This window comes from Akebia trifoliata, chromosome 10 (genome assembly GCF_017979445.1).
Source record: "Akebia trifoliata isolate Shusen 1 chromosome 10, ASM1797944v1, whole genome shotgun sequence".
In the NCBI taxonomy this organism is placed as follows: Eukaryota; Viridiplantae; Streptophyta; class Magnoliopsida; order Ranunculales; family Lardizabalaceae; genus Akebia; species Akebia trifoliata.
Window position 1 is genome coordinate 10,718,934 of NC_141384.1, and position 72,089 is coordinate 10,791,022.

The window sequence follows — 72,089 nt, forward strand, 5'->3', positions numbered from 1 at the left end:
CAGAATTTCATATTGAAATCTAGCAGCATGTTTTTGGCACCCGTAAAAAAACTCAACCCACATGTATATCTATTCCAAAAATTTGAAAAAAATTTAGATGTTTGGGATTGTAACTTAATAGTTCAGTACTAAAGAAGTCAGGAAACTGAGTACCGAAACAAGTATAAAAAAATTTACGTTGGATTCATTAGAAGACTTACCAAAGAGAACTTGATTGAGGCATGATGATAGAATCAAAACACATAATAGAAAACATTCAGATTACATTGATCCTTTTGATGCCAGCATGGGTGGCGGTGGTGGTGGTGATGCTGAAGCATTACAATATAGGTAAAAATGCTCACTTACAATTGTATTTAGATTCATCCACTAAAATACATCTGCACAACATCAGAGTATAAAATGTTAACAATCCTATGCAATCCAGCAATGATGATAAAAGAAAGAAAATATGAACAACCTGAATCTTTTTTATCAAAAACAACTTGAATTATGTTTTTCCAAGTAACAATAATATGAACGCATCTTAACTTGTGTACATGTAATCTTGTTCAAGTGTCAATCAATATGTTCATCTTCACTGTCAGAATCTGTGTGACAAAGTCAAGCATTTCAAGTTCAAATTAACAGAGAAGACCAACATAATCCATAACCAAAGTAAACAGAACCACAAAACAACACAACAAACATTATTTTAGAATAAAACAAACAAAATCTACTGATAACAAATATAAGTCCTCACTAATGTTTGCAATTACAACACAACCCCATCTGTTGTAAACATGACCAACCCGTCTACACCATCATTTGATGGATTAGAACCTTTTGGACCTTGGACCCAGCACCTGTGGATCTGGCACTAGCACCTCTGCAGCTTCCATTTCACAAAGCTTGTGTCTCATCACTTCGACATGCATTCTCCTTCTGTCACTTCTCATTGTGAATCTCTAAAGATGTCTTTAATGACACTTCTTGTGTCTGTAAAAAGATGGCAGTTCACTCAATTGCACATCTTTTACTTCCTTATGTGACATTATAATATAAGTAAAGCATTTCGAGATTAAGAAAGAAACACATTAACTTCAGGCATTGCTCCTTGCAGTCAAGGTCATTGTTGAACTTGATCTCGGAATGGCTTCTCATAGATGAAGAACCCCGTAAACCATGAACAAGAAGAGATCAATGTAATCCAGGTTCTTGTAGAAGTAGACAACATTAAATAGTTAGCCCTTTTCTTTGTAGAGTTTATATAATAAATATTAACTAAGTCCATTTAGATTTGGACCACTTTTGTTGTGATTAAGCCCGATCTAAATAGATTTAGTATTTCTAATGAAATATATCTACACGTGTTTAATGGTATAGGCTCTAATTTTCGACAATAAGTAGAGGAACCGTCTACCCAAGTTTACTTGTTCATAGACATTTGTCTCGTATCATAAGTCATGTATTTGTTTTTATCAATAAAGATAATTTTATTAAGAGGACGAAACACACGGGGGGTCGAGAAGACCACCCTAAAACAAAGGAAGGAAACAAAGGAAGGAAACAAAGAAAAAAAGCAAAACAACAAAGGAAAAGTAATACAATTATCATGACAACGAACAAAAAACTTCAAACCATACACGCAGATCCGTCTTTTATATTATTAAAGCTGATGATTGGAGTATAGCCACAACTCAAAGCATTCTTTACAGAAACATAGGAGAGATCTACAATTATGACATATCCACAATCAAACATATATCGGCTCGAGGTACTTAAATGTCCAAGATAAAGCTAACCCTCGGAGGTTAAAGGGAAGATGAAGTTGATCACTAGTAAGTGAATATTACATGAAGTAATTAAAGTGTCAATTCACATTACTTTTAAGAAATACCTTAATCAAGATATCAAAGTGACTTGATTCCTGAAACAATCCATGTGGATGTTATGGGTTTAGACCATCACCTTTGGCTAGTATTTTTCTTCGATAAAACCAACAAGCAACCAATTTTCCAATAACTAAATCATTACAACTGAATTCTATAATTTATAGAACAAATAGTATCCCTTTATAATTAAAAGGGTATGCAGAATCATCCCCAAAGCCCTTGAATCACCAGTACACCCATGTAAAAAACATGAGACAAACAGTGTGACACGACAAAAATTTATCCCGTAAATGCAGGTTGATTGAAAACTCAGATAAAAAAAGAATCTCCAATTTCATTTTCTGAGAAGATAAAGTACAGAACAAGAAATCAGAATGAGCCACCATTTTAAAATTGTAGGACCAAGCGAGGATCTCACTTTCATATCAACTTTTCATCAAAAGCCAAAGACATGGTTCAAGATTTACAAAATAAAACCAATAATGATTTACTGCAGTAATAGCAAAGTGGGTCATAAATACTAGTGGAATTGCAACCAATGAAAATATGGCTAGCTTGGTATGCCCAAAATGACATGGATTTCAATTTTTGTGAGAAATTCTTCGCCGACTTTTTGGTTATAGCACAAATGCAGATTCTTAAAAGAGTTGTTTAGTTTAGTTAAAACCATCTATCATGCAAAAGCAGGAAAGAAGTTCATAACTTCCCAACATAGAGGCCAATCTTTCTAGGAACACCACCTATGTACCCAAAATCCGCATCCACCATCTCTCTTGGCCCATTCATGATGCAACCCATTATTGAAATCTGCCAAAGAAGACAGCATTGTTTATGGTCAGTTCATTCTCTGCTAAAAACTCAAATAGCCTGCATAGGTAAAATCTCTAAAGAACCATAGAAGAAACCCAATTTTTCAAACTTCGGATTCATTATTATCAGCCTTTGCAGATCCACAGACGAAGTAAAACACATTATTAGTTAAGTTTTTTCAAATCTTCTAAATCAATTATCCATGAAAAAAATTCCAATTAATATGAAACACCATACCAATTTTAACACCAAAAAAAAAAAATTAGTGGCCTCTTCATTTTCAGCAATTTCTGTGGGACTTCTTATATCTAGTAGTGGTCTCTTCATTTTCACATAAATAATGGAGGTAACTTTATTTGGCATTTGGTGCACAAACTTTCTTTTTTAGGCTGCGCTTTTTATTTTATTTTATGGATAAGTGGAGATCGTATTATGAAACAAAACACGCCAATATAGATGGACAAGGTGTCCTTCAAGAGGTTATACAAACAAAACTATATGAGATTATATAAATAGTAACTTCCCATTAAAAAATAAAATTATCAAAAATAAACATTTGTAGTCCTTTACTATAGATTACTACCTAGTAGTAGCCTTGATATTGAGAGGCAAATGGTTGCATTACTTTTATAGGTCATGGGGCATGGTGCTTCAACACTTTTGAAGCATTCCAAATGGTTCCATACTCTTTTTCTATTCAAATAGTTCCCCAATATGACGTAGTGAACATGCAAATGAAATTAACATTGTGATGTTCTAAAATTTGTATACAACATACAGAAATATATAAAGATGTTCTAGAATACATGGACTAAACATATCCTAGAAATTCATTTACGATTTCAACACATGAAGGGGTTAGAATTATTGAACTAGACATGTTGGGTTATTCTTGAGATGAATCTGGTTTATGCATGCAATATTGTCTCAAAAACTTACCAACAGATATGTCGATTTTGACAATACCATGCATTTCTTCAGCCTTCCAGAGATAAACACTGGCTGCAACCCAGAGAATATCTCTACACATTTAGAATAAGGAACAGTACTAGAATAGAGGAGGAGGATAGTGTAAAAGAGAGAAATAGAAGAGCCAAGTTCCAAGTGTTGCTTCTGGAACTAAGGTTGAGTAAATCCTTATAGGCACAATCACGTTTAACACAGGCAAGATTGAAAATTTTCTAACTCATGCTTCATAAAACATGTACATGTAAGGGCTTAGACCCATATCTCAGTTGGTTTAACACCTTGACAAATTACGTGCATCTGCATCTGAAACCATGTAAGACACAACAAATGGTAACATGGTCAAAAGGTGATCAAGCTAACCTAGGGAAGATCTTTTCTCATCATTTCAGCAAAGAGTGTCTTATTCTTACCCTCGTTAACATAATCAAGTTCCTCAAAAAAACAAACAACCCATTCATCTACCAGTTCAACAACATTAATGGAGATTTGAAAACATTGAGAAACATAACAAAAAAAACCATAATTACACCTCATATGTACTCCTTGGGAAACAACAAAACTGGTTGCTTCAAAAATAAAATGTGATGAATAAATCAATTAATTACCTGAGGAAACCTTTGAAGTACCAATCCCAAGTTCCGAATGATGAATAAATCGACTGTTACAGTTTCATGCACAAAAGGCTGTTGTACTTTAACAGCCACTAAATCCCCATTTTCTTTCAGTCGGCCCTTATATAACTGACCCAAAGATGCTACACAGAGAAACTCCACATCATTGAATCATCATAATAAAAGGCTATACATCATTAATGAGACGGAGAAGCTAGGGTGGAAATAAATGACTATTGGCTATATGTTCATAATATTTTAAGTAATATTAAAATAAATAGGTGTGTGATACCACAAAGATGGCAATATATTCATGGTTTTCTCTTAAAAAAAGGAACAAAAAAATAAATAAATAAATAGGAACTACATTAAAGTTCTCTAATCAGCAGTGCATTGGCATTATATGGATATGTCACAAATTATTTCAAAATAGTATCATGAGTATTTAAGAACCTTAAGAGTGACTCTGCCCCTGCACTCTTTAAGAACTGAGGACCACATGAACACACCACCTCAATGCTAAAAACAATAGCATCGGATCTTCCATTTCCCGTTGAATACAAACTACATTACTCACTAGTTGTAATGGATTTGATTCTCTTAGGAATTTTTACAAATAGTTGGTGCATATTATTCTGAAGGAAAGACAATATGAAGGAAAAACTTCAAAATCAGACAACAATAATCTAAAATGTTGAATGCAAACTTCAAAATATTTGAAATCCTAAATTAATTAAGGAAAATCTTAGATTCAATCAAAAACTTTAACATACCTGAAGATTCAATCACAAACTAAGCAAAGGGAGGGAGATCGAACAAAGTCCTAAAACTTTTGATCAAACACCGATCGATTATGCCCTAAAATTTGAAAATCAAAACTGATTGCATCTTCAAAATCACAAATTCTATGAGTGAGAGATCGAGTGAAGATCTTTTGATCAAATTTCGATCAATTTCTTTCAAAAAAAAAATCCGAACGATTTACTTTCTAAAATGAAAAAAAAATAATCAATTCTAAGAGAAAGAGAGTCGATTAAAACAGAGAGAAATGCTGGATCAAAACTTAGAGAGTTGGTTCGAGAAGAGAGACCTGAAAGAGAGAGCTTCGAGAAAAAAGATCTGAGAGAAAGATTTGAGAAGAGAGATTTGAGGAGAGCAACGGATTTGAGAAAGAGTGAAAAAGAAGAGCAGTGAAAGTGAGAGTGACAGTGAGAGAGAGAGGAGAAACTAGAGATGAGTAGAAAGTGAGAGTGAGAGTGAGAGAAGAGCGTTCGGTAATGACGGAAGTCGACCTTCTGTCCGAATTTGTTAGAATGATTATCGGTACTCCAACTTTTACTTAGTACACTCTGATGATTAAAACGACGTTTAAACGACAATAAAAAACTGTCGCAATTAACGATAGCCTTTAATAGTCATTTTTAACGCAATTCTAACGTCGCAATAAACATAATATGATGTAGTGTTGGTTATTGAGATAGACGTTAATGGTTGGTCTTAATGGAATATGAGATGAAAAAAGGAAGATGAAGTGGTAGGGGTTTATTGGGTGTGTAGTTGAGAAAGGAGACAATGGAGGAAAAGTCTGATACGTGATGGACTGGGGAAGAAAACGATGAAGGAGAAGGTTGTCTCTTCTTCTTAGTTTTTTTTCTTTTTGTCAATTTTTTTTGTTTTCAAAAACTTTTAGAAAGGTTGTAAGAGTAACGTGTAGAGGAAGAGAAATGAGATAGACGTGGGATGTGGTGCCCCGCCGAACACTAACACAAATCCCCATGTCAGATCTCGAGGTATTATGTAACACCTCGAAATTTCGGCATGGTCTCCTCTGTTTATGTTAGCATTCCAAGGCGTTCAACCTGCACCTGATAACCGACATACAATCCTGCATACATATATAAAATATAATACTAGCGGAAGCTTATATACGTCTAATAACATACGAAAGATCAGAGTGCGGAAGAATAACTAGAATACAGGATTATACAAAATTTCTCACTCTAACAGAAATCCTAACACTCAAGACAGAATCTATAAAACTAGTTGGGGGAATTGACACCACTAGGGGGTATAGCCCTAGTACTTACCAGGTGACGAATTCTTGTTGTCTATCTGACCAACCAGATGATCCTCATTCGTACTCTATACTTGCCTCGCCAAGCTCTAAATCTGAAACTAAAAAAAATGGAGAAGGAAATGGTGAGTAACAATGGTTACCCAGTAGGGAAACAAACAATTTCTGCCAATAACCCCTCCTAACATGAACGAATAAGCATACTGAATCATTTTAAAATAATCAAAGTTTTACAGAAGAAATTACGATTAACTGGTACATATAGTCAGGGATGAACAACTAAACATTTTAAAACTCACATTACATCGATCAGCAGTATTCACTATAACAATATCTTTTTATACAAATCTAATTGATCAAAGGGAAATAATAATCATGGATTTCATTTTATATATCAAAATAAACAACAGATACATAATACACAATGGTAGAGTATTGAAATTAGAGTGTTGGGATTCACGACTGGATCGCTCCCAGTCGGGACATGATGTTACAATTTCTCTCTGGCTTTTAGTTCCTGATTTTGTGGCTGGTCGCTGCACTTACCACGCTTGGTTGACCATTTATCCGGCTCAGGCTGGCCGTTTGACGTGACCGTAAGCAATGGGTCTCTTTTCGATGTGTCAGAACGTTCGACTACTATAGATTGTTAGTGATCACTGACCAATCATCTTCGTCTATGCCTATCAGGCGTACATGTGATTCCCAAATATGCAAACCATTCGTATACGACCACCTTTACATTACAAGTTCATTGGTAAAGATAGAGAGGAATAAACCCGGATTCCAGTTGTGACTCCACTCTCATACGCGTCCCATACCACGTATGAGTTTGGTGGTCCCTACCGTACATCCTAGGATAGTACACCACTCCGGATGATATGACGCACTATCCCTTCAGGCATTCACAAACTCTTTAACAGCTCACAAAATAGCTACATATATATATATATATATATATATATATATATATATATATATATATATATATTTTTTTTTTTTTCATTTGAAAACAAAAGAGAAATTAACAATACAAGGTTGAGAATGGATATCCAGTTTCCTACCATGCAAGTGTGGTCACTCGACCTAAAATAAATAACATAACGGAAACGTAAACAGCGCCTCGCGCTAACAGAAAGAAAATAAACATGCAACCAATAATATTATCCCTGGATATCTGTTCACCAACCTACACACAGCACAACAACATAAAATGCAGACATCACCCATCGGGTGTGACTCTGACATTTTACCGTTTCATACCCTTTTTCCCTTTTTTCGATTTTTACAATTTTCAATCTCTTCAATAAAACATCCATTTTCTGATATTCATCAACTCAACATGAGTTAATTGAATAGTAAATCGTTTTTCTAACTATAAAATTCATTTCTATCAAAAATCTCGAAAAAATACAAAACTTATATTAAAATAGGGTCCGAGCGGTGCACATGACCCAACTGGCAGAAATAACCCGATAAAATATCATACCCACGTATAATTTGTTAAAAATACAATTAAACATATCAAACATGCAATTTCTGGCGTGAATTTTTAAATAACATAAGAATTCTATATTTTGGAAACTCACCACAAATTTTTAATAAAATCCTAAATGCAATTTTCACAATCTACGATTACTAATAGAAATTGAGAGTTCCTTACAATCACTAGGCGACGGAATTGAAGCACGTGTGCGAAAATCGAGGCGAACGATGCGGAAATCGAGACGGATCGAACTTCGAAGCAGCTGATTTTCGAAACCGGCCCAGTGGTTTCGAAGATCTTGATGTGCTCGTCTCTTCTCCCTTCTACGGCGAAAAACGGTATGACCCCGAAATCGATGAAATTCGAGGTTGAAGTTTTCGAAATCCACGTACATACGTACGGCTGATTTTTGACGATACGGGTTGAAAAAGACGAGAAAACGGAAGGAATTTGATTGGGTTATTTAGAGAATGAGGCTACAGACGTTTCTCCCTTCTGCGTCGGAAGACGGTTTGATCCCGAAACGGACGAAATCCGAGGTCAAAGTTTCGAAATTTTCGTATCCAAATACGACTGATTTTTGACGATATCGGGTGAAATAGAAAGTGAAACGAAGAAAGGTTGGGTGGGTTTTGTAGAGAACGTAGCTGCGGACATTTCTCCCTTCTGCGTCGATCGTCTACGATGAGCCGTTTGTAAGAGATCTGAGGTGGAAGATCAAAGAGAAAAAAAATTCGTTTTTTTTTATGTCTCGGCCGTATGGACGCGTTGGGGAAGATGACGTATAAAAAAAAATTAAAATTATTATTTAAATAAAATGTGGGACGAATTCGGTATTTTGTCAATTGTTTCGATCGATGATAACTTGATCATCCGGACTCCAAAACTGACAAATGAATACTCTATTTCACCTAATTTTTCGTTCTGGATCTAATGGTATAGTCAATTTCTACAAAATATGTCTCCATAAAAAATTTACATTTTTAGCCTGATGTGACCCCTAAACTTGATGTCGTTTTCGTTTTTGGCGATAATTCGACTTCCTGATCTCCAAAAATGACAAATAAATAGTCCATGTTGAATAATTTTTCGTTATGAATCCAATGGTATAATCGAATTTTAAAAATTATTGCTCTAATAAAAAGTCACTATTTTAGCCTAGTCCGATCCGGTAATCGAGGATTTTGCAACTTTTATATTTGGACTCGCATTTGAACGTGCTTACAGGCTAAACTATGTTTTTCAATCATTTTGAATCTAATGGTGAGGTCAGATTCCATTAAAAATGATCAGAAACATCCTAAAGTTTTACCCCTAAATCCCACTTTCAAGATTTTCTTAAAATTCCACTATTTATTTTTTTCTCGAGATACGAATTAAAAATTTGGGATTTTACATGGGAGAATGGGAGAATTTGAGAGAAAATGTCAAGGAAGAATGAGGAGTGAGAAAATAGAGAATGTGACATTCAAAGAGAGAAAAAACGAGTGCCCCATCAACTTGTGGGAGAATAGAGGATTTTATACACTTTTTCTTTCTAATATTTTTTAGATTCTTCTTTAATAGGATGTCCCATACGAGAGGTTTCTATTTTCGATTTTTTTTTTCAAATTTTCTCTCTTGCACGTTTGAAGAGGGATATGGTTAATGATCCCATGTTATTCGCAAATCGATAATCCTTTATCAATTGGGTAATTTTTAATTTTACTTTGATCGGTTAATTGAATTTTAGTTTTAATTTGATTTTGTCAATCGGATTTTAATTTAATTCAATTGGTTCCTTGGATGTAAATTTTAATTTGATCGATCGATTTTTAATTTCAATTCGATTGGTTGGTTGAATTTTATTTTTAATTTGATTGAACTTTAATTTCAATTTGTTTGGTTGATGGAATCTTAAATTTTTTTAAATAAGTGGTTGTTTGAATTCTAATTTCGATTTTGATTGGTCAATTTTAATTTTAGTTGATCAATTGAATTTTAATTTTGATTTTGAAAAAATTTTAAATTTGGTTGTTTTATTAAAATTTTGGATTTTTTCATTATTTCACATGAAAATTTTCATTTTTTCTAAGCCTGAGATTTTTAAATTTTCTCGATGTACGTGAATGTTATTGAAAATATATTCTTCAATCATGTTTTCTTAGAAATCGATGTTTCTAATTCAAACATCAAGGGACATTTTGGTCATTTTTATAATTTTTTGAAGAAATTATCTATTTTCATTAATTTTAGTCTCCTTAGACTCGGAATCACATTTCAAGACCAATGAAGATATTTTTGGGACATTTTGAAGATGTAGAGCCCCAAGGAGTATTTTTGTCATTTTGTCGAATTGTGAATTTTTGAATTTTAGCGTGAGATTTCTTTCGGTCCCAGTATTATTATTTCTAAATGTCAAGGTCACATTTTCTTAATGTCGCGAGATCTCTAGATTTCGAAATGTATAGCGAATCTAAGCGTCCGTGGTTGCTACATCAGATGTAAGGTATAGCGATCCTAAGCGTGCGTGATTTTCAACATCACATAAAAGAGACGAGAAATGGGAAAATTGGGAAAGTACTTTCAAGCTTTCAAGTTCTTTATGTTTATCATTAGGAATCCCCATAATTGGGTGACAAATTGTCGAATTAGGCTGAAAGCGCCCTTAATCCGCGGGGTGCACGAATCCGCTTTTGACTTTGAGGTTTGGGAGTCGCCACCTAGTTATTACGATCTAGAAATCGAACATTGACTCGAAACGGATAAACAAATAACTAATCTACTAAAAAATACTGAGTCTAGGGATCACATTACGGGGTTGGAAGGTGTTAGGCACCAACCCCGCCCGGCAAATACCGATCTCTACTAATTCCCAAATAAAATTACATTGCTAATAAGACTTAAATAATAAAATAAAAATAAATAAAAATATTTACCTTTGCAACGCAACGGTTTTGTTCCTTAAGATCTAATAGAATAGTTCCTCGTATAGTATTCCTCGTTTCGTTCTGTCATCGGATTTGCTTCAGACCTTTTCTAATTTTTTTTACGGATTTCTGGGTGTTTTTGAAGGGTTTCTAGGTGTTCTTTTTGAGTTAAAGTTGGGACTTTAAAATTAAGGGTTTATGGGAGGCTAGGGAAGCTTTTTGACCCACTTTTCTTAGGGTTTATTTTTTTATACGAAAATATGTTGTATGGACCCCTATTTATAGATTTTTTAAGAATTTTTTAGATAGAGTTAGAGTTAGATTATGTTTCTTTTAGATAGTTTTAGAGTCTAATTATGTTTCTTTTAGATAGTTGTAGAGTTTAATTAAAATTCCATTAGATAGTTTTAGAGTTTAATTAGAATTCCAATAGGGTTAGGGTTTGAATTTGGTCTTATTAGGTTGATTAGGGTTTTGACTTAAGTCTCACTTGATTGACTAGAATTTAGGATTTTGACTTAAGTCTTACTTGATTGATTTGATTTTAAGATTTTGACTTAAGTTTTATTTAATTGACTAGATTTTAGGATTTTGACTTAAGTCTTACTTGATTGACTTAATTTTAATTAGGATTTCACTTTACATTAATTAATGTTTTAATTATTAATTTCAGAATTTTAATTATTAAAATTATAAAATTATCATTTTGCCCTTAAAGAGGACTTTTTGTGTTTTAAGTCGTTTTTCAATGTTCTAGGATGTTTGGAAATTGATTTTTCGTAAGAAATTCAATGGGAATATTGGTTTGTGTCGTTTATGAAATTTTTTGTGCGAAATGATAGTGAACTTTATGAGGGGCATTTTCATAATTTTGTCGAATTTTGTGAAAATTGGCGAAATGATTTATTTGGTTTCGATTTGTTATTTTATGTGTTTGAAAGGATTTTTCTATCTATATGTATTTATATGAAATTAAGAATAATAAAAATAATTATTCAAATATGTTTGGATCGGATTGGTATACATCCGAATCCGATTCATAATTATTTCATATCTAAGATTTCAATCTGAATTCAATCCGATTTTTTATATGTTTTCGGATTGGATCAGTTCGAATCAATTCGAGCATCAAATATATTTTAGATCATTGCAATTACTAATCTCATGTCTCAAAATTCCAACACGAGTCCCAAGGACTCATCATTTAGAATCTCAAGGTATAAGGTAAACACATATATAACCTGTTAGAACTAACATAGACAAATATACCTAAGAAATGAAATTCTACGTAGTGGAACAACAAATATAACTAACATTCATAAATATCTAGAGTATCAAAAGTTGTCATCAATTTAATAATAATCCAAATCCTTAATATTCTAATACATTATATTATAAAAATTCTCAAACAAACATGTTTCTTGTCTATAAACAAATAACCACTAAGGTCTTCTAAAAATTCTCAAATAGATGGTAGTAGCAAAACATCAACATGATCCTCTTTAGGGACCTCCATGAATGACTCCTTAAAGAAATGTTTCTCAAAAGCTGAATAATTTGTAATGCGAAGGATAGGTTGAGTAACAGGAGAATGTTATTTAATAGGATGAACTTCGTTCTAACAGCAAGTCATACATGTACAAGTAAACATCTTAATAGTTAAATAATACATGTTTTCATAATACAACATACAATAAATGTCTAAGCATAATTAATAAATAATTGTAATAAATTTTAATCTATCATTTCAAATAATACATACAACTTTCAAATGGAAAACATCTATTAACATTACCAAATAAAGAAATATACATAATACAAACACGGTGGTATAGTCAATAAGAAAGCAATGAAACACGTCGATATTACTGTCTCGCCTATGGCAATTTGATATGTCAGACTTCCAATTTGACGTGGAATCTTATCGTTATAATCTGATTTTGTAGTCGGTCGAGCATACCACGCATCGAAGTCTATCAAGAAACAATGCACGTGAACCCCACCTACCTCTACATTATACAGAGACTGTCTTTATACACAAGATTCTCCAAGAAATAAGTAGGAGAAATTCTCAGATCTCATAAGTTGTAATATATTCTAAGATATCTCATATTACCGAAAAGCATATGACATATAGCATTATCTTAGATTGACTCGCCACTTTCAGATATATAAAAATATGTTACTCTTTATGAGTTTTCTACGAATCTTTTCTGATAAACAAAATAGTTTGTTTTATATACTATATACTAGTTTCTTTTTATCAAAAAAATAAGTAAAATTCGGTAGTGCTCTCTAGTGACATTCATCTGTCATTTTCATCCATCCATCCATCTATCAAGTCTTACGTGGCATGGTCACTACATAAAAATGGAGGTACTGTCCCATTAAGAACATGCGTTCTCTCTATCTATCCATTAATAAATCGATCAATTCATCGTTTAACTTCATACATATTTATCAAAGTAATATTGCTTTTAAAGTTATTCGAGATCCATAGAATGTCAATTATTTCCATTCGATGATTTTGGTTGCGTAGAAAGACTAGGAAAACACGATTTATTCATAAGATGTAAAATTGAAAAATTGTGAAAATTTGGCTAAGTGTTGAAAAAAGTAAAATTTTAAAATTGTCAAACTTGAAAACAGTTTACAAATGAAAGCCCTGGATAATATGAGAAACACCATGTAATTTTTATAGCTTAATTCAAAATAACGACAAAGATATCGAATTTTGAAAATCGGGTAAAAACGTCAAAATTTACATTTTGTTCTTGAAACTAAAAATCAAATTTTAATAAAATGAAATTTTGATCTAAAAACTATTTTCAAAATTTTCAAATGAGGGGTAAAACAGTAATTTCATTAACGAACTTAAAGTAAATGGAACACTTAAATGTTTTTAATTAAATAAAGGTGGTCTTTCTATGTAACCACCTTGACAAAACAAAAGAAAAATTCAAAAATCGATGGGATCGATTTTTAAGCCAGTAGGAGCATTGTTTTGGGTTGGTGGAATCAACAGCAAGCGAAAAATCACGAATTTGTTTGCATGTTTGTTGTTTTCACTAGGTGAGTTGAAATGTCCTTCTTCGGAATTTTGACTAAAACTCATGAAAACTTCAACTCTATCCATCTAAAACTTCATGTACGTTTGAGAAAACATAATCTAATCGATAGAAACCTTAAAACTATGCTTAATCGAAACGAACATACGCGAATTTCGTCGATTTATCGATAAATGAAAAAACGAGAATAATATCAATGATCAAAATTATTTTCTATGAAAAATATCTTACAATTAGAGGGTAGAAGGACAAGCATCCTACCTCAAACTATTTTCGACGATTTAATGAAGTTTAGGATCGCTTCCAGCTAATCTCATAATTTTTCCTCCAATGAAAATTGAAAATCTTTGCGTCCAAATGTAGTCCTCGACGACGTGTACGATTTTCCTTTTTGTGACAAACCTCGAATCGTTCTAGTTTGGTGTAGATCTGAATTGTAAAAGTCGAGGAAAAAGGTGTTGGATTTTGTTTGGAGAAAAGAATAAGAAAAATCAAATTTGTTTTTAGTTTTCTGATATTTATACTTAACTAGGGATGTAAGCGTCATTTCGAAAATTATTCTTTCCGAATGCCAATTTGAACATTCTTGTATTCTATTTTTGGTATTTTTTTACTCGAACCTAAAGGTGAAATCGGCTTGCTCAAATTATATATCTATATTAACTTTTTACCTATTGCGTAAAAGTTTACATGAAACTTGAGGATTCGACAACTTTTTCATGTGACTTCTGATTTGAACATGCTTATTATAGGCTATAAAGTATATTTCTCGATCATTTTGAATCTATTGGTGAAATTAGTTTATCTCAAATATTTGAAATTAAGGATTCATAGTTTTAAATCAACGACAAAATCTATAATTCTTTCCTCGAGATTCGCATTAAAATTTTCAAGTCATTACAACTAGTACTTAAATTTTGAATTTTTTTTGTTTGTTTTAGGATTTATATTTTGATCATATCGTTTTCTTGGATTATTTTAGCACACCGATCCCATCATTTTCAACACATTGATATCTTTTTCTTGGGTTATTTCAACACACTGAAAGTCTAAGCATGAAGAGCTTATTTCAACACTAACACATTGTTTATTTGTTTCAACAGACTGAAATCTTAGTACGCTATTTATTTTTAATTTCTTTTTGAAATTTATTAATAAGTGCACCTCAATTGATTATTTATGAAATTTGTTTATAAATGCACCTCAATTGTTTGTTTATGAAATTTCAGATTTTTAGGGTTTAGAATTGATTGTTAAATTTATTATTTGTTTGTGAAATTTGGGTATAATTTCTTTAACTTTTTTAAAAGATTGAAATAAAAGGCTTAGGGTTCATTTGTCTTTATTATGATTAATTATTTTAAAATTTGATTATTTATTTCTGAAAAAAATTTAAGGTTTTGAGTTTATACTCATTTGTGTAGATTCAGAGTTTATGTTCCTTTATTTTCATTTGGGTTAATTGTCTGAAATTAGTTAATAAGTGCTTATATTTTTTTAAACAATCATGTCGCACATTAATGTTGATATTTGATAAATACTAGAAAATGTCCAATTAAATATTAATTTATAAGGCATATATCAGGATTTCCAACCAAAAGTATTGTTTTTAATGAATAAATTCTCTAGGATGAGTATTTATTTATTTTTAATGGTTTTTAGAATAATTAGGTCATTTTGTATATTTTAATTTAATTTATTTTGATGAATCCAAGATGCATCATTTTAATTTAATTTTATTAAGTTCTTTATAAAGTTTACACGTTTTTAGTAGATTTCTCTTCAAAACCTTGGTTTATCAGTACTTTGCTATTTATTTCTCATTATCCCTCATCTCTGGCATGATTCATTACTATTTGAGAAATCTATTATATCGTATGCTCGCTGTGATGTAGGATCATTGAGTGATAAAAAATTTAAAGAAAGGAAATCTTAGTCAATTTCACATTTCTAATTAACTAGATAATTAATGTTAAATCATATGAATCAATAGTCTTTATCGGTTTCTTGATTTGAGTTATAAATAGAACTTAAGAATAAATTGATTTAAAATAATAGCTCTTGGTAGATTCAGTTTCCTTAAATGCTTTCCAATTCAGAATTTTTCGTATTTTTCAATTTAATTTATTTTTAATTTTGTTTCAATTCAACAACCCTTTTTCAAAAAACCCTTTTTAAAAAATTTGATGGAATAATAAATATTTTTCATAGGTTTAAATTGATTTATTGTGAATCTTTCTCCCTTACGATCGACCCCTTACTTGATCTATCAAGTTAAGGTATTTAATTTTATTTGTTCGAAAACCCTAATGAGCTGCAAGCGATTTTGCAAGAACGTGCGAACAAATTGGTGTCGCTACCAGGGAGATCGAGTGTCATAGATTTTAACAAAATCACAGGATTAGTATTTTACGTTTTTGTTTAATTATTCTTTTTAATTAGGATTTATGTTTTATCAGCTTGTTGCAATACTAAGAACCTGAAAGCATCTTGATCGATTTTTCAACAAAAATTGATAGGGTCTGGGCATTTTTCTAAGGAAATAGGGAATCGCCACCTAGTTTAGGTCTAGGAACCAAATTTAACTCCGATAAGGAATTTGGCTGGTCCACGGGTAAGAGAAATGGACAAAGAGTCGAGTTACGGGTTTCAAAAGGTGTTAGGCACTGGACTTGCTTGATCGATCTCTACTACGATCCAAGACTATATTATAGTCAAGAAAAGAAGGTTAGGGTCAAACTAATGTCCATTTTTTAGGGTGATTACATCATATTATCATCAACTTATGCCTAAATCTCACAATAATTACAAAAATGGATTGAATTCGTGAGTTTGAACTAAAAACTCTCCAATTTTTATCACATATCATTTCGATCGTCTTGAGAATTCTTATGTGGTGATGTGTGTTAGAAAATTTTCAAAGAGAGATCAATTCCAAATTGATGTCACAAGGTTCACATGACACGTATCACATAATTGTTTTGCAAATGAAATCGATCTACGGTACATCCCATTGCTAGAGATTGTGCGTTGATCCCATTTAAGTTTCACGCATAAAATTTATCCTTTAAAGCGCAAATGGGATCATGCACAAAATTAATCTTTTAAAACGCACCATATTATCCCCAAAAAATCTGTGAGTCGACTTATTTCATTTCCATGAAATTCCATTCAATTAATTCAATCCAATGTATTAAAAATATAATTTCGTAAGTTTCAGAAAATCGAAAGATTCAAGAGTAGTTTAGTTCAGATCCTCGATTTGGTTGATCTCGGGCTCAAATCGGAGTTGAAATAGGCTCAGGATCGCAAAAAGACAAGAATTGCACATTTTCTCAATTTCCATATTTTCTTGATTTTGAGTCGGATTTTCATCGAATCTGGAAAATTATTTTTTTGGTGGTTCTTGTCAATCACAAAAATCTAACACATAAAGAACTGATTTGATCCAATAAGAAACGGGCTCCAAATGGATTAAAGATAACAATTGAACATTTTCTTATTTTTGCATTTTTTTTTTTTAATTTTAGGTCCAATTTTCATCGGATCTGGATTTTTTTTTTTTTTTCTTTTCACTCAAAGTAATTTTACACAAAAAGAACTGATTTGATCGGATTAGAAATGGGCCCGAAATGGATTAAAAATGAGAATTGCACATTTTCTCGATTTTCGCATTTTCTTTAGTTTGGGCCCAATTTTCATCAGATCTAGAAAATTATGTTTTGATGAAGTTATGTTACGAGAAGGAATCCAATAAAAAATAATGGGTTCAATCAGACTTTAATTGCGCGCTCGAAATCAATTAAACATGCAAACTGCACATTTTCTCGATTTATGTATTTTTTCAATTTTGAAGACAGCTTTCATCAGATCTGGATGAATTTGTTTTCATGAATTTATGTTATTATTATAAATCCAATAAAAAAAAGAATAGGTTCGATTAGACTTAAATTGTGCCCAAAATCAATTAAACATGCGAATTGCACATTTCCTCGATTTCGATGCCAAATTTCATCGGATCTAAATGAATTTATTTTGATGAATTTATGTTACTAGCAGAAATCCAATTAAAAATGGGTTCAGATTTAAATTGGTCCCAAAATCAATTAAACATGTGAATTGCGCATTTCCTTGATTTCTATATTTGCTCGATTTCGAAGCCAACTTTTCGGATTTGGAAGAATTTTTTTGATGAATTTATTGATTTCATAGATGAAAAATCATATCCAATTTAGGGAACTATTACCTAAATCTGAGCACGAATTCTCAAGTAAGAGCATAAATCCTTAGCTTTGAAGATTTTAGGGACCCGATATCCTTCCTTAGCAATACCAGCCCCAATTTCTCATTCCCCATAGATGATTAAGGGATCTATGTACCATGCTTTTTTCAGAGTTGGTGAGGGTCACTAAAACTTTATTCCCAAGCTTAGAAGACGTGGAGTAATATCCAATTCGATGTGAAATGGACTTTAAGGTTATATTCAGAAAGGAATTCAATAGGGGAAACACCCATTTTCTCCGTAGCTACAAAAAGTCTATAAAAGTTACTAGACATTTGACCAGGGGTCACATTGATCTAACTTAGAACATCCCTAAGGAAAGGAGACTTTGGAAAACGCAAGGCAACAACAATCTGGCCTACATAAACCACGATCTCCCCAATACAATGTTCGTTAAAATCTCCACAAGCCCTAATCTTGACCTATTTGGGGATGGAATAACGTTTATGAAGGGTGGCTATAGTGTTGGGCATTCTTTAGAAGGAGAAGCGAAGAATAGATGTAGGTTTACCTCAAGAAAGTTAAGGAAGATTGACCGACTTGCAGTAAATTAGGGATTTTTGCTTCAAAGCTCTAATGAAGCAAGACAAAAAGAATAGCCAGATCCTTAAGTCCCTCTATTTATTGGGTGACTCAATGGGACATGTGACAGCATAAGGGAGATTGGATCTCAAACAATCGCATCGTTTAAAATTCAAAAATGACAATTCATCATTGTGATTGGATATGAAATGAAACGGTGCAATAATGAGGCCTTTAAGCGCGTATAGGGAGAGGTACTATTTCTCGAGATGATTGTTAAAATGAGCATCATCTCTCGAGGAAGTAATTGGAGAGGGTAAAAGCAATAACGCATATGAACCTTACATGTGTCTCGATGTGGGCAGAGTCTGAGTAGAGCAGTTCTACTCAACTCAAAGTGGTACCTAAGTCAGCCCAACCTAGACGTAAGGCAGAGTAGAATTCCAACCCTGCTTTACATAGAGAGTAGACCAGGGTAGGGTTACGTAGCAATCATCAAATCTCTTAGACCTCTTGATTTTGGGGGATATCCTAAGAATATTGGAGGAGGACGACACAATTAGCATGGATTCCTCTCAGATCGGGTAACTTCCTCAAAAAGCAAGGGATTCTCGTATGAAGATCCCTGAAGATCAAGGATCATGAAAATACTTCTATTCTAAATAGATCTCGGGGGAACACGATAAATAGAGGTGGAGGCCCAAAAGGAAAAGGGATAGACAATCCTGGAAGAGATTGAGAGTTCATTATTGTTTTATGAGAGTTAATTTGATCATCAGAGAGTTTTGGCAAGTACTCCAGCGCCACCATTCGATCAAAGGAACAAGGAACGCACAACGGAATGACGAAGTTGAGTTATCAAAGGTAATTGGAAATCACCTCTATAAACACGATAAAAATTGTAAAGGTACTCAGTTCATTAAGGGATTTGAGACATGTTCTTGTTGGTTAAACATGTTGAAGAAAGTCAAAGTCTCAGTTCATTAAGAAAAGAACCCTACTCAGTAATTATGAGGTTGAGTAGGTTCAAGAAGGTTAAGACTCGATTCATTAAGGGAATCAAGTTCTACTAATGAAGTTGGGTAGACTCAAGAAGGTTAAGACTCGGTACTCATGAGGTTGGGTAGGTTAAGACTGGATTCATTGAGGGAACTGAATCTTATTCTGTTGGTTGAACACGGTTAAAATAATTAAGGTGGCTCGGGTCAATGAAGGAATCTAACCCTATTCTGATGAAAAAACGAAGCTAGAATGAATAAGTAAGGCAACTCGATTCAAAGCATAAATTGAACCCTACTCTTAAGGTTGAACAGGTTCAAGAAAGTTTAAGCTCAGTTCATCGAGGGACTCTGACCTCATTGTTGGTTGGTTATACATAAAATGGAATCCAGTTTCTTTATTGGTCGGTCAATACACAAAAGAGACTTGGTTCCTCTCAAGGAACCAAGCTCTACCCACAGGTTGGTCAGTTTATTAGATGAATCATTCTTAGATTCAAATCTAACGTACAGGGAAGAAGATAAGTTCAAGAGTTCAAAAATCATACTAGTTAAAAAATCAAGGTTGGAACTTATTTAAAAAGGATTGTCAAAAACTACAAAGTTCTCGAAGGTGAATCTTATTACATCAATCTCCACCTTTGAGAGGGGGTTATGTAGAGAGATAAAATCTTCTCCCATTTGAACCATTCATTCGTACCAATATGTATGTTGAGATGAGCATATAGCATCATTTGAAGAGGACTTTATCTTATTAAAGAAGAAGCCCAATTTAAGAAAATTCGTCCCCTTTTTGAAGATTATTAATTTGGATAAGGGGTAAAGAGGACAATTGTAATTAACTAAAATTAAGATTTTTCTATTTAAATGACCATAGACCATTGTAAGAAGAGAAGAGGAGGAAAAAATTGAGATGAAGAAGAAGAGAGGAGACCGAGGAGAAGAGGTCATGTAACTAGGACATTTATGGTGGAATGACTCCCCGAGCCTGTGGACGTAAGCAGATTTGTCGAACCATACAAAAAAAATCATTGTCTTCTCTATTTTTTCATGTTTTTCTATTATTTTGTGTGTTTAATGAAGAAATCGTGATCAAGATCAATTTTGATTTATCACAAAATCAATCCCTACAAGCATATGATTACAATCAAAACACGATTATAACTCCCTATCCACCAATCATTGAAAGGATATATACATATACATGCCACAATCATTGAAAGGATTACATTCAAATAAGGTTGTATGAAGCTCAAGCTCTCTTGTTTGGCTGCCCATAGATTTATCCTTACTTACTGGGTATGTTGGGGTATTGCATGTACAGGGGATTAGGGCGTGATAAGGTGCTCTAAGAGGCCAGTTGCCTTGCCCCTGCTGGTCGGGTCTATAAGTCTGGAACCGTCATCAAAACAACCAAAAAAGTTGTACGAGTTTAACACAACACAACCTGTTTTCTTTGAGGGAAATTATAAAGGCATCCCACAAATTTATAAGAACCCAAATTATTGGAAAGTGCCAAAAACAATGTAACGGAAAACATCAATGTCGAATTTAGAAATCGACATAAATAATAAATGTCAAACAACCTTTTGTCGACAAAGAACAAAAAAGTCTTGTTTAGCGTCTTACATTTATAATTGTCGATAATTTTTTTTTGGGACATTTTCAGGAAAAAAGAAAAAACTGGGATGTTTTCATCTTCTAGGTTGCCCTAATTGTGAAACCTATAATACAAGGGTGCCCTTTTACACAGGTGGCCCTAATGAATAACTAGAGTGCCTTCATAATTTCCCTATCTTCAGGCCATTCTCTAGTCATGTTCACGGATCTTGTTAGGTTTGCCACCAACAATGAAAATCCTATAAAAAGGTCATGCTGGGGTGACAAAGGGAGACCAAAGGGTGACAACATAACCGTAGATGCTTTTCCATGAGATGAGTAAAAAGCATCTACACAGTTATGTGCGCACATCACTTTTGTCACCTTTGTGTCGTTCCAGCATTTTCCAAAAATTCAAGATGACATCTAAATGTGATCACTGAGTTCTTTCATCATCCCATCCAAAGCTTGGGCAGTCCTGCTCCATTCTTATCCTAACACTAGGATCAAAGTGGCCTTGAACTAGAAATGAATATCTACTCCAACCAACTGCAATAACTTCCTCGAGGGCAACTTTTCATCATAATCTATCAATTTTCTTAGCCAAAACTTGTTTTTTTTTCTCAGCAGAGGATATTTTCTGGGACTGCAAAGCCCCACGCTAGTACAATACAAAAGGTTTGACTCGTCAGTTCGAGTGCCAATATGGGTTAAGAAACTGGAATTTAATGCCACATAATGTAGTCATCCAAAGGAAAGCCTCATCATAAGTCATATACAGACAAACACAAAAAACTTTCAGGATTCTTCCCGACAGCTAGACCTCTCTCAATGGTGGCTCCTTTTGCATGTGAAGAAGCTTCATTGTTCAAAGCCTTCACCTATTTCAACTTGACAAACAGCAAATGTACCCCAATTAGGGAAATACAGTGATGGGGAGGATTCTAGAGGCCAACCCAATATGAGCGGCCATTAGTGTTGTGGATAGGCGACGGGCTGGGAGACGTGACGCACCATTCATACCAAACCTGCACATAAAATGGTAGACCAACAAATGTCAGTTGATCAGAGGGGGTATTTTGGGGATGAGGGAGAAGAATCAGGCTGATACGGGTCAGATTTGGGTCGCCATGTCCCAGCCTGGCCTTGAGTCAGTCTCAAGGTATACAGAAGGATCAAGAAAAAAAAAATTGTGAAAAAAGTGGTCATAGTTGACAAAAAGCTAAATATTGAGATAGGATAAATTATTATAACATAATAACTGAAAATGTGGAAAAAAAAATCCATGAAAGAAAGTTATATAATGAAAAGATTAAAAAATAATTTTGGAAAACTAGGGTGAATTTGGCACATAAAAATGGGTAGAAGCCAGGTCTCCCCTACACAAATAATCATCAATTATTCAAACACCCACCAGGAACGTCGATAAAAAAAACATTTTTCAGGCTCTTAAAAAAGTTGGAAATAAAATTTGAGAGGAAACAATCTTTCACCTGAATCACGTAATAAAATAATTTATTACCTTGGTAGAACCACAACACCGCCAGAAGTGAACTTCTAAAGGAGACCCTGGTCGTATGCACACGGGCGTCCTCAGTGGAAAAAATATTGCAAACCTGATCCAAAAGACAAGTGATCAATTAACAGTTACCTTATTTAGGAAATAGCTTCTATGAGGGAACTGAGGTTCATCATCCTCAACGAACCCAATACTGGTCCTCACGACAACGGAAAACATCCATTTCGTTCAATCAGAGGCCAGCTCTTAGTAGCTCGAAAATTAAAGTGACAAGACTTGTAACTTTCAGATCAAGACCCAAACTTGGGACATCTTGAGTAAACAATTGGGGAAACGTTTCAATAATTGGCAGCCGTGTCAAAATAGTCCATGTCATGTCTGCCCCACCTGAAACAGGCTCATCTGATGTGATGGGCTACATGTATTGGATGAGAAGATCAAAAGCTATGTTAATGTGGATACTTTAAAATATATACAGTTTCCATGTCAGGCACTTCATTTCAAGTGTAAAAATGCTATAAACACACCGTATCATTCCTGCCCCTGAGGCGCATCAGACACAGAAGATTGAGCTCAGTTCCAACACCTACTGTGGAGTTCAGAACAGAAAGAGTAAAGAAAAAAAAAAAAAAAGCATACCAACTGAACATGTTCGGCGTCGCTATAGATGGCTCAATACCAAGATGAACATCCTTGTAAAGTGTAGCATCAAAATAGCCAGCAAATCCTGGAAATTAGGTACAATGAAGAAGAGGTCATGATTTGAGATTCCTATCAAGAAACTACTAGGCATACATTTTCTTTTTCATAATAATTACTATGTTTTTAGTCATCTGTTGGTAATTATCCACTTTTGATGGGGTTAGAAGTTTTAGAATGGGCTGATTTTTTGTGAGGGTGATCTCTATGGTGAGGAGATCATCCTCACAAAAAATCAGCCATTCCGAAACTTCTAATTCCAGTTTACAAGTTGAAGAGTCGTGAACCGTCAATTTTTTTGTAAATCACTTTTGATGGAGTTAGAAGTTTCGGAATGGGCTGATTTTTGTGAGGATTATCTCTATTGTGAGAAGATCATCCTCACCAAAAATCAGCCCATTCCAAAACTTCTAACCCATATAAGTTAAAAACCGTTTTCACAATTGTTGTCCCTCGAACCATTCCATCAAGCTACAATTCAATTGAATCCGGATACAGGTTTAATAAGAGCAAAAAAGGCCCGAACCCAGCCCGTTTTAAACCCTACCCCAAAGAGGATGCCCTTCAACCTCTCTCTAACATTACTATGATTCTTCTTTTATCCCTTTAACCCACTTTATTGTTTTTCATCTTTTACCTCCTTAATCTCAGTTTTTTCAATAACACTCCTCCAACCCTTTTTTTCCATTTTCCTTCAATAACCCATATAGCGTTCAAGGGCCAAACATTTTGCCAACGTGTTTCGTCCTATACGGGTTAGAAGTTTTGGAATGGGCTGATTTTGTTGTGAGGATCAGCCCATTCCGAAACTTCCAACTTCAGTTTACAAGTTGAAGAATCATGGACAGTCAATTATTTGTAAACTACTTTTGATGGAGTTCGAAGTTTCAGAATAGGCTGATTTTTTGTGAGATGAACTTCTAAACATAGAGATCATCCTCACCAAAATCAGCCCATTTTGAAACTTCTCACCCATATAGGATGAAACACATTTGCAAAATGTTTCGCCCTTGAACGGTTCCTCAGGATAAGTATCTCCGAGATTTGTGTTATCAAGATACTCATAAATCTCAACCATTGGATTTTGTGTTTAAAGGGTTGGGATCATGTGTTTTTTTCATGAGCCATTCTTAGGAGTCCACAGAACCCAACCCATATATATATGGGGTCAATGGTTAGGGTTGGAGACACTTCAATCTCTCCCACATTTTCTCCATTCTTCTCTTCGCCCCCTGAACACTTATTCTACAACAACCTTCACGTGTTACATGGAAACAACAATTAGCACAAGTAAGGTAAAAGAATTTCAGCAGAACCTACCATGCACCAATGCCGAACCAGTATCACTAGGAATTTCAAATCGCAACTTTTTATACCGTTGATTGCTTTTCGTAGTCGAATGATCCGGATGAGAAAATGTAAACACCTAATCAAGGCACATGGAACAAAGTAAGTAAAATTTCAGACGAATTTTTCTGCCAAGTTTAATTAGGGGAGAAAAATGCTAGACATCCACAAAACCAGGTATATCCAAGGAATAAAGAAACACTCCCACATAAATCGGAACACAGAACAACTTCAGCACAAGATTGTTAATTGGACTATGAAAGCAAAGATTTTTCTTTATAACAAAGAGTGGATTGTATTACATTAAGAAAGTAACGTATGCAAAGTAAAATCAAAGAAACAAATTATCTACACCAATTATAGGAAAGGTATAAGTACAAAACCATTTGCATCGGTTAGTGTATGGGGAAAAAATGAACCAACCACTTAAAAAACCAGTCAGAACTTTGATCTCCACCTCAATGGAATCAATCATTCCTACAGAACTCAATTAGGCTAACATAACCTTGATATAGTTACCCACTCAAGCTAGCAACTGCATGTTGAAGACAATTCATTGAGGTTACGGTTATCTATACAACATTCAGCCTCTTGCATGAATACTCAGCAATTTCAACCACCCAACACACACCACACGTAAAGACACTGTAAGATGCTCTTCCCATTGCCTATTAGGTACACCATCATTATCAATTGGCATTTCTTCAATATAATTCAACCACCCATCAACAACCTCCATATATCATCACTAGTACCCAAAAGGGGCCAGCTTATATCTTTCAAGATTCATCAATTCCTTACTCCCTCTCTACAGATATGCAACAAAAGCATACAAGAGAATCCCCTACGAAGTTTAGTCTATACTAACAGAAGGACCACTAGGCCAACGCAAATTTTCCTCCCCACAGAGAAATGTACAATGCCCAAATCCCTTTCTTTGATGTCACTTAAAAGGGGCACTCCATCTTTTACAGACCCAGACTGGACGCCCTTGAAATCAAGGACTCACCAACCCCAAGTCGCTGCTTCTAGTAACTCACTGCAGATCTACTTCCACCCATAGTTTACAATTCCGTAGTTTCTCAAAACGTCTCAGCCAAGACATCTTGATTTCAGCTTAAACATTGATCCCGAAACATTCAATATTTCGGGATTGAATGCTTCGGGAGTGTCTTGAGACAATCTAGGTTTTTCTCCTGAGAAAATACCTCAAGACGGGGATTTTAGACCTTGCCGCAACCGATCTCTTGTCAACTCCAATAACATAACCCCCAATCTGGCCATTTCCAAGGGAGAAGCAAGCTTGTTTAAAATTGACAGGAAGACCAGACACCATTACGGTCAATTTTACATTGCAGCAAAAGAATATTGAGGTTACTACAATATATAAAGTGAAACTGTGTATTGGTACAATATTTTCTTCGAAGCATGATTCCAAAACTCACAGGTTGAGAAGGAGAAAGCCTCGCTACACTATGCAATTTTACAACATAAGCCGTTTCAAAGTGCACAAGGTCTTTATGCGACTTCACCTGCAAAATAACCATAATGGGTTGAAATGATTTGGTTGGCATGAAAATAAATGGCACATCCAAAATTGTGAAGAGGGATATACATCATTGTATAACTTTGAAGCTGTCACTGGTTGTATAAAACTCGTGTACCTGAAGTAGCAACATTTAATAAACAAAGTGTCAATCATAAATATATGAAGCATCAAGGGCAGGGCTTAGACTAGCTAACATATAGGACTACTTCCACATCCCACGTGAGATATCTCATTAGCCAAGATACAGATCTCGACATTTTTCTTGATTATTCACCATATTTTGATTATCAAAAATAATATCGTGTAGACTGCTGATAGAAGAGATCCCCAGTGTAGGACTTGTCTAACAATAGTTCCCAGCACATGTGCTTGTGCCCCATACAAATGAGGGCACAGGCAGAGATCTGATATTTTGATAAGATCTCTACGGCAGACAAACCATCCGGAAAAAAATGTCAATCAGGGAAAAGGAAAAAAAAAACGTACGATGAAGGAATTGAAATTCCATCCTGCTTCAAAAATCTCTGTGCTCCATCAAGACATTCTGGGGATAGCTCATTATCACCAAAAGATCCCAGCAATTCACTCACCTACATTTTTTTATATTTGAGAAAAGTGAATACAACAGACTGTGGTATTGAAGTAAAAAATGAAAGAAGAAAGATATAACATCAAGCATAGTACATACCAAAATATCAGCCTTCTCAGGGGCATCCCAGAAGCGCATATCACTAGAAACTATAGTTACAATGTTCTCCCATCCCTCCAATTTAACTAAGCTCTATTCCAGCAAAGAAAAATTTCAGTTAAGTTGCACACATGCAAGATAGCTAAAGGATCAAATGAATCCAATTATCTATCATCTTAATTGCACTAAGTTAAACAATAAACAAAATAAAAAATGAGTTAAGTTGCACACATGCAATATAGCTAAAGGATCAAATGAATCCAATTATCTATCATCTTAATTGCACTAAGTTAAACAATAAACAAAATAAAAAATGAAGCAAATCCTTGTGAAGTCCTACTGGTTATCAGAAAGGGTAAAAATAAAATTTCTATTACTTTGCTCTTCACAAGGAAACTTATTTAAAGATAATCACATACAGTATGGATTTTTGAGTCCTCAAAAGTAAAGACAACAAACTCAATTATTAGATTCTATTTCAACTTTAGGAAGTTTCTATTTTATCTAGTTTCTATTTTGCTTCAAAGTTTCTATTTGTTTGTCTAAATTCGTTTTTATTCTTTTGATTATAATTAGAAGTGCTTTTAAGTGTCCAAATTGAATTCTAATAGGATTAGAAAGTTAGTAATATGTTATAAATAAATTAAAAAGTTACTTTTTAGTATTTTAGAAGATTTCTAAGTTATTATGTTAGATTAATTACTTTCTAGCTCTTTACTTTATTTTCTTCCAAGCTATTGCTTTTTTACCTATTAAATCTATTGATTCACATGCTTCCACTTCATCACCTCACATGTATTAAGGCGCCTTCAGTCCGCCCCACCTTGAAGAGCGCCTGAGGCGCACTAGGGCGCTCGCCTTGACTACACTGCTTTTCGTTTAAGAGATATTTATTATGTGATGCATGAGTGTTGGTTTGCTTGTTTGCCTTTTTCTTTGTATCATTGGGTGCCCGGGCCTCCTTTCCCTTTTCTCTTCAATAAAATCTTATATCTATCAAAAAACCATGAATTTAATTATGCTGACTAAGAAGTTCAAAAGAAAAAACCTCTAAAGATAAATGTGATGGTCAGTTGCAGGTTGAAGGAGACATGGCCAATGCTCAAAACGAATAGCCAAGAGTGGTCGAAGTTCTGAAGGTCGTTCCACTAGAGCACAAAAGAAGCATAGCAGAAAAACAACAGATAGTAGAAGACATTCTAATCAATCAAATACAACAAAAAAAGGTGGTTTTTTAAAGATGTAGGCCTCAAAGACCTTTTAAACATTGATGTTCACAATCTAGGAAAATTGAATCAGGTGACCCAAGTTAATCACAAGTTAGTCACATGTACCTTCCAAATATAGTTATCATTAGCATATATTAATTCAGAAATTGTGTAATCAGTTTTCTATAGCTTACGTGGAGTGTCACAACAGCATTTGGATTTTTCTCCACGGCATAAATTTTCAATTTCCTCCCAGTTTCTTCAGCTGCCTATATAATTTCAAGTGTCAAATACTTCCAAAGGGGCAACATGCACATCAGTTGAAAGAAGGTATAGGAATGAACCTGCAATGATGCTCTAACAAGAGGACCCCTTCCTGCTCCCACAACCATCAATACCTTTTCACAAATGGACAGATTGACAGTTCCATTTGTTAATGAGCATTAAAGATTGGATGTATCACTACACCACAGTGGTGCTAATGAATTTGTATATTAGAATTGACTCAAATACTAATTAACCATCACAAAGACGACAGAATCAGACTGCAATATCCAGACAGAAGGCTTACAGTGGTTGTGATAGATGCATTTTCATCTGGGACCCTGTCAACCAGGGCTTTACCCACAGCCCTTTGGTACTGTCCAATAAAAGATTAACAAAAGCTCAGGTAAAAATTTTAAGGCAAAAAAATATTGCTTTCTCTCTTCTAGTCAATGCCCAATAGGATCTTACAGAAAGCCTACTGAAACCTATTGGCTCTCACAGTGAGGAAACTTGGCCTTCTTGGATGCCACTTCAATCCTAGGTTATTGGTAACCAGTAATAGTACTTCCATACTCAATGAATAAAGGAAAGCATTAGGCCAACTACACTTCAGTTTCTAAGTTGTAGTGTCAAAACATTAAGCCATACTTCCAGGTCAAACACATGCAGATCCACTTTTTCAAACAAATCTCAATCCATTCAAGTATGGTCTTTGAATATAATTTATATGGGTTTTAGTTAAGCAGCTATTCCAAATATACTTTCTTTATTGTTCACTTAACATGAACTAAAGTATTTTAAAAATCTATAAGATATCCTAGCATATGAAATAAACTGTATGGTAATGTTAAGTACTGCGTGTGTCACCGTTGGACACCAAAACAAGTCCATGTATTTGCTACATAGGTTGCCTATCACCTAAAGTTTCCCTAGCATTGAAATGGCATCCAAGAAAACAAGGCACCAATATAAGGGTCATGGTTAAAATTTCATACCATCTCAGAATAATGTTTCGGCTGAGATATTTCGGTTTTGGCTAAGACCATCACGAAACATTATCATTGAAACATGGGTTTGTCTCGGCATGTTTTGTCCAAGACTCTTGGCTTTTCTCATGACCAAAACATTGCCTCGAGATTTTATACCTTGATCAGGATCTTATAATTGCAACAAACTAGCATTTGAAACATGTCCAAAGATATTTCTTTGGGAAGAACTGAACTAACATTTGTATTATACTTTAAAATTTAGTATTTAGCGAAATAAGTTCAACAAAACGTTTGACCGTACAATAAGGCATTTGAGCAACTTTCTGTTATATTTATAGATGTTCATCTGCATGAGTATGACAGGATGTTAAAAATATTGGGCAGACCCCTCTCCTGGCTTACACACATCCACATGTTGAAAACCATCCCAACCCAAATATTTCCATGTGCATGCTTATCATGAAAATTTGACAAATGCATTGTTTGAAATGGTCTTCATGACAATACATCATAGTTACACACTGCAATCATGGATTTGACAGGGCAACTAGAACTAGCGAAAGAAAAAGGTAATAAGAAATTTCTCACCCATAATGCAACTTAATACCTGGCTGTACTTCACAGTATCTTTCTCAAATGTCTCGTAAGTCTGAGCCTCTAGATTATCCATGAGAGGCTATTTTAGAAAAAAGAGGAAAAACAATGTCATAACCAAAAAATAATAATAACGAAAAAGAAAGACAATTGCAACTTGTGAAGACATAAATATGGGGACCGTTCAAAGGCCAAACATTCCGTCCTATATGGGTTAGAAGTTTCGGAATTGGCTGATTTTTTGGAAGGATGATCTCTATGGTGAGGAGATCATTCTCACAAAAAATCAGCCCATTCCAAAACTTCTAACCCCAGTTTACAAGTTGAAGAATCGTGGACAGTCAATTATTTGTAAACCACTTTTGATGGGGTTAGAAGTTCAAAATGGGCTGATTTTTGTGAGGATGATCTCCTCACCATAGAGACCACACGGATATATATAGGGTAGAGTTAGGTTGCCAAAGTGTTTTGTCCTATATGGGCTAAAAGTTTCGGAATGAGCTGATTTTTGTGAGGATGATCTCTATGGTGAGGAGATCATCCTCACAAAAAATCAGCCAATTCTGAAACCTCTAACCCCAGTTTATAAGTTGAAGAATCGTGGACCTTCAGTTTTTAACATTAGTTTATAAACCACTATTGATGGGATTTGAAAATTTCGGAATAGGCTGGTTTTTTGTGAGGATAATCCCCACCACAGAGATCATCCTCACAAAAATCAGCCCATACAAGACAACTTTGGCTAGGAATTTGGCTGTTGAACCCGACTCATATATATATGGGGGCGGTTCATCGGACAACAATTGTGACAACATCTATAACAATGGTTTTCGTCTTATATGGGTTAAAATTTTCGGAATGGGCAGATTTTTGGTGAGGATATCTCCTCACCATAGAGATCATCCTCACCAAAAATCAGCTAATTCCGAAACTTCTAACCCCATCAAAAGTGGTTTGCAAAAAAAATTGATGGTCCACACAACTTGTAATTTGGGGTTAGAAGTTTCGAAATGGGCTGATTTTTGGTGAGGATGATCTCCTCACCATAGAGATCATCCTCACCAAAAATCAGCCCACTCCGAAACATCCAACCCCGTCAAAAGTGGTTTACCAAAAAATCGCTGTCATAGATTTTGTCACACTTATTGTCTCATGAACCATCCCCTATATATAGGGTGTCGTTCTTTCGACAAAATCCTAGACAAAGCATTTTGTCTTAAATGGGCTAAAAATTTCAGAATGGGCTGAATTTTTGTGAGGATGATCTCTATGATGAGAAAATCATCCTCACAAAAAATCAGCAAATTCTGAAATTTCTAACCCTAGTTTACAAGATGAAGAATCGTGAACCGTCAATTTTTACTGTTAGTATGTAACCACTTTTCATGGGGTTAGAAGTTTCAGAATTGGCTGATTTTTTGTGAGGATGATCTACTGACTATAGAGATCATCCTCACAAAAAAAATCATTCCCTTCCGAAACTTTTTAGCCATACAAGACAAAACTTTGTCTAGAATGTTGGCTAGGATTTTGTCAAAAGAACGCTACCCATATATATATAAACTTTTTAGATGGTAAAATAATTTTAAAAAATGATAGAAAATCCACATAGGATGCAGAAGCTACAAATAGCATCTTCTGTTTTATTAATTTTAAAAGTTGAAACAAGAAATGAAGCACTTACTTGCAAGGGTGATTGTAAGAAATCCCTGTAACCAAGCTGGCATGAGAATTGCAAATGTCAAAAAAAATAACAGCAAAAGCCATAAAGTCAACAAATGAAAACTACAGATGCTTTCTGGTGGTAATAATCTTAAAGAGGTGGGGAAGGGAAGAGGACGGGAGGGTGTAGCTTGGACAAATAACTCAGCTGAACACAACCATGAGGTTGTGGATTCAAGTCCAGATTGCCCATCACACACACACAGAATTAACAAGCCTACCTCAAAGCGTTCTTGTTCAGAAAGTGGATCCATCCTTTGGTAGAGGTACCCAATGTAGTCCAAATAGGGCCTCAATGGATGACTGGCTATACCTGCATGACATGAATGCCCATGAGGCACATTCCTAGACTTCTACACATACCAATTAGGCATAGTGCAGGACATTTAAAAACAAAATTGTATATACAAACTGCTGAATTAACAGTTCTAACATATTCTAAATACTAGATAGTGTAAGCACAGAAAAATGCAGGAGAAAAATAACAATGAAATTTTCTGACAACTATGCACTACTATCAAGAAACAGGGGAAGTAAAGGGAGAAGGAACGCAGCTCAAGCCACAACACAAACTGTTTCCTGAAATTTGATTGTTTTTTTAATAGGGTATAATAATAACACCTACTTTAAAGAGAAAATGGACAAGCCCTTCAGAAACTTACCATCAACCAGGTTATCAGTATGATCAGTGGATTCCACGCTTTCCATGGAAACATTGTGTATTAGTTTTCCAGAAACCACTATCTGAGGAAGGAAACAGTCAAGGAGCACATTCAAATAATTTTGCACAATGCAGTTCCATGTATGAGCTCTTCAATGTTAATGACATATCAAAATAAATTGAAAGGACTACAAGAAGTCCCAAATCCTAATGTATTAAACATGATACATACAGATAGAATTTCATACCTGTTGGAAAGATACAAGAAAGTTTCAAGTAAATAAGGATGATTAGGTAGAGCTTTAAAAGAGTAGCAAGGTGTATCCATTAGTATCAATCATTTTGAATTTAAATGCCGAACATAAGTGAACTGATGGCCCGCGCATCATGAATCATGGTGAGTGGTCGGTACCTCTGTTGCATGGACTCCTCTAAAAAGGTGAAATGTCAGATTCTGACTCCACAGAATCCTATCATGATTGTGTTCTATCCTTTACAGATTTGTTTTGATAGATCTTTCTGTCCTTTACAACTGAATTTCCTGTATAGCCCATAGCAATAAATTTAAGCATATTCTTGAGTCCTAATTATAGGTATATTATTGAAATATCATAAGTTACCTCATGATAATCTCTTTTATCCTTATTCTAGAATCCTTTTCCTCTGGGTTTGCCAAATCCTTTTTTTTTTTTGAAAGGTTAGCAGGGTTAAGGCAGACCCAGACCAGTATAAGAAGGGGTTCAAGGGGTTTGAACCTAAGACCTTGGGAACAACCTCCACAAAGTCTTACCACTGAGCTAAGTGGTCCTTCTTTGTCTTTTGGTTTGCCAAATCCTAGATACCCATATTGGATTCAGACTCATACTCATATCCAAGCAACATAGATGGTGGCCATCAACTTATCATACTTTCATTACATTTTCATAAAACAAGGTGAGAAACAAAAAAGTTTAGGTAAGTCAAACTTTATTGAAGGAGGACGAGATGGCCTCAAAGAAATAGAAAAGCAGAGACTACAAGTTCATATCGCCCACAAGATCCCACCCCTAAACAGAAAATCTTCAAAAGAGAATCCCCTAAAATCCCTATTTTGCTTACACCAATAAAAGATAAATCCCATAACAGAAAAAATCACTTATTGAAGAGATTGCTCCTTTCCTTCAAAGATTATTCCATTTTTTTTCTTTCCAAAGGCCCCAACAAACAGCAAAAGGTATCAGATTCCAAATAAATCTCTCTTTGCCTTACAACTTTGTGGACCTCCAGCTAGAAAAGAGTTGAACAAAGACCTTGGAGTGCACCAGGACAAATGAAAAACAGAAAGGAAACGGGATCACACTGAATTTGCATAGGCACAATGAATGAACAATTGGTCAACCGATTCCCAGTTAGTCTTACACAAGAAGCAATAATTAATAACAAACAAACATGCCTCTAATTCTAAGAATATCCAAGGTAGGTGAGAAACAATGCATCATTAAAAAGTCCACAAAATGCTAAACCATGTGGCACAAAGCAATTCTGATTAATTGAAGAAAAAAAATTGATGAACACTTAAAAGAGAAGTAGTCCCATTGGCTCAACTGTGAACAGCCACAGCTGAAACTATATCACATGGGATGGGCCTCGCTGCTACACCAAGACCCTATGAGAAGCCTTACATTTTTCCAACTTATTAGAGGGGTACCCCACTTAATCATGCAGCTCATGGTAAACCGCACAACTAAACGTGTGTTCTCTAAACTGTCAATGTAGCTCAATGTTTCTAAATGTGGACATACATATCCTACCTGGATTAATCTAAGCATTTTAGAATGTCACACATACGATCGTCCATGTTCTAATTTCTAGGATATATTAATGCAATATCTATAAATACTTAGAAAAAAAAAACATTAATGCAGTAGTTAATAGTTGGCTATTTAACCAAGGGTTTTAACGTAAATGCCTGAGTAGTTAATGCAACATCATTATACCTATTTCCATGTAGAATATTTTTGTTTTTGGGTGTACAGCCGTCAGATACCAGTGCCAATGCGTAGCAAAGTGCTATTGATCTTCACTGCACTCCATATGGTTGTTTATTGTAGTTTGTTACCTTAAAGAGTGTTTTATCATTTCCTAGAGTTCCAGTGAAACAATATTCAATATTACCCTCATTTGCACAACATTTCCATGAAAATTGTATTTATTTCCGCACTGATTTAAATATTTCCATTTCCAAGCTGACATAATGAAATCGCTATTCAATGTCTTGGAAGAATGAAAAGAAAAGAACTCTTACCTGTATTGAATTATTAAAAAAACCATTCAAAAGCTTTTGGTGTCGCTTAGAGAGACAAGGATATCCTCGTGCATTTGTTAGATATACCTGTCAAATCAACAGCCAAAAGTTCATCAAACTCTAAACACTCGCCCTAATGCCATGTGTTACATATAAATGAACAAAGAAATCATCAACCAAACCTTAAAATATTTACATTGGTATGAATGATGGCTGCCCTAACCGGCTCACCAAACCATCGTCCAAGTGAGTTTCCAGATGGGAGTGAACTCCTAACAAACAAATAGTTAATACTCGATTTTTATTACAATGTATCATATTTGTAACAGGAACTGCACTGAAAAATTATTGCAGTTTACTTGAGAGTACCATACACCATAAGTCCGTGTCACTCACAATACATCAAGGGCTATTGCCAGCTGATTGTGATGTTCACATAGAAGACGAAATGAATTCCACCATTCCCAGGAATCAATGCATCCTCCACTCTGCGAGAACAAAGATAGAATAACATATCTTAATCGAGAAACAACCACACACACGCACACCAAAAAAAAACACTACAACTTAAAATATATGACTACCATACAGTACAGATTTCACCCTTCAAAAAATGCCTTGAAGGTTTAACCAGATCATCCAGAATAAGTCTAAGAAGTGTGAAGATTAAGGACACGGAGCTTTTTTTCAGGGTGAAAATTTTAAGACCAAATTAATAACAATAATAAATAGCATAAGAGATGACTTGGATGAACAATGAAAACCAACACCACCACCACTAATAGAACTGCTTTCGTGCAAGTTAAGCCATGTAAAAAATTCAAGACTGCCAAACTTGAAGTGGAATCAGAGAGAAAAAATATATATGATGCCACATGCCCATCATGATTTAAAATCTTGTTTCAATGCAACTTTCCGATCAGAAAAAAATGGAAGTGTCTTGACTGAAACATTTTAAGATATATCGGAAAATTCATGTTTCAGGGTAAATGTTCCGGTCTCGGCCAAAACCGGAATGTTCCGCCGAAACATTGCAATGGCACAAACTTTGAACCATGCATGCCATAACAAAATATGTGGGTCTAGATAGAGACAAAGGGGAAAAAGAGATTCATGTTGCTCGTCCTAAATAGTTGGAATATGCAAAATACTAGAGTTCACTCGTGCCATAGGGAGTTAAGGGGGTAAAAGCAAAAAAATAAGAAATTTGGAGGGGCATTATTAAAAACTCTTTTATGTTAATGGGGTAAAAGAGAAAATAATAAAGTTGGAGAGGTACTATTAAGAAATGGAGAGAACAGGAAAAACAAAGTGGATTAAAGGGGTAAAAGAGGAAATACAATAAAGTTAGAGGGGTATTATTGAAAAAGGGAGTAAAAAATGAAAGATAGTAAAATAGGAGGGATATTATGGAAAATTGGAAGTGAAGAGGAAAGACAATATAGTGTGCCGTGTGGTGGACTCCACACTGTAAGTAGGGTGGGACATTTATCCCCCATAAAATTATAGCAAAGTGGGAACCATAGTTGCCTTTTTATTATATAGATATCCAGATAAGGACAAATCACTCACCAAATTATTTGAGTTCTCATCGATGGCATCGTCATCAGACTTCTCCAATGGCAACCTAAGCCATAACTTTTATGAAGAAATAAATCATAAGAACAATTGGAAATTAATAACCAAACATAGTCAATAACACTATAGTTAACCTAGCTTCTGAGTTGTGAAAAACACCTGCATATTGTGTAGACCTTGCAAGATCTGATTCACACACCTTGCATAATTACCACAAGATGATCCTCGAGGGGTAGGAAGAAGACAAGCCTGTAGAATACTTACAAATTGTCACTATCTATACTGCAATTCTAGCCAATGTTCTTCCTCCACTAACTAGTGCAAGGGAATGACACATGTATATACACGGGAATGGTTTGGCTTCTATTCATTTTAAACGTATCCAAGTCCATCATAAAATCACATGATTAGCAAAACTAAAACCCTACTAGAAACAACAGAGAACAGAAACATCAAATTTCCCATTGGCCCTTTAATATTAAATAAAGCAGACAAGACCATGAAGGTTTTTATCCTATGCCTAAAAATTGAAGTTTTAAAAGTGACAATAAAGTTCAGTTGAACACCCGTAACAACTTGATAAGGACAGACCTGCAAGGATAGATGGGAAGCCCATGCTATTTCTTGTTTCAATGCAGTTTCTGAATCCATCCGAAGTACTTCATCTTCTGAATCTAAGTCAATCCATGAGCTAATTTTACCTGGTTAAGATATATGCATGAGAAAAAGAGATCAATCAATGGAAAAGTATAGTGAGGCTATTATGTCAAAACATCTAACGTCATAAATGAAACAGCATCAACAGAACAGGACATGTTTATCAACACCTTCAATAGATATCAAGAAGAAAAACATTTAAAGGTCAAAAAACAACGGAGATGTAGGGTAGAACACACAAACCTGGGGTTTATGTTAAAAATCAGATTCTAGGGTAAAATCACAAGAACTAGGAGTGACGAAGAATCTCTATGTCGAGCAAAACAGATTAGAAACTTCAATCTAGGTTTGAGATTGATGGGTATTAATCGCAAACACTAAAATTAAGAACTAATATTGGATTCTTATGCTCAAAATAAAAAATAAAAAAACAAAGAAAAGGAAGAAGTTTCTTATTTTTTCTTTTATTAATCAATCTTTAAAAAAAACTAGATCTCTGAATTTGTTTATTGGAGCTCCTTATATAGATAACACCATAACAACTTAGAAATTTTCTAAAATATTAAAAAGTAACTTCTTAATCTATCTATAACATATTACTAACTTTCTAATCCTATTAGAACTTAATTTGAACATCTAAAAGGAATTATAATTATTACCTATAGAAAAAAAACGAATTTTAAACATAAAACAAATTAGAAACTAACTAGGAAAAGAAGTTTTCTAAAATTGAAATAGAACTGACTAAGACTACTTAAGCAACTTAAAAATTAGAAACTCAATAAAAGAAAAAGTCCTAAGAGAAGTTGGACTAGGTCTTCTGGACTGGTCAAAGCTTGGGTCGAGTTGACTTGGTCAACCCGAGCTACCTTGATCAACCTGAGCTGACTTGGTCAATGTTGTTGATTTCTTTCTTCAATGCATCTTAACTCGATCATAGGCATTGAGATAAGTGTCAAGAAGCCTATCTACATCAAACGACTTATAAAACAATTGTGGCCTTCAACAAAATTGCAATACTAGCTTTCACATCAAAAGAAGTGTTTGGCTTGTACTTCATACACAATTACGATATATGTGCTAACCAGGAGAACATATTTACTATATTCCTTGAATGAGAAAGGACAAATTGTTGTTTCCAAATTAGGGTAACAAAAGATTAAAGGCCTTTTGTGTCTATATGGTGCATTATTGAAATGGATAGATGATGTAGAACAATCTAGGTTTTATTGATTCTAGATTTGTTCTACTTTAGGAAGGGTGGTAGAAAGACTAATTTGATGATGAAGAAGAAAGAAAAATTATAGAAAATGATTTCAAGAAAAAGTTTCAGGACCAAAAGGTTTTATTGGCCATTATGAAAGGCTTCAACAAAGCCTAATTGGGTAAGTGAAATACCAAAATTTTCAATGATGGTATTTTTAAATAGAGTGTTGTAATTAGGTCTACGGATATGAAATAGGAATACGTGTGATAAAGGAGGGGTTTGAAGATTGTAGATTGTGATGTAGATTTCAAATCTAAGATTTGAAAGAGTTTGGATAGATTTTAGATGAACTCTCATAAATAAACAAAAAAAAAAAAGGTAGAAAAAAGCCAGATTGAAGAGGAAGATTAAAGAAAAAAGATGATAGATTTACCTTAGAATCACATCAAGAGTTATTGGCCTCACACCATATACAGTCATAAGAGAAATCTCAAAAACTTCAACTCATTGGATAGGTAACTCAAAAACCTTTTAAATGACACAAAAATCATCAACCTAATATGGCAAGTTTTGACCCTTCAAAATAAAACCTTAAAAAAAAATGACGTGAGTGGTAACTAGACTCAAATCAAACTCTTAAAATAAACAAAAGACAACTCAAAACTAAAAATTACTCTAAAATTAATCACAAAAAAATAAAAGTGATAAAAAACTCTAAACCGAAACAAAATTTTCATTGGAACTCGTAATGGTTGGCTTTATTTGCATCCCGCATTACTAGACTTGTACTTTGTTTCTAGACATACCCAACTATGGTGTAAGAGCTCCCACCCATTTATGAGGAAAATGCTAGGAAGAAGCACAAGACGTACGGAGCATCTCTACCAAGGACAAAAGTTGATTGTTACCTTATTCACAAGGTTACATTATGCCACATCATGCATTGCTTCCTAGCATTCAATTCCAAATACCAATTATATTACTTTTCGACATCTTTTAGTGTTATAATTAGAAGCAAAATACATATAGTCATCATTACACAATAAAATAAGACATTGTGTTTCTTTACAATCATTACGAGTGTTTCCCCTTCCATCGTTGCTTCTTTGTTTCAAAGTTGGTAACCTAGAGATTTTCTTTTTTCTTCCTTCTTCTTTATTTTTCTTTTTTGGGTAGCTTTGACTCTATTTGTAGTTGAAGGGAGATCCGGAGGGAGAGAAATTAATGAGTTCTGAATGGAAGATGTACGCCTTTTTTATAAATAAGGACTTGTCAGGAGGTCATCATTAGCATCTTGGGCTTGTTATATGTATGGTGTATATTTTTACGGAAATTCAAGGGTGTATACCAATTAGATTTATAATATATATATACTAGAGTTCACTCATACCTATGGCACAAACATGCTCTCTAGGGTTTAGGGCATAAAACCGTAAAAAATAAAGTTGGAAAGGTATTATTGAAATTTTTTTAAGGTTAAAAGGGTAAAAAATGGAAAACAATAAAGTGGATTAAAGGGGTAAAAGAGAAAATATAGTAAAGTTAGAGAAAATGAAGAATAAATGATATAAAGTGGGTCCTACAAAACTATAGTTTGAGGCAGTGAAAAAGAAAGACAAAAAATTGGTATAGGTCGATGGGATATTTGTCCAACCATAAAACTGTAGCTGAGGCGACATTTGTCCCCAACTCAAAAAATACAAAATTGTAGCAACTCGGTTGCGTTTAATTATATATATATAGGGCAGGATCAAGAGATGACAAAATGGCCAATGTTGGGAGCCAACAAATCGTCCTATATGGGTTGGAAGTTTTGGAATGGGCTGATTTTTTGTGAGGATGATCTCGTCACCATAGAGATCATCCTCACAAAAAATCAGCCGACTCAACTTCTAAATGATTTACAACTTGAAGAATCATAGACCGTCAATTTTTACCATCAACTTAGTAAACTAATTTTGATGAGGTTTGAAGTTTCAGGATAAGCTGATTTTTTGTGAGGACGATCACTATGGTGACAAGATCATCCTCACAAAAAAATTAGCCCATTCTAAAATTTCTAACCCAACGTTGCCCATTCTGATTGGTCTTGATCTTGCCCCTTATATATATATATAAGAACCGAACCGACCAAGATCGATTCCATTATATGAGAACCATAACCGAACCGAATTATTCTATAACCAAACCAATCCAAACCTACATTATTTCGATTTGATTCGATTCAGTTCCATGGGTTGTCAAGGATTTAGGTTGTTTTGCAGCTTAAGAGAGAGAGAGAGAAAGGGGAACCTGCCGCAGGAGACACCGTCGTAGGACGCAGTTGCAGAGAGAGAGAGATGAACTTGTCGTAGGATGCAGCGTCGCAGGACGTACTGTCGTAGCCGCAGGTCTTACTGTCACAAGACACAGCCCCAGGTCTCACCGTCGCAAGTCGCAACCAGAGATAGAGAGAGAAAGAGAGAGCGAGAGAGAAAGAGAGAGGTGAGCCAGTCGATGGCACCGCAAGCCTCAGGCCGCAAAGAAGACAAAGAGAAAGAGACGAGGGTTTGGTAAGGTTAGGTTTTGTAAGAAATAAAAAATCAAAATATAAATTTTATCTTTTATTTTAAATTAATATTATTAGGTTTTCGGTTTGGTTCGATTTTTTATATTTACCTAAACCGACAACCGAACCGAATTTATCGATTTTTTATTTTTTAAATCCGAAACCGAACCGATATCAATCTAAACCAAACCAAACCAATCCAAATTTCACGGTTTGGTTTGGTTCTCGGCTTAAACCGAATTAAGTTGCACCCTAATATATATATATACTAGAGTTTGCCCGTGCTATTGGCATGGGCATCCTCTTTGGGGTTAAGAGAGTAGAAGAGCAAAGGTAATAAAGTTTGAGGAATATTATTGGAAAAGGGAGCAAGAAGAGGAAAGCTAATAGAGTTGGAGGGGTATTATTGGAAAAAGGGGAAGAGTAAGGACAATATATAAATTTGAAGGGGTATTCTTGGAAAATGGGTAAAAGAAGAAGAAAGGCAACAAAGTTGGAGGGCTATTCTGGAAAAAAGGGAGAAAAGAAAAGATAATAAAAAATTCTCAAGATTCATGGTGAGACTAAATCCCAACCGCTCCCGTAAAGAGGGGTTGCGATTTAATATCACCACGAATATCAAGGACAACTTTCAACTTTATTCCTTTTCCCTTTTTCCCCTTTCCAATAATACCTCTCTAACTTTATTGCCATTACTCTTCTACCCCTTAACCCCAAAGAGGATGCCCATGTCGGTAAGCATAAGTAAACTCTAGTGTGTGTATATATATTTATGCCATATTGTTTTACGAGTCAAACGATTCCAACCATCAGAATCATCATATTCTTTGGAAAGTCAAATTGGAATGGTCTATTATGCTATAGATCATCAAAAAGAATGGTGCATATAATTCTGTTGAAATTATTCAGAGGCAACTTTAAGGCTATGTATAATCTATGGAACAAAACAAGGAGTTTTCATTATAGTGAATTACTCACCCCTACAAAACATTAATACCTAAACCTATGGAAAAGAAAATACAAAATATCAAGACACTTGACGAACAGGCTGTAGAAGAAATAATATCCATATATCATTAATTGGGTAATAATCTAAAAGATCTCCATCACAAAAAAGAGGAGGCATGGCCATAAGCCCAAATCTATTAGGAGCGAATGACCAAAGAAACATTTCGGTAAACTACAAGTAGTGCTAGATGGAAAGCTGAAATTAATCACCAAAAAATTTTCAATAGGCAAATTGCTTAGCTGATTATTGAAGGCTCGTTAGGCAATTTTGTTGCCCATTTTGCACTAGAATGGAAAAAATAATCTGCACACGATCACATTACCAGACAATATAATGTATGGATTGCTGTATTACATCTGCCCAGGGCCATGTATATGGCCCAGCATTATATGTATGAAACGTTACATCTGTCTATACGAATAAATGCAAACATTCATAGGTGTATGTGTGTCCACATGTTTATGGGGCATGTTTACAGATGTGTTGTTTTCCTTCATATGAGTAACAAAAGCCCTTGTCCAAACATAGAAAATTTAATAGTAACTAAAATAACCACTGGAACATTTGTAACCCATGAAACCTTTGAAGCAACCTATTTCGATATGGACATAGTTCAAAAATGAGAGGCAATACATACCCACAACATGACTACTCCATTGTGAAGGGCTTAAGACTAAATCTGAGCCTGCAAACGGCAGAACACCAGCTCCACCACCATGTGTCACTAAACTAGGTCTATAAGTGGGATCCATCTGCGCCATCAGGTTAAATAAGATTGAATGTAATAGATAGTGTAGCATGAAGCAATTGAAGAAAATAATTCTATTTAACTAAACAATTATAGCGTTCTCATGTCTAGATTTTTCATTTTTTATAGGTATGGTAAATTTCATTCCAAAGAAGAGGAAGATGCACAATCAGGAGAGAAAATGACCTAGAAAATTACAATGTGCTAACAAAAATACCACACCCACGTCAACATACTGGCTAACTTCAATCATATAAAGCCTCATCGAAAAAAAAATATCCTTAAAAAATACACCTATAAAGTTTTTATGGAGCTTGGACCAATAGAAGATAAAAGAATTTACTTTGAGAATAACATCATGAAAAAAGTTGCCAAACCGGCTTTGCTTCAATCTGAAGTTGATCGAAGATAGACACTAAAAGGTTTGGTGCAGGGAAGATAATATTCCCAGGTCTCGAATCTTGCACAGCTACATCTTGATTTTCTTGAGTTCAAATGGAAAGCATTAAAGACGGGTCATAGCCAAAGGTAAATGTTTCAGTACTGAAAATGATTGCCTTGGGTTTGGGAAGAACCTGAAATTTTCAAAAAATGCCAGGAGAGGCAGTTCTTTCATAACACTAATGCGAGGAAAAGTGGTGGCTCTGCAAAGTGTTGGATTGCTTCATCTATGGTTAAAGGACTACTCAGGAGAAAATCTTTTTCATCAAGGAGAAATCTAACTCCCGTAAAATTCCTTAGACACTTAGTTCTCCCCTCGAAATAGGAATATCATCCTTAGAGAAGGAAGGAAAGGATCATGTTGGAAAACAGTTGCAAAGATGGCATCTGACTTATTTGAAGGAATCTCAAGGCAATGATCAGATCGTTGCCTATTTCTTCTAAGTTCGAGACAAGCTGCTTCAAGAATTTCAAGTGTTATTAGGGGCATCCCAAAAACATCTGGATCAAAAATGGCTCTCAAATTAAGTTCCGAATCAGTGGATGTTGCCAAAGGGCGTGGCAATGCCATTCGCAAAAGGAAAGAAACTCCAGGATGCCAAAGGTAAATAGAGCTTTTGGTCATTTTCAGTAATTGATGAATATGATCTATACAGACACATAGATCCATACATATCGATCGGAAAAGAATCAATAGAACAAGAAAGAATCAGAATTGATCGATATCTTTCTCGAAACAAACAAAAGATGAAACATAAGTCATGGGTCAACTAAGCCCTCTTAAGAGCTTGCCTGGGAATAAGAAAGAGGAGTCTCATGTAAATACCATGGAATAAAGTTTGATCCTATTCATGGGTAGTCTTGATGGAAAGTACCATTGTAGGCATGCTGCGTATGTTTTTTCCATCTTCTCCGTACCTAGGCGCATCAAGAGGCATTTGGAAAAACTTATTAATGACTTCTTATGGAATGACATGGACAAACTCACATGTTTCATTTGGTGAATTGGAGGTCTTAAGTGTCTTGAAAAAATAAATGAGGATTTGGCAATTCAGTTCATTCACTAAATGAACACTTTGTCGATGCCCAATTTTTATTATGTACACGGAAGATAAGATCTTTGCGCATGGCACGTGCCAATTGGTACTTAGGGTAGTCCCATCACCGCCTAAACCAAGTTTTATGGTCATGTGATGTTGGTATTACGTTGAGTTTTGATTATCTCCGTAATGCCTGAACTAAGGTTTGAGTGTGGCATAGTAAGTACTAAAAAAGAGAATAGAGAGAGTAAAATACAAAGATTTGTTCACACGGTTCGTCCAAATTTTGGACTACGTCCTCAGGCTCCGAAGAGCCGTTCCACTATTCTTGAAGTTATTACAATATTACATAAGATAGGGAGAAAGCCCTCTTGTGAGAGACAAGTGAGAAAGCCAAGTGAGGGAGCCATGTGAAAGAGAAGTGGTGATAATCCTTCCAAAGAGAGAACCCTCAAATGTGACCATCTTGTCTTATTTATAAGAGCAAATGAAGGTGAAATGACTTAATTGCTCCTATCCCATTGACTATGTTTTTTCCACCTCACATGTGATTAGTCTACGTGGCAAATACGTGGACCCATTTAATTTGCATCATCTACACACTTCACTTTAAGGGAAATGGTTATGGACATTCAAAATTGAGGTGAATAGTTTGTGGAAGCGAATGATTAGAACTAAGTATAATTCTACCAATTTGAGAAGGGAAAGTCTGCCAACAACATCTTACGGGTAGTGTGTTTGAAAAAGCATTCTTAGTGTTTTCAAAATTCAAGAAGATGATACCTTTCAAGGTTGGAAAGGATGATAAGTCAGATTCTGGGAGGATTGCTAGTGTAGCCAATTTCCTCGATTCAATTTGGTTATCTTTATGATATTTTAGACAAGAAAAATTATGAAGTCCAAAGTTTAACAGTGTGGGCTAAGGAAGTTGTCTTGGGTTTACCGTCTTTATGGTGTAATCCCTTCAAGGCTTTCAGGAGTTTCTTTTTTGACGACTTTCTTTTTAGGTGGGATTCTACAAGTAATGAGTTCTCATTAGGTATGATTGTATGCTTTTAATGTTTTCTCTTTGGCATTTGCAATTATTTGTTTTGATTCCTTTTGGAAGGTATTATCAACTTCCTCCCTTTTTTCTCATTAATGAAAATTCTTTACCTATCAAAATAACAATAATAATAATACATCATAAATCGATCCTTTCTTCTCTTTAAAGACAATTTTGTTTCTCTTGCTAAAGATCTTAAAATATCCAAACAGCAACAAACTCCAAAGAATCCTTCCCTAAAACTAAAATTCATGCAATGCCAACTTTCAAGCTTGTTGCAAAATGTATTTAATATTTTTTCCTCAACCTGTCCATTATTTATCTAAGATAAATGATTAGCACATTGAAGCAGGCAACTCTATTAAAGTTGAGACTATGCCTAGTCCCCAATACACTTCCACATATGCATAAAAAAGGTAACACCGCAGGAAAAAAAATTATAGAAGTAAAAGAGTTGTGAGATAATGAACAAAGGCATGCTACAAAGATCATAACATTCAGTACAGAAAATCCATGTAAAATTTATCATTCATCAAAATCAAGAACTTGTATAGAAGAACCACATTGTTAATTCTAGAAAGGAAAAGCATAAACTACAAATAATAAGACGCTTAGAAAACCTTAAAGTATTCATGATTTGATTTTTTACAGAAACCATGAAGATTATCTAACAATAATGGAATAAAGAATTCAATGATGGTGATCATAAAATAGAAGAATTTTAGAAGAGAAAAAATCAAATCTCATAATGAGAGCTTGGTATATATTTATAACCCATAATAAGGGAATGGACATAAATGCCCTTACACAGAAAGAATAATATAAATAAATTCATATAAATCAAACTAAAACTATCTATCCTAATATTTCCAATACTCCCCCTCAAGCTGGGGCAAATATATCAATTAGGTCCAGCTTGACGAGATGAAAGTTTGTGACAGAAAGTCCAACAAACTTTGTAAGTATATAGACTAGTTGATTTAAAGAAGAAACAAAGATTGTCTTAAGTACACCAGATCGAACTTTCTCCCTGAAAAAGTGAACGTCAACCTCGATGTGCTTAGTCCTTTCGTGAAGGATTGAGTTAAATGCAAGCATGATAGCAGACTTGTTGTCACAGAACAGTAAGGAGAAAGCAATTTTAGGAAATCCCAACTCTGTTAGCAAAGATCTAAGCCAAAGAAACTCACATGTAATAAGGGTCATAGCACGATACTCAGCTTCAACAGAAGAAAGAGAAACCACACGTTGTTTCTTACTTTTCCACGAGATAAGATTATCACCATAGAAAATATAGAAACCAGATGTAGATCTTTTATCTGTAAGAGAACCCGCATAATCAGCATCGGTGAAACATAGCAGATGTGACTGAACAGTAGATGAATAAAATAAGTCCAGACCAGGACGAGACTTTAAGTAGCGAAGGATACAATACACGGCATCAAGATGAGAGGTACTCGTAGCATGCATAAACTGACTGTCTACACTAACTGCAAAGGTCAAATTCGATCTAATGTTAGTCAGATAAATCAAACGGCCTACGAATCTCTGATAAGATGAAGGATCAGATAAAAATTCCCTAGATTTAGCATGAAGACGATGATTCTGATCCATTGGGGAAGACGCGTGATGACAACCAAGCATACTAATGTCGTGAAGAAAATTCAATGTATATTTACGTTGAGATAACGAAATACCACGGCGTGAGTAGACTATTTTTAACCCCAAAAAGTACTTGAGATGACCCAAGTCCTTAATCTCAAAAGCACTACCCAACTGCCTCTTAACCCTGTCAATCCACTGTGCATCATCTCTAATTACTATAATATCATCCATATAAACCAAGACAGTGGTATTGCGACCATCTACTCCTCGTCGAATAAAGCAAGTATGGTCAGAGTAGCATCTGGAAAACCCCATAAATAAAATGACCTCAGAGAAACGCTAGAACCAAGCTCGCAAAGATTGCTTTAGGCCATACAGAGATTTAAGAAGGTGCATACTTTCCCAAAATACTCCCCTTGAAGACGAAATCCAAGAAGGGGATCCATATAAATGACCTATATCAAATTACCATTTAGAAAGGCATTCTTCACATCAAGTTGGTGAAGAGGCCATGAATGACAGGCCGCTAACGAGCTGAGTAAACGGACAGTAGACAGTTTGGCTACAGGGGCAAATGTGACTCCAAAGTCCTTTCTCGGAGTCTGCGTAAATCCCTTAGCGATAAGTCGAGCCTTATAGCGATCAACAGTACCATCTGCGAGATACTTGACTATGAAAACCCATTTACAACCAACAATCCGCTCCCCAGAAGGAAGAGAAATAAGATCCCAGGTGTGGTTCTTCTACAATGCATCCATCTCAGTAATCATGGTTTTAGTCCACATAAGATCACATAAAGCCTTAGATACAGACCGAGGAACTCGAATAGAGTCTGTAGTGGCAAGATAGGTTAGATATGAAGGAAAAAGACCCTGATAAGAAACAAACTGGGCGATAGGGTGATCAGTAACACACCCTCGCTTACTTTTGCGAAGTGCAACAGGTAAGTGAGAATCAAAAATACAAGGAGTAGGCGCAAATGTAGAAGGGGATATACTTGAGTCCAAGGAGGAGGTTGGCAAAGTTTGAGAGGGGGGAGGGCAACGAGAGTAAACTTGCGACGGCGGCGGCGAAAGCGAAGATGAAGATGGAGAGAAAATTGGAGATGGTGGCACTATTATCCTGCAAAGGAAAAGAGTCCTACAAAGGAGATGAAGTACGAAAATATGGAACATTTTCAAAAAATGTGACATCCAGGGAATGATAATACGATGAGAAAAATGATCATAACACCGATACCCTTTTAACATAGAAGGGTAACCCAAGAAGACACAACAGGTAGCCTTGTCATCTAGTTTGGTGTGATGAGGAGTTTTATCCTGAACAAAACAAATAACCCAAAAACTCTAGGGGTAATAAGGAAGAGAATGCTATCAGGTCGAAGAACATGAAGAGGCACCCGTCCCCCTAAAGTGCGACTCAAAACATGATTTAAAATAATTAAATCATTTTTTAAAAAATTAATAAAAATAGGTAGTACCTCAGAGGGAGAACACATTAAATAAACCCAAGTACAACGAGAATAGTTATCAATAAATATAACATAATATTTATGACCATTAAAAGCAGTAACAGGGGAAGACCCCCACACATCAAAATGAACCAAAAATAGCATTAACTCTATGCATGCGAGAAATATAATAGGTACATGTGTGTTTAGAAAGCTCATACACAGAGCACTGAAATTTGTGTCCACTACAAGATTGTTTTAAAGTAAGAAATAATGAACATAAGTGCTGAAAATTAGCATGTCCTAAGCAAGCATGCCATAACTCTAAAGTCTGAAAAGAAAAAGTATGATTTCCAATGAGTGGGAGCACGAAAGCTAGGACAGTAGTAGGTGGAGCTTTAAACAAGTACAACCCATCCCTCTCATATCCCTTGCCAAAAATCCTCATCGAAGTCAGGTCTTCAAAGACACAATGAGTAGGAAAAAATGTTACAGAACAATTAAATGATTTTGTAATACTACTCATAGACATAAGATTAGGAGATAAGTGTGGAACATGGAGAATAGAATCAAGAGGAAAACTAGGGGATAGAGATATAGTACCCTTACTGTGAATAGGGGTAAGGGACCCATCAACAAGGCGAACCTCCTTATGAGTAATAGAAAAAATAGAAGTAATAAAATGATTGGACTCACCGGTCATATAATCAAAGACACCACAATCAATGATCCAGGTCAGAGGAGCAGAGCCAGATTGAGTGGCATGAAATGCAAAAAAGGTACCTAAAGGAGTGGTAACAGATGCAACTGTCGAGGATGAAGGAGTTTTAAGCCTAAAGCTGATCCCGTACAATAGCTGTAATCTGTGTCTGAAGATGTTGCAAATCAATAGTACTAAAAGAAGCATAATCAATAGAGGTAGATTCCACAACAGCAACACCAGATTGTCCCTCAGAAGATCTCAACAAGTGGGGATAGAACTTAAAGCAGTGGGCCTTCTCATGGCCAATCTTCCTACAATGACTATATGTAAGACCACTTCCTTTACCATGCCCACGGCTCCCACGGCCTGGATTATTGGATCCTTGAGTACGAGAATTAGAAAAACTTGAATTGGCTGCAAGAGCCATCTGATCTATATCTGGAGCGAAGATAGTGATAAAATATTGAGGCTGAGACAGAATGACACGGCGACAATGCTCATCACTATCAATAGTCGCAAATGTCTCAAATAATGAAGGTAGAGGAGTGGTATTAAGGATTTGGGTCTGCAGTACCTCAAACTCAGGGTGTAAACCCATGAGGAACTGGTACGTCTAATGTCGAGCAATCCTCTTGACAACATACCCAGCTGCTTCTGCAGATAACTCAACCGTAGACTCATAGTGCGAGAGCTCCTCCCAACGGGACTGAAGGAATCCAAAATAATCTGCAACACTCTGATTTCCTTGGGTAGCTTGAGAAATATCCCGGTAAAGTTCATAAATCATTGAGTCATTGCGAGCATGTGCATATATCTGAGTAAGGGCTGACCACAAAAAAGAGACAGTCTCATGATACATAAACATAGTGTAGATGCGTTGCTCCATGGAATTGAATAACCAACCAAGAATAGTGTAATTATCAATTTCCTATTGTTCAAATTTGGGATCAATGTGGGGTGACTTAGGAATACTGCCTAACAACCAACCAGATTTTCCTCGACTATCCAAATAAAGTCGTACAGACCAGGACCAGCTTTGAAAGTTACGACCATCTAGTAGGACATTGGTGATACGCTGGACAGAGAAATTAGCCCCAAGAGTGGTGGTAGAGTCCGTAGTCTTGTGAGTCATAGTCATTGTACACTATGAATAAGTAAAAACTTTGGATTGAAGGGAGATCTCCCGTATTAGTACTATCTAAGGCCAAATAATCCTACTGACTGCTGTCGGCAACACCAAAAACAGCCTCTACTGCTGTCGTGAGGTTGAACCAACCAAAGTAGTTGCTGTTGCAATTAGTGTAGAGCTAGTAGGTTGATCGTAAGTAAGATACATACCTGTTGAGGTCTACTACTACTATCGCAAGGCACTCTAGAGCATGTAGATGGAATCGCAACTCAGGTAAGGACCTACTGTTGCTATCACAGGTCATTATAGGTTATCTAGATTTGATCGCAAGCACTCTAGAGCATGTAGGTTGAATCGTAACATAGGTATGAACCTACTGTTGCTGTCGCAGGTTAATGTAAAGCATCTAGATCTGATCTCAGGCACTCTAGAGCATGTATGTTGAATTATAACACAGGTATGAACCTACTGTTGCTATCGCAGGTTACTGTAGAGCATCTAGATTTGATCGCAGGCACTCTAGAGCATGTAAGTTGAATCGTAACATAGGTAAGAACCTACTGTTTTTTTTTTTTTTTTTTTGAGAAGTAGGTAAGAACCTACTGTTGCTGTCGCAGGTTACTGTAGAGCATCTAGATCTAATCGCAGATTGTATACAGGCCTATAGAAACCTATTGTTGCTGTCGCAGAGCACTTTAGGGCTTGTAGGTCTGATCGCAGATGAGATTCAGACCTACTTAGGGGTGTCAATGGATAGTCGAAATCCGAATTCGAATTTGAAAAATCGGATATTATCCAAAATTTTCGGATATCGGATTCGGATTCGGATTCGGATGCCATTTTTACATTCGAATGAGTTTCGGATACGAATTCGGATATTACGATATCCGATTCGATAATATCCGCTCCGAAAATAATACATATGTTATGTATTTCTGTTTTATAACAAAACTTTATATCTGCAAATATATGGTGTTATATATTCGTGATATACAACAAAACCTATTTTCAAATCTTTTATCTTCTCAAACGAACCCACCTTCAACCCAAACAACAGAGGACGTTAATGGTGGGTTCCGTTTCGATCGAACTCCATGACTACGGTTTTCTCCGGCCGGCGAGCATCAGGTATTCTCTCTCTCTCTCTCTCTCCGATCTAATCAATCGGCGTGATTTTTTGAAGGAAATATATGGGTTTCACTTCAAATATGCGAACTCCGACATGTCTACTCCGGCCGACGAGCATTCAGGTATATATTCACTCTCTCTCTCTCTCTCTACGATCTGAACCCGCCGGAGTTTTCAGATGAAATCTTTGGATTTCGACTGTGCAAACTCCGATCGGATCGAATATTATCGGATATCCGATATATTTTTCGAATTCGAATTCGAATGTTTGTTAGGGATATCCGATCGGATTCGAATTCGAATTCGGATAGTATTTTTTTTTTCGGATTCGAATTCGGATATAGCAGTATCCGATCGGTAGCTATCCGTTGACAGCCCTAGACCTACTGCTACTGTCGCAAGGTATTATATGAGCCTGAAGGCTAATTGCAAGTCAGATTCTGGTCTATAGTTGGCCTGCTGATGTTGTCGAAGAGAAGTGTATGAGCCTGAAGACTGGTTGCAAGAGATTTTTGGGATAATTGACATGCACCCAACAGCTCAAGGGCTGATTGCCAAGAGAAGCCCTAACATAAGGTTAAAAAAAATATTAATCACAACGCAAATCTATTACAGCATGTGAAGGGCTAATAATGTCTCTATCGCAACATGCGATTAAGAAGACAAGAATCAAAGAAGAAAAGGGCCCCGAAGAAGAGAAACTCCAAATGAGGCTACTGTTAGGTGATTGGAATTAGTGAGTGAAGGAAGTAGGGGGGAGGAGGAACGGAGAAGGGTTAGGTTTTTCTTTTGGCTCTGATACCAAGAAGAATTTTAGAAGAGAAAAAATCAAATCTCATAATGAGAGCTTGGTATATATTTATAACCCATAATAAGGGAATGAACATAAATGCCCTTACACAGAAAGAATAATAGAAATAAATTCATATAAATCAAACTAGAACTAACTATCTATCCTAATATTTCCAATAAAAAGGGCAATAATTTTAGAACAAATGTCCCTCAAAGTTTATATTTACTTGTGAATTTATGTGTAGGTGCAGCCCACTAGCCAAGAAACTACATATGGTTTCTTACACAATGAAACAACACCAATATAATGTAGGTGAGCTTACTGACCATTCACATAAATAAAAGCCTACAAGGCTGGTATGTGATTGGCTAATTGGCCACCAAACAAACTATTACAATTACAGTCTGTAACCAAGTTCCTGTAACTTTAAACAGTTTCTAAGTACCTTCTAATAAATTTCTCAAACAAAATCCCCATCAGTTCATTCATAACTATTTATCCTTTGTTTACAAAGTTATTTGCATGTATCGATAAAACCAAAGTTACTGTGCAGGTAGTTTCTGCCAACTGCAAACATAACCAAACAATAAGAAAAGTCAACTTCTTGACTGCCATGCTGATTATCCAAATTAGTAGGAAATATGATCAACTAATCATCTCCTCTTATCCATTCTATACAACATGGAGCACTTACTTTCGGTTAGACATTTGGTCACTTATTTATAACTAGATAAGGTAAGTTACTACATTATTGATGAGGAAAATAGTATTTAAGGAATTATGTCAGTTTTTATCTAGTTAAATTTTTCTCACACACGTTACTAGGTTCCTAATCTGATAATAAGATTTTTACAAAGATTAAAAAAAAGGGCTAAAATTTATATGAAATGTATAAGTTTGGACACCTGTAAAGGAATATAAATGAACATAAAGGGGAAGGTCAAGCCCTCACAAGGAAGTAGCCACAGAAAACAAAGTAAAGAACATTCATCAATAGCAACTGTCATTTGGAAATAGAAGGAAAAACATTTTGAATAAGAAAATAAATTAAAAACAAAACAAAAAAGAAATCTCGAAAATCAAGGTAAGAGCCAATGCTAAATCCCTTTACACTAATGCATGATATGCAAGGTGTAAGTTATTTCACTTCAATGTTGTTTCAATCAACTCTTGCAAATTCAAGCACCACCGTGAAGACCCTCGAAGTTGCAACATTTAATTTCTTGTTTATTAATTAGACCAAGTAAGACTTCCCTTCGGAAGTATCAATAAGTATTTTAACCAAACGAGAGAAAATGTGTTTTTTGCAAGTATTTTTATGATCTTTTAAAGCCCATTATATTGCATCACTCGGCTTTTCTTTCCACTCCTTCATAAATTGGCCTGCACTTAGTACCACTCGGGCATTATCTATACATACTAAGGAGTAATAAATACTTTGCATTACTAAGTAATTTCTTCTATATTTTCTTTTTAACATTGGATAGAATAACTTCTAAAAATTAAACATCATTAGGTGCATAATCTGAGGACAATATAGCACTGCTGCAAATGTAGGTGATGGCGTTTGAGTGAAATAAAAAGAAGCTTCATTTCCACTACAAGATACCAGCATCAGAGTTCTATAGGTGAGCTTACTGACCATTCACACAAACAACACAGCAAGCATGGCTGGAACCAGCACATGCAGCTGATATGTGATTGGCTAATTAGCCACCAGAAACCATTCAAAACTAGGGCATTCCCATAACATACAACCAGTAAAAATAAAATAATAATCAAAACACAAATACATAGATAACAACCGGAATAAGGGTACAAACGCAGAAGTGACACAACATACAAGGAACACTCAAACCCACCAGATCCTCTCACAAACTGAAGACACTTCCATTATGTAAAAAGGAAAAGGGCATGACCAATCAATTCAAGACGATGTATCATTTTGGGATTGCTTTAGGTAGATTCGATTGGATTTCTGGAACTGGTTTATACTGGGCGACAAGATGTATGACTTGGGAGAGGATTTGATAGGTTCAAATGGGTGTAGGGACTCTAAAGGATGTTAGTTGGGACTGATTTAGTGTTCAGAAGCAGAAAAATTAAAAGAAAAAAGTATGAAAGATGAAAAAAAGAAGAAAATAATAGTTGTACACCAAGAAGTAATTAGAGGAGATTGATGAATCTTACTCACCAGGTTGAAAAGCGCCAACATGCAAGCAAAGAAACCAGAAAATTTTATAAATTTTATTTTAAAATTCCTCTAAAATAATATAAAGATGTCTTTAAATACTAAAAAAAATCTTAAAGAGCAAAATGCCCAAGGTCCCTTAACTTAAACATAAATTACAAAATACTCTAATTTTCGTAACTTAATCTTTCATAAATTTTCAACCCATGTAAACTTAATAAAAAAATATATATTAAAGTTACCAAGCTACCCCAAACATCTATACTAAAACCATGGGCTAATAACCATGAAAATAAGATCAAAAATATAAAGAAAAGTCCAAAACAGAAAATTAAATAAATCATAAGCATTCTGACATTATGGTCATGTGTTGGCCATTCGAATTTATCCAATAAATCATCCTTGATCCAAAGGCAATCCACATGCTCTCTCCAATATGGAGTCTTCAAAAGATTAGACACATGAGGTCTTCACGCTGTCTCTATAGCTATCAGTGATCCACAAGGAAACATGTTGTTTCCTCCTGCTATGATAATACTTAAGGGGCAATGATCTGATATCCCCATCAGTGCAAGAGAGATAGCATGCAAGTCCCTTGATGCTTTTATACTTTTTTCTTCTAATTTTCCCCTCTGCATTTTGTTTCTTTTCCTAATTTTTTGTATCGTGCCGGTCATCTCAAACCCCTTGCTTTCTCATAATGAAAATTTTACTTTCAAAAAAAGGTCCAGATATAACTTAAATATAGTAAAAACAACATCCATTCATGCATTGAGAGGGAAGGAGGGTATACCAAGTCCTATGACTAATGTTCTAATATTTTTTGCCTTGTGTTTTCCCATGATATTCTGTTTCTTTTCCTTATTTTCTAGATCAGGCTGGTCATCCCGATACCCCCTTTCTTCTAGTAACAAAATGCTTATCAAAAGAAAATGCCAAATATATCTTGAACGTGGTAACAAAAAAACATTCAGGCATTGATTGAGAGTGAGAGAGAGTTGACAATGAGACTTCAAGCAACGAAACAAGAGAAAATGCATAACCCAGTCATTTTCTATAGTAATTCAACCCTTCAAAATAAAATTTAACAAGAAACATCTAATAGTAAACCACACTCAGATTCTAACAAATCCTCGAAATCATTTAACACAATGAACAAGAAGAAACATCTAATAGTAAACCACAGAATCAAACAAATCCTAAACAATTTCACACTGGAACAAAAAGTGCTAAAATAGAAATTACTGACCAAGGGAGACACAATGAAGTCAAATCCACCAGAGAGATTGAAATCCAAAACCTGAGGCATGTCATCGTCAAAATCAGTCTCTGTACCACAGTACCGTGAGTCGCTTTTATCTCCTATTCTCTGTCCAAGCGGCATCTTTGGTCCAAATCAATGGAAACGAGAGAAAAGAAAACTTAAAATTTCCTTGAGATTAGCTAATCAGGGAAAAAACAGAAATTGTTATTTGGAGTTTGAGACAAAAATCTTCAAATCATTCATAGATGAGTTGAAGATTGAGTTTCAGAAGTGTTCGAGACACGATTCTGAAACTAAAGTAAGAATTTTTGACCGAAAACAACTTCGAATGAGATAACACCTAAGAGATGACTAGGGTTTTTAATGCCAGAAATGTTAACAGCGTTGAAATCTCCCGAAGGTTTTGGTAGGGTTTTTCAGAAATGGTGGTGCCACACGTGAGTATATAAATGAGAGCTCGCACGTGGGAAACTGCCTAGGGTTTTAGACTTGCAAAAATATAAGCATGTGTAGTTGGAACTGAGTTCACTTAACCGGTCCACAAAGGCACCGAGTTTGAAGCGAACGCTTTACAAAAATATCTTAAACACCCTCGTAAGTAGGGGGTGCACATTGAATTGGGTAAATCCAAGAACCAAATCAATCCAAAGCCTTTTGGATTGGATTGGTTTGGATTGAGCATGATTTAGTTCGGGTATGGATTGTATATAAAAAAATCCGATTGATTTGATTCGGATTAGGAATATAATAGAACTGAATCAATCCAAAAACTGAACTAATATATATATATATATATATATATATAGGGTCGGGTTCAAACGACACACATTGCAACACACATTGCGACAACGTGTTTTGTCTTATATGGGCAAAAATATTTGGAATGGGCTGATTTTTTGTGAGGATGATCTCTGTGACGAGGGGATCATCCTAGCAAAAAATCATCCCATTCCAAAACTTCTAACCCCATCAAAATTGATTTACAAAAATTAGACGGTCTAAAATTTTTCAACCTGAAAATATGAGACTAGAAATTTCATAATGAGCTGATTTTTGGCAAGGATGATCTCCTCACCATAGAGATCATCCTCACAAAAAATCAGTTCATTCCAAACATTTTTGCCCATATAAGACAAAACACGTTGTCGCAATGTGTGTTGCAATGTGTGTCGTTTGAACCCGACCCATATATATATATATATATATATATATATATATATATATATATATATATATATATGGGTTGCGTTTGGACGACAAACATCTCTACTCACATCTAGACAAACGATGTAAGCCGTCAGATATACGCACGATCTGCGGTCCAGATCATTTGTAACTTTACAAATCTTTGTAAACAAATTAAGTTTACAAAATTACAACTACCTCCCCGTAAAACAAATCGAACGAAATCAGATCTTCTTCTTCCTCAAATACATCTTCTTTCTCTTTCTTTTCAACAGAAATAAAAACAAAATAACTCTTCTTTTTCATTCCTCTACAAAATCAAACGAACTCCTCTTCCTCTTCTCTCTTATCTCTACTGAAAGCGAATACGAAGACGAAAACAACGATAGTAACGACGGCATTGACAAATCGTGCGTATATCCGACAGCGTCTTCCCCATCGACGATTTGCGACAGTGATCTGCTCCATTTCGATGATTTGGACTATTCATTTCTAAACGGCTTCTTCTCGACTCTCTCTCTCTCTCTCTCTAACTCGTTTCAAATAAACCCTAAATTCGATCTCTCTTAAAGGTAAGAAATCACAAACCCTTAATTATATTTCTTTTTAATTTTTTTTTTTATTACATGTTCTACTAAGTGTTATGTATGGATTGTGTTTTTATGTAAGTTTAGATTAATTTTTGCACAATGCAAATAGAAAAAGAATGTGGACAAACTCATTTACAGTGTTGTAAACCTTTATGCAAAGTGTTTTTGTTGTTGGATATTTTTTCTTTTATACAAGATGACCATTACCCTGTTTATAGCTCAAAGAGTATTTGTTTGAATATATTTTTTGATAAAAGGGAAATGTTCAACACCCTATACTTTACCCTACACTTTACCAAACGTGTTTTGTCCTACATGGGTTAGAAGTTTTGGAATGGGCTGATTTTTGGTGAGGAAGATCTTCTACAATTAGAAGATCATCCTCACCAAACATCAGCCCATTCCTAAATTTCTAGCCCCATGTTTACAAGTTGAAAAATCGTGGATCATCTATTTTTTGTAAACCATTTTTTATGGGGTTAGAAGTTTTGGAATGGGCTGATTTATCATCCTCACCAAAAATCAGCCTATTCTAAAACTTCTAACCCATGTAGGACAAAACACGTTTGGTAAAGCGTAGGGTGGCAAACGGGATCCTTAATAAAATTGTAAGTATTTGGTTATAAATTTTATGTTCTTCACCACTAATTTTAACAAGGATGGCATTTTAGAGTGTTTGGTAGTTAAGTACTAACTGGATTTTAGTGGGTGTGGAAAGTGAAAACATTTAATTATTTGTTCGCCTTCCATAGATGTGTTGATTGCTCAATATTTTTTCTACTATAAACAAATGTGAATAGCTATAATATTTGGTTTTCAATTTTCATTTGTATGAGGTATATATGGTTGGTATTTTGATGGGTAATTTAACATTATTTACTAAACACCGATAATGTGTCTTTTTATGGTTATTTAAAATTCATAACAAACACCCTCGTAACTTGTTTTATTATATATCTATGTTTTAGATATTGGAAGTTTGAGTCATTGCTTGTCATTCAAAATAAAGTAATAACAGTGGATGATTGGTCAAAAATGTAATCTTTTCAATTTTTGTAGGTTGTATATGAAAAGGAAGTATGAATCTGAACTTTCGTTCGAAGAGAAGTTTCTTACTAAACACATTGATGTGAAAGATGCCTTGAAATTGTCAATAACAAATTCACTTGAAACCTTGTTGGTAATACACAATTTTGTTCTCCTTTTTTATTAGTAATACAAAATCTTCTTTCTTGTGTTATTATATAAAATGTTGAGTTTTTTCACACAAATTATTTTTAGAGGGAAAGGATTTGAAAATATGAGGGCCTACATAAGTAGAATCTAGAGGAACTAATGGAGCATGTAAAAGATAGAAGCTTCCAATGTATTGACTAAACAATCTTCTTTTAATTCCCCTTACATTCTGCAGGGTGTTAAATTTGGGGTGTGCTCTTTTTGTATTCATCTAACGTACACTCACACTAAGGCATCATTAGAGCCTCCAAATTTCCTAGAAAAGGACCAGGGCAGCAAGAGAAGGAAAACAAGCACGTCTTTTGTCATATTGATTAAAATAATTATTATGTATTTTGATTCTACAATAATGGCCAAATGAATGTTTCTTTGTCATTTAAAACCTTTAGCTATATTATGAAGTAGTTCACTGCATTCTTCTTATAATAATGTGTTTCAACTGATATGTTGTACTTCAATTGATGAAAAAAATTTGTATGTGACTAAATGGTTGCACTCAGTGTAATCTTTTTGAAATTATAAATTTGTTAAAAAATGTTATATTTTGCTTATACCAATTATTCTTACGCTCATAGGATGTATACCAATGATTCTTATGCTTATGCCAATGATTCTTATGCTCAAAGATGAATTGTGATTCACTTTGTCACATTTTAACCTTTGATTCGAAAGTTCTCAACTTTATCAAAATTGGTCTTAGAAAATGTGTAAACTAAACGTTCAGAATGTCGTGGTTTGAGACAAGTATCAATGTCACATCACTTCGTAAGGATTAGTAATCAACATTCATTTGGTAGAACATGTACACAAAACTTGTAAGGGTTAAGCTCATCCTCTACTCGAAGTTTTTACCACGCTCCCCGTCCCAACCCCCATACACATAGCTACACACGCAAAAACAATTTTGATATAATTTTTTTTTTAAAATCTTCGTGTCAATATTGTTGAATAGAAGTAAGATTTACGTGCTAACTATGGAAGGCCGATAAAGACGAAGGCCAATTCGATTTACAATTAAACTAAGGTTCTTAGATTCGATTTACACTATTATATTTGAAAACTGCTATTGGCACCTCGACTTTTACTTATTACCTTTTTTTCTTTGTTAGATTTATATTATTGGGGTGGATATACCCTTGCTTCAGTAGTTGTAATATTTCATTTAAAATTTTCATTTTGGTTAGTGTTTTATGATACTTATCCTACTGTCTCTTTTTTATTTCTTTTCATATTATCTTCTCAAGTGTTTGGGATATCGATAGAAATAAAAATTCCATGTGCTTGTGGCAAAGGAATTTGTCAAGTATTCATTTATGGAACTTCAAGAAATCCTAATCGTCATTATTTTAAATGTCCAAATGCGGTAAGTTTTAATTATTTAACATATGCTTTAGTAAGAAATTATTGAAAACTATATGAATTCTTTTGTTTGTCTCTTCTAGGTTGCAAATAACAATAGTTGTGAATATTGGATTTGGGTGGATAAATTAAAATGGTGTAGATGTAGGTGTGGACCTTGCAAATTAATAACTACCACATCAAACAAAAATGACAATAAAGGAAATTTTTTTTATTGTTGTTATAAATCAACTGTAAGTGATTTTTTTATTTGTACTGAATCAACATTATACTTTATAGTGAATTTTTTCTCAAATTATGTCTTATGTGAATTTTTTTTTCAGTCAGAAACAAAATGGTTGCGATTTTTTCATGTGGGATGAGGAGTTAAAGACTAATGCATCAACAAATGTAGAGGCGGGTGAAGAAATTACAAATGGGAAAATAAATTATCGAAGACCTCTATAAGAATATTGTAAATCTTTGTAATAATTTTAAAAAAAAATTAGAAAAATTAGAAATTGAGGACTAGAATAGACATTTGTAATATTTGTAATTTGTATTTTATATATGGATCTATCTAAGGAATCTTGTAATATCACCAAAATTTTCATGTATGAATCCATTTAAGGAATCTGGTATGGATGTTGTAATCTATTTTTGTGCTAATCTTTGATTGGTGCATCATTTTTCTATTTATATTGCTTGTAGTCAATTAAGGCCCATAATTGAACTTAACTTGGATGATGTCTTGGCATAGAAATTTCACTTGAGCAGATTCCAACATTCCAACAGGAAATAACTCGTTAAATGCTAATGTTTCTTGTGGATTAATAACGATTGATCTCAAATTTTATTTTGACATTTTTGTAATTTGATGATTGGCATGTCTTCAAAGCTCGCTGAATCGAATAGGTTGCCATTCAATCCGTGTTTATGGAGCACCCCCCCCCCTCCCCCCTCACCCCTCCCACTCTGTGAATCATTTAAAGGGTTTGTACATCCAATTTTCAATTGTATTGTTCTATCACATTTTTCCTAGTAATGTAATATTGCATTTAAAACTTGCACCAAAAGGGGAAAAAGTAGAAGTCATACTGCATTCAAGTGGATCTGACTGTTTTTTTTTTACTAAGGCTTTTTATTTAACAATCAAGTAATGAAGATCCATTGAATAACGTAGGCAAGTGGATTTGATTGTTTTTCTTTTTTTTTTCCCTTTCACACTCCCCATTACAAAGAATGGTTGATCCTTCTGCTATGATCATTTTGTTTAAATCTCTAACCCATTTAAATGGATAATCACAATCCTGACCATTTAATTTACTGATCAAACTCATACGACTAGACTAACCAAAAATCGTGTGTTTGTGTGTGTGTGTGTGTGAGTGAGAGAGAGAGAGATGTAGCTATAAGGTATCAATTTTATCATGTATTGTATTTGTAATAGATGAAAGCAACACCTAAAATGAATTGTTTTTGTCTATAGAAAATAGCAGAAAATTAGTGTATGAAATGAAAAGCCCCATAATACTAGGTGGTATAAAAGAATGGCCTGCATATCTCTCCATCCAAGGGAACATTCTATCCATTCTCGTTATCTAAATGCTAAGCATAATTCCTCAGAAACCAAAAGCTTCACAGGTCAAATTTGGATGAGTAACCACTGTTTCCCACCAAGAACAAGCCAACAACAACCAAGGCTACAAGGAGAACCCACATTCATGGTTGCATCCTTCTCTTACTTCTGTTACGTAGAGGTGGAGGTATATCTTTTTTCTTTGTTTGCTTAGCTAACAGTGACGATTTCTGAGGCCTCTTTGCCACTATAATAGCCTTCTCTTTGATTTCTGGTTCTTGGGTAATTGTGGTCGGGTTAGGTTTTGAGCTTGAAACAGATTCTGCTTAGATGTCACCGCTAACTGCAGCACCAGCAACCTTTTTTTCCTTCTTCCACGCGCTTTTCTTTTGTTCATGTACAAAAATCCGTATCACCCTTCACACATCTCTACAATGGATCCATCAATTCCAACCCTTCACCTTCATTCAATATGGCTTAGTTAGCAGTTACAATCTCTAGCAAAAGAACTCCAAAAGTAAACACATCAGACTTTATCGTGTAAAGCCTTCGTTAGATATAATCTGCTGAAGCTCTGCCCAGAAACCCTGCAAGTTCAATTTGGACAATTATAATAACAAGAAATACAATCCACTAATATCAAGAAGAAAGAATGTCTCATCCCAAGGCATTAACAGTTTTATGTTAAATAGAACTAAGTGAAGAAATTACATGAGGTAAATAATGTACAACTGGCTAGACTCTAAACTACCTATAACACCAAATGAATAATAATCTACATCATGCTCACCCTTTCAATCCGATAAATAAAATAAAATCAGGTGTGTACACATCTTTTGCAAGTCTTATGAAGTTTGGAGGAAGCTCTTGAACCAGGCCCACATACACAATGGCAGTTTTGTCATCTTGTACTGCCCCAACAACATCATTGGTCACAGAACGTAGGTATATAACATAGCAGAACAAACAAAACTGAGGGAAAAATGATCCATCCACATGTTCATAGGCAGCCAAAAAGGATAAGAAGAGAAGCTCACTGAAAGCGCCCTCGATCCGCGGGGTGCGCGGATCCACTTTTGACCCTTGAGGTTTGGGAGTCGCCACCTAGTTATTATGGTCTAGGAACCAAACTGACTCTAAAACGGATAATGAACTAATCTACTATAGAAAATCTGAATCGGGGGATCATGTTACGGGGTTGGAAGGTGTTAGGCACCAACCCCGCCCGGCCATTGCCGGTCTCTACTTATCCCAAATAAATCTACATCGCTAATAACAAACCTAGATTAAAAAATAATGAAAAATCTTACCTTCGATCTGCAAAAGTGATATTCCCTCAGATCTGGTGAAAACGGTTCCTTGTACCGTATTCCTCATTTCGTTCTATCTCCGAATCTGATTTCTGATCTCCAAGGTAAGGTATCTCTTTCTTGGATCTGGGTGCTTCGAATTTGTTGTGGATTTTTGGGATGTTTTTGAGAGGTTTTTGGGTGTTTTTTAGGCTAAAATCGAAGTAGGGGTGTTAGGGAAGGAGTTGGGGCTCCAAAATTAGGATTTTGGGGAGGTTGTGGAGGCTTCTTCACCTACTTTTTCTAGGATTTTTTCTTTGATACGAAAATAGGGTGTGGAGGCTCCTATTTATAAAGTTTTTAAAAGCATTAGGGTTTGATTAGGGTTTCTTTTAGGGTTTCAATTAGGGTTTTGACTTAGTCTTTAGGGTTTTAGGGTTTTAGGGTTTTGACTTTAGTCTTATGAGATTGACTTGATTAGTTTAGATTAGGATTTTGATTTAGGGTTTTGACCTTAGTCTTATGAGATTGACTTGATTAGTTTAGATTAGGGTTTTGATTTAGGATTTTGACTTTAGTCTTATGAGATTGACTTTAATACTTGACTCTAGTCTTACTTAATTGACTTTAATTTTGACTTTAGCCTTATTTGATTGACTTTAATATCTTGACTTTAGTCTTGCTTGATTGACTTTAAATTTTTGGAGAACCCCCCTCTATTATATCTTTGATTCTTTGGACCCCCAAATGGAGGGGTCCTTAAAGAAATATCTTGCGAACCATCAACAATTTTTCTTGAAAGCCTGATTGATCAATTTTTTTGTTTAAATTTTATAATTAATTTTATTAATGTTTCACTTTACATTATTTAATGATTTATTTATTAATTTCGAAAATTTTAATTATTAAAATTGTGAAATTACCGTTTTGCCCTCGAAAAGGATTTTTTACGTTTTAAGTCGTTTTTCAATGTTTCAGGATGTTTTGGAATCAGTTTCTCGTAAGTAATTCAATGAAAAAGTTGATTTTTATCATTTATGAAATTTTTTGTGTGAAATGATCGTGAATTTTATGAGGGGTATTTTCGTAATTTTGTCAAATTTTGTGAAAATTGGTGAAATGATTTATTTGGTTTCGATTTGTTGTTTTATGTGTTTGAATGGGTTTTCCTAAGCGTAATGTAGGCTCTAGGGTTGTTTTGATGTTAGGGGTATTTTGATAATTCGGTCATTTTTAGTGATTTTTATCGTGAAGCTTCTTTTTGGTTTGCAAGATGATGATTTCTATGTTTCTTGGGTCGTATTTACCTAGCGTAGCGTGGTTTCTAAGTTTTGTCAGTTCGAGATACCTCATCCGGATTTCTGAAACATATCTGGTAACAAAATGAAGCATTGGAATAAACATCCATCATTGGGAACCTTTGCGATCGGGTTGACGAGTTGATTAATCAAGAGAGTGCAAAAATGGGGTGTCTACACTCACCTTTGGGTTTGGCATCAAACCACGAGGTCCAAGAATCCTTGCTATCTGACCAAAGGGGAAAAATGTAATTTTTTGAGTGTTAAAAGCATTTCATCAAACATCACATATTGTAAGTACATTCCAGGCCCCAAACCTTTCCTAGACGAGGCATGAAAATGGGGATTAATATACACTTGTCAAAATTGAGCTTGCCACCTCCTGCATAGTTTCATGTTCAAGATTTTAAAGCCAAGTCATAGGTTAAATTTATAGTAGTTTAAAGAAAGGATTTTTAATATTTTTCAAGCAAGATGACAAGATACCAAATGATAATGAATAGAAAATGCAGCAGAACTGTACATTAGTGATGCACCTACTGTACTATCTCCCTCAATTTAGTCTTTTGAAATGACATCACCTACAGTTCTTACTACGCCATCGACCTCATCACCCACAATACATCCTATTTAACAATAGCTCCAAACAGAATATATATAAAAAAATATAGCTATGATATGAATGAATTAACAAACATTAATATTGCAGCCAATAGAGAGCATTCAAGATATGGGCACCCTGACATATAGCATAGTATGAGAATGGAGAAAATTGTTAGCATTCCCACATATCTCATTAACTTTGAAATCTTTTTCTCATGTACAGATAAAATTTTATTAGAGTGATTATGTTTTACTTACGAAGGCTAAGATCAGAACTTGGACCACAATTGTATTGAGCTATGTAGTGCTTCAATGTGCAAAAGGACCACAATTTTACTTACGAAGGCTAAGATCAGAACTAGGACCATAATTTGTTTATCCATTAGTGATGCACCCATTTTTGTACGTACCCTCATTCCAAAGAAAAGGTCTCGTGATCGCTCTCTGTGTCTTTGCCCAATTCTTGTATATCATCAATTTCTGAGGAAAAATTCATAAATAAATAAATAAGGCATTAGTTATAATTTATCCAATTAAATGCATTAAATCAAGTCATTAATTTATAAAGATAATTATAATTACCTTGAGTACAATCTTTTTTTCCTTTTATTTGGATTCATAGGACATATTTGCTTATCGTGTCCAAGTTTATGACAGAATGCACATTTTCTTTTCTTCTTTTATTGGCTCAACTCAATACTGCTTTTCAACCTACACGTAGTGTCAACCTTTTCTTTTCCCTTTGCATCCTTCTTTCTACCCTTTGTTTGCGTCATATTCAGATCCAAAAGTAACTGAGATAGGTTACATTTTTCTTTTTCATGTGCCTCTTCATTCCGTTGAGCAATAGTTTTTGCCATTCTTCCATTTGAATTGCATAAATTTGTTTCGATAAATCATTTACGACATTCGTGAAAAATGTGTATGCTTTCATTGAAGATGATGCATAACTAGTCAATGTATTAACCTACTTACACATATTTCCATATCTCAATGTTTCTGATAGTTCATTCCCATCGATTGTTACTTGTACATCCATCACCCTACATTTATTAGTCCCTTGTCTCCATCTTTCAATAATAAAGTGTAATGTTATAACATCAATGTCAAAGTGTGTGAACACCTTTAAAAAATGCCAACAAATAATTTCAAGAAACTCAAATTTTTTGCATTCGCATGTACCCTCGTAGGTATCCATATTTATTTTCAAAATAAAGTCATCAGGTTCGCCAAACTTCGTTTTCACTAAAAACGTCTGAATTCCTTCTTCCATCTCCCTTTTTTCAACTTTATATCGAAAAACTTGGACCTATTTTTCTTTTAATTTTTTAAATATATTTCTCATATAAACTTTTGATGCATGTTTCTAAAACAAGTCGTTGTCATTGACACATCGAAACTTGTGCTCTGTCTCATAATCTTCACCACTCTCATTTTTGAAAATATTCTTCAATGCTTCTTCATATTTCATAACAAATTCTCTAATATTTGTTGTCGAATTAACAAATCCATCAAAAAATGCATTGATGCTTTTGTTACGTCCAGTGGTATTCATACTAGCAAAAAAAATTGTTTGATTATACGTAGGCACCCAAGATTCCGGTATTTCAAACAGGTGTTGAAGACAATCATCACAAAAAATCAGCTCAATCCAAAACCTCTAAGCCATATTTTTAATTTGTTTTATTATTACATTGTTTTTACATATGTCCCTTGATCCTAACCCATATATATATCCCGTTTGACACCCTACACTTTACACTACATGTTTTGTCCTACATAGGTTAAAAGTTTTGGAATAGGCTGATTTTTAGTGATGATGATCTCTATGGTGAGTAGATCATCCTCACTAAAAATCAATCCATACCAAAACTTATAACCCCATCAAAAATGGTTTACAAAAATGGACGGTCCATGATTTTTCAACTTGTAAACATGGGGCTAGAAATTTCGGAATGGGCTGATTTTTGGTGAGGAGGATCTTCTAACCATAGAGATCACTTTCACCAAAAATCAGCCCATTCCAAAACTTCTAACCCATGTAGGACAAAACATGTATGGTAAAGTGTAGGGTAAAGCGTAGGGTGCCAAACATTTCCCTATATATATAACTCTTTCTTAGTTTTGTTCTTTTATTATCTATTTTTATCTTTTTAAAGTTTGAAGAAAACCTAATCATCGTTCGTCTCCCCCACCTCGCCACTCGCCACCTCGTCGAAAAATGAAAAGGCAACCCATCTCTCTCTCTTTCTCTCAAGTATGTTAGTATGTTACGAAGAGGTAACTCATCAAAGTCTTCAACTTTATCTCCTTTATTTTTTTCTAACAAAAACTCATAAAAAACGTACACAAATCTCTCTCTCAACTCTTAAATGGATCAACCCATTTATGGAAAACTTTTTCAAAGAATTTGATTCCTTATTTTTTTACGATAACCTTTATGTCATGTTTGTTAGATGAAATATATTATACGAACCTAGGCTTAGATTTGTTAATCTATCATTTATGGATTAGTTTCCTAACTAATCCATCCAAAATACCAATTTTAAAATTGTAATTTGTTTTTAGTCTCATTGAGCTTCCTCTAATTTTCAATTTATACAGATTTCAGTCAAAAATTAATCATAAAATTATTTTTATTTTAAAAATAGGCATTATTTATGAACTGATCCAAAGGGTTCCTCTTTTGAAAGAAAAAATACTAATTTTTCTATTTTGAAAGTATGAGAACCGAGAACCAATCCAAACTAATGTTAGTTTGGATTTGTTCGGTTATATAGGGTAATTGGATTGGTTCAGTTCCAAATTTGTAGAACCGATCATGTTTGGTTCGGTTTCAATTTTGTCAAAATTCGAACCATGTGCACCCTTACTTATAAGTGGAAATGACTTGTATACCTCTCTCCTCCAAATAACTAAAAAGCCTTGATTTTTATATGGGTGTGCGACGTGAAGTCCAATCTTGTAAGGGTGTCAAAGGATCGGATCATGGTTGATTTGGTGTCGATCCGATAAGAATCTGATTGGATTCTTATCGAATTGAGTTTTATCGAGCATAATATTAAGATCCAAATCCGATTCATTAACAATCGGATCGGATCTTGATTGAGCTAAACCTGATTATATACAAAATGTAAATAAACTTCAAACATCTCAATAGATATATAATATAGTTTATATACTTTCTAACATATTATCGGATAGGGTCCTTATCGGAATGGGACATGGTTGATCCATATTCGATTAAATAAGATATCGAATCAAATCCTTAACGGAATCCAAAACATTGATCCATACCCAAAATTATCGAAATGGATCGAATTTCAATTCTAATCTGATCCATTAACAACCCTACAATCTTGAAGTCACTTCAGCATTATTCTTTTAATATGCAACTTTAATATTTATTATCAATTATCTCCAACTTTATTATTTGATCTACTCCAACTTTCAATTCTCAAAATTGAAGAAGTAGAAAATGATTAAATTTTTGGTAAAAAATTTAGGATTTTTTAATCCATGATTAAGATTAGGTTGAAAATAATGGATTGATTTTTGGGATGAATAGATTAGGAAATTTATCATTGTTGTAGAAGGCTTTTTAGGCCCCACTCCTCGAAATGAGTTCTGTCTTGATTCGTCAACTCTTATGTTCTAGTTGATGTTTCATCAATCTTATTCCTCTACTCTAAGAGGTGAGGTCAAATCTGAGCTTCTAGTGATGAAAATGAAAAAGGATAAGGCTCGAGTGTGGTACTTGTTAATGATTCTTTGAAGATTAAGTTAGATTGAAATGATATTGGTACATAAATCTAAATTCAAATAGCTTAGAGAAGATAATGAATAGTGATCTCAGAATGGTGATTTTTGTTAAGCTTGTTTTGTGTTCTCCAAAAATCTTAACTATTGACCTTACTTTTGAAAGCATCATCGATCCGCAGGTGCGGATTCGGGAGTTGTCACTTAGTTTTATGACCTAAGAACCAAAATTGACTCTAAACAAATAAGTGATACTGAATCACAAAAAAACTATGGGTCCTAGGATCAAGTTACAGGATTGGAAGGTGTTATGCACCAATCCCACCAGGTGAACATCGGTTTCTATTTTTTTCAAAAAATTTACGTTATAAAAAAAATGATTAAAAATATATAAAAACAATAAAAAAATTGTCATTCTTTTACTTGAGTGCTTGTTACAATCTATTTCCTTAGAAATTGATGGAGAACGTTCCTCATATGAATCTTCTCATTTTTGTCTCTGTTGCTAGAATTGCTTCTAAACTTGGAGATGAGGTTTTCTTCTCCTAAATCTGAATATTTTCTAATTTTTTAGAGTGTTTTAGGAATGTTTAGGTGTTTTTTAAGTTGAAAACTGAGGCTTGAGTGTTAGGTATAAACTTGGGAGCTTAGATTTAGGATTTTAGAAAGTCTTGGGAGAGTTTTTGGTCTCTATTTCTTAGGATTTTTCTGGACCTATGAATTTAAGTGGTGGAGACTCATTTTTAAAGAGTTTTTTTGGGATATTAGGATTTTGATTAGGTCTCTTAAAAAGAAAGGTTAAGTTGTTTCAATTATGTTTTATTTGAATTTTGACTTACGTAGAAAGATGATTTTTTAAGTTTTTTAAGAACCTCTTAATGGAGGGTTCTTTATTAAATTATATTTTTAATTCTTTGGGACTCCCGGTGGAAAGTTGTTTTATTAAATATCATGTGGGTCCCATTTAAATAAATAGGCCACCACTTAAAATTTGGTCCGTAGGCTTAATTAATTGATTTTATTTGTTCAATAATTTTAATTTGATTTATTAAAATTTCACTTTACGTTAATTAATATTTTAATTATTAGTTTCAAATGTTTTATTTTTAGGATTTGAAAAATCACCGTTTTGCCTTTAAAGAGGACTTTTGCGTTAAGAGATTATTTTTGTTTTGGAATGTTTTAAAATTAGTTTTCCGTAAGGAATTCAATAAGATTATTGGTTTATGTCACTTATGGGTTTTTTGCGAGAAATGATCATGGACCTTGTGAGGGGCGTTTACGTAATTTTGTCAAATTTTGTGAAAATTGGCGAAATAACTTATTTGATTTTAATTTGTTATTTTATGTATTCGAAAGGATTTTTCTAAGTATAGTATAGGCTTTAAGGATGTTCTGATGTTATAAGTATTTTGGTAATTTGGTTATTTTTATTTTTATTTTTCTCATAAGACTTCTTTTTGTTTGAAAATGATGATTTCTATATTTTTGGGTCACATTTTCCTTGCCTAGTGTAGTTTCTAAAGTTTTGCTTGTTTGAAGTATCTCATCTGAGATTTAAAAATACATCTAGTAACAACAAAAACATTAGAATATTCATTCATAATTGGGAATCATCGTAATCGGGTTGACGTGTTGATTAATCAGGCAAGTGAAAAAATGAGATATCTACAGATGCCTCTCTTTGGTAAAGGGTTGAAGCAAACTAGATAGCAAATATACTTTAGTAGATAGTGCGATATCTGAATGTCAAAGCTAGTGATAGTTCATTTTGCAGCCTGATTTAGCAATTCGTCAGGATGTTCAAATCTTTGAGGATAAAACTCTCCTCAAACTAAAAGTTGTCAAGTCCTCGAGAGTAAGCTCTTACTGACGATGTCAGATCCTTAAATTCTAGAAAATTCTCCTTAACTAATGCAAATATAATGAATGAATGTACATGTGTGTGCAATAGTGTAATGATGATTTTGAAAAAACGCGCTTCTATTTTGCGCATTTATGAAAAAACTGAGTAAGATAACTAAGTAAAAAATAAAATCTGGGCAAAATCTGAGTAAAAGTTAAATGCCGTACTCTACTTATCCTGGGTGAAAGAGTAATGAACTTATTTTTTTGGGAATCCTACTTTACGTGCTCATGGTGAAAAAGTAACGAACTTCTTTTCTAGGAGTTCTACTCATCTTGCCCTAGGTGAAAAAGTAATGAACTTATTTTCTAGGAGTCCTACCCTACCTACTCGGGGTGAAAAAGTAATGAACTTTTTTATAGGAGTTCTACTCTACCTACTCTGAGTGAAATAGTAATGAATTTATTTTCTAAGAGTCCTACTCTATCTGCCCTGGGTAAAAGAGTAATGAACTTATTTTCTGAGACTCCTACTTTACCTGCTTGGGGTGAAAGAGTAATGAACTTTTTTTCTAGAAGTCATACTTTACCTGCCCTGGATGAAAGAGTAATAAACTTTTTTCTAAGAGTCTTACTCTACCTGCTCAGGATGAAAGAGTAAATTCATTATTCTCTTGTGTTCATCTGGGGATAGGATGGTTTCTATCTGTATTTCTTAGGAATTATTTTTATTCCGAGGTTAATAACATTTATTTTCTCAATTAGAGGTTGAGTACGACATTTATCTTCTCAATCAATGATCTCTCCTTGAAGTCAGATTACTAGTTAATTCGTTAATATGCTCGAGGTCTTCAGAAATTTTCTTTATTTAATCAAATTTAGATGGGGCGACAGACACCTCTGTGGACTCGACAAACTAACTCGACTTAAAAGAAACAAAAGAGTAAACTCGATCTAAAGAAAACATGACATTGATGAATTGATAAAAAAAATTGGACTCAGGACTCATGAAAGACAATTACTCACACACAATGGGCTTAACTATAGATCGAGGACTCGGGACATTATTTTCATTCAGTAAAACTGAGGCATTGTGATCTTCAGAGAATAACTAGGCAATGTTGAGATATTCTGAGGGTATTTTTAACAATTGACTTGGTGTTGACATTTATTCAAATCGACCGAACTTACAACCCCAACTAGGCGGTGAACGCTTGAGCTTATGTGCAATGATAACCTTGTAACCCCATTGAAAGAGAATTACTGGTTGTGAACCCGGGAATAGATTTTTAGCAAGTACAAATAAAAGTCTCTCTTGATAGCGTTTATTAAGTTAATCCCCTACATTCAGAGTCTTTAATCGATGAGAAATTGCATGAAAATGATTTATCGATTAATCAGGAATCTTAAAAAATTTCGAACCATGATTAAGGGTTGTACGGTCTTTAAAAAGTAAGATTTAGGTTGTGCTAATAGGCACATCTCTTAATATGTTTTTTTACTGATCCCAATCTTATTAAACATGAAATATTTAGTCCAATGAATTAAACTAGCCGATACAAGGTGATTGGGACGATGTACCCATCTGAGTTTGGGCTGGTTCGATCCAATGGATCCGAATGTTTTACTTAAATCACTTCATCCAATACTTTTAAGCCAATTAGTCCAATCGATCCTTATGTTGATCCGTTTACCAATTGGGCTAACTAATTTTACTTGATATTGATTGGCATGTCTCATTGGTTACGTCTACTGGGTTGGACCAGTATTGTAAGTTCAATTTGAGCAGTGTGGACCGGTCCACCCACTTACATTTTGTATGGATTGAATAGAGCAACCCAGGAACACCCACGATAAGTTCGAGTCGTGGTCTATAACAAGATTTCTAAACTCTAAATTTATTATATGCAATGCAATTTATCTAGCCACCATTGCCCAAGTACACCTATATACCTCTCGAGCGTACTCAATCAAACGGTACGTGGTGACTTGATTTTATATATCGTATAGGTATGAGTCTAGGGTTGTAAATTTCGTAAATGGTTTAATGTCTCATAAAAGGACCGACCACGTACTAGATAACGTTAGCAATTGGGACATGT

At 34.6% G+C, this 72,089-nt stretch overlaps 1 protein-coding gene across 1 annotated transcript; it reads right to left on the reverse strand.

Moving 5' to 3' along the window:
- Positions 1 to 21,752: 21,752 nt before the first annotated feature.
- Positions 21,753 to 55,693, reverse strand: SKB1 (SHK1 binding protein 1). Its single transcript, XM_086456781.1, has 23 exons — positions 55,251 to 55,693; positions 42,366 to 42,480; positions 36,899 to 37,008; positions 36,467 to 36,556; positions 36,302 to 36,367; positions 35,126 to 35,217; positions 34,926 to 35,001; positions 34,730 to 34,816; positions 32,447 to 32,528; positions 32,006 to 32,097; positions 31,747 to 31,782; positions 30,076 to 30,144; positions 28,784 to 28,852; positions 28,557 to 28,610; positions 28,407 to 28,481; positions 27,005 to 27,097; positions 26,803 to 26,906; positions 26,383 to 26,431; positions 26,213 to 26,299; positions 24,741 to 24,846; positions 23,361 to 23,448; positions 22,725 to 22,818; positions 21,753 to 22,230 (listed from the first exon to the last, which is right to left on the reverse strand). Exons 1-23 carry the CDS (start codon positions 55,383 to 55,385, stop codon positions 22,147 to 22,149), a joined length of 1,953 nt encoding a protein of 650 aa, XP_086312907.1. The 5' UTR covers positions 55,386 to 55,693; the 3' UTR covers positions 21,753 to 22,146.
- Positions 55,694 to 72,089: the final 16,396 nt, after the last annotated feature.

Bases quoted from the DNA above. Each gene is read 5' to 3' on its own strand.
- SKB1 (XM_086456781.1), bottom strand. From the start codon at position 55,385: ATGCCGCTTGGACAGAGAATAGGAGATAAAAGCGACTCACGGTACTGT. The intron at 42,481-55,250 runs GTCAGTAATTTC...CTGATGGCGCAG, and splicing joins ACTTCATTGTGTCTCCCTTG to ATGGATCCCACTTATAGACC. The intron at 27,098-28,406 runs GTAAGCTATAGA...TTGCTGGAATAG, and splicing joins ATGCTGTTGTGACACTCCAC to AGCTTAGTTAAATTGGAGGG.